General features: G+C 42.0%; 1 protein-coding gene and 1 long non-coding RNA gene across 3 annotated transcripts; one reads left to right on the top strand and one right to left on the bottom strand.

Annotated features, from left to right (window-relative positions):
- The first annotated feature begins 20,904 nt into the window (after positions 1–20,904).
- LOC126212675 (cilia- and flagella-associated protein 251-like) lies at positions 20,905–28,787 on the top strand. The gene is made up of 2 exons (XM_049940095.1): positions 20,905–21,521; positions 28,766–28,787. Exons 1-2 carry the CDS (start codon positions 20,905–20,907, stop codon positions 28,785–28,787), a joined length of 639 nt encoding a protein of 212 aa, XP_049796052.1.
- A 3,566-nt stretch (positions 28,788–32,353) lies between these two features.
- LOC126213141 (uncharacterized) lies at positions 32,354–52,669 on the bottom strand. 2 transcript variants are annotated; one of them, XR_007541084.1, is made up of 4 exons: positions 52,537–52,669; positions 50,513–50,599; positions 38,620–38,693; positions 32,354–32,767 (listed from the first exon to the last, which is right to left on the bottom strand). It is a non-coding gene; the product is annotated as an uncharacterized LOC126213141 (long non-coding RNA). The 2 variants fall into 2 exon arrangements; XR_007541083.1 differs by lacking the exon at positions 38,620–38,693 and having other exon boundaries at positions 32,389–32,767.
- Between the last annotated feature and the right edge of the window lie 19,420 nt (positions 52,670–72,089).

Genomic DNA, 72,089 nt, shown 5'->3' with positions numbered 1-72,089 from the left:
CAGGTACCGAGGAGTGGGCCTTAATGCCCGACAGCCGGCGCAGGCTACCCCAAACGACGGTAGAGGGAGTAAAACTGTTAAAGGAGCTGGTGAAAGAGGCCCAACAAGCTTTTTTGCTGTCTTTGATGACTCTACGGCATTGCGCTCGGAGTCGTTTGTATTCAATACAATTCGCCAACGTAGGATGGCGGCGAAAGGTGCGTAAAGCACGTCGTCGAGCGCGGATAGCGTCCCTACAAGCCTCGTTCCACCAGGGGACAGAAACGCGACGTGAAGAAGAAGTAGTAACAGGAATGGAACGTTCGGCAGCATTGATGATAACAGCCGTGAGGTATTCGACCTGACTGTCACAACTGGGAAAATCGTGGTCCGGAAAGGTCGCCAGGGAGGAGTAAAGTCCCCAGTCAGCTTTCAGTATGTTCCAGCTCGAAGGACGTGGGGATGGGGTGGGGTGCAGGAGACGAACGACACAGGGGAAGTGGTCGCTCGAATAGGTGTCAGAAAGGACATACCACTCGAACCGACGGGCAAGAGTGGTAGAACAGAGCGAGAGGTCCAAGTGGGAGTAAGTATGAGTAGAGTCCGAGAGGAAAGTCGGGGCGCCAGTGTTGAGGCAGACAAGATTGAGATGGTTGAAGACATCCACCAAGAGTGAGCCTCTTTGACAGGATGCAGGAGAGCCCCAAAGGGGGATGATGGGCATTGAAGTCGCCAAACAATAAAAACGGCGGGGGAAGCTGAACGATCAGGTGCATCATGTCAGCCCGACTAACAGCAGATGACGGTGGAGTGTAGATGGTACAAGCTGAAAAAGTAAAAGCAGAAAGAGTAATGCAGACAGCTATTGCTTGGAGTGGGGTGGTCAATGGGATGGGATGGTAACAGACATCGTCCCGAATGAGCAACATGACCCCACCATGTGCCGGGACACCGTCCACAGGGGTGAGGTCATACCGCTCTGAGGTATAGTGGGTAAAGGCAATACGGTCAGTCGGGCGCAACTTGGTTTCCTGGAGACCAAGGATGAGCGGACAGTGCAGGCGGAGGAGCAGTTGTAATTCCTCCCAATTAGATCTAATACCTCTTAAGTTCCAATGAAACAACGCCATCGCTAGTCAAAAAGTTGGGGGAACGAGACGGGGGAAGAGCTGGTCACCTCGATGGCCGCAGAGGGCCAGGGTGCGAGGGAACAACGCTACATCCGACGGGAGGCAGATCCGGTTCCATCGACTCGTCGCCAGCTGCGGCCGCTGTCCCTGGTTGTGTAGGAGGGGCAGCATCGTTTGCCGACGAAAGGCCAGCTGAGTGCCTGGCAGCAGAGCGTCCCGGCGAAACTGAGGACGGCCGGGAGCGGCGACTAACGGATGGAGGGTCAGACGAAACGCGCCGGGGTGGAGAGGGGGATAGAGACTTCTTGGAGGCCTTCTTGGAAGGCCGAGGAGGCACAGGGATGGTGGCCTGGACCTGAAGAAGGTCCTCACGCGCGGGGTCCGTTTTGGAACGCCAGACCTCTGAAGCTGGGGTCCGGAACGTTTCCCCGACGGACGCCTGAGAAGAGGATCGCTTCTCAGGTGGCGTGGGGGCAGGAGGAGGAGGAAGGGTGGCCCCTGGGGCAGAGGGGGTGGCGGCCACGGGGGAGGAGGATTTGGAAGGGAGGGATTTGGGAGGCGGAGGCAGAGCCCCCTGATGGGCGGAGGAGGCAGAGGGGGGACAGGATAGGGGTGAGGATACCGCAGAAGGAGTGGACACAACTGAGGCAAACGAAGTGGTCAATGACACAGGATGGAGGCGGTCGTACTTCTTCCTGGCCTCAGAATAAGAGAGCCGATCCAAAGTTTTGATTTCTTGTATCTTCTTCTCCTTCTGATATGCGGGGCAGTCTGAGGATCTAGCCGAGTGGACGCCAGGACAATTAATGCACTGAGGTGGTGGGGTGCATGTATGTTCCTCACGAAGAGGACGTCCACAATCGCCACAAAGGGGCTCAGCCTCACACCGCGATGACGTGCCCAAAGCGCAAACACCTAAAACAGCGCATAGGAGGCGGGACGTAAGGTCGCACGTCGCACCGGTAGCACATCACCTTTACCTTCTCCGGGAGAACGTCCCCCTCGAAGGTGAGGATAAAGGCCCCGGTGCCGATGCGACAGTCTTTGGGGCCGCGCTGGACTCGCCGGACGAAATGCACGCCTCGGCGCTCCAGGTTGGCCCTGAGCTCCTCATCGGATTGAAGCAGGAGGTCACGATGAAAAATAACCCCCTGCGTTCTATTTAGTGCGAGATGTGGGACAATAGATACTGGGATGTCCCCTAGGCGGTCGCACGCCTGGAGCGCCGCCGACTGTGTGGCGGTCTTGATAAGAACGGACCCCGAACGCATCTTGCTGAGAGCCTCGATTTCCCCGAAGATGTCCTGAATGTGCTGAACAAAGAACATGGGCTTGGAGGTGGCGAATGTCCCCCCATCGGTTCGAGAACAGACCAAATAGCAGGGGAAGTACTTCGCCCCAAGCCGGCGGGCCTGTCCCTCCTCCCATGGAGTGGCCAAGGGGGAATGGGCAGGAGAACCAGAACTAGAAACGGTACTTTTTCTTTTGAAAGACTCGGTCGCAGAGCGACCTGATATGTGTTGACGTTTCATCTGCGAAACGTCCGCCCCGATACCACCCACTCCGACCAGGGGCTCTCCCCACGGGCGCCACCCAGCCACAGCAAGGGCCACCTGGCAGGATGACCATTGCCGGGAGTCCTGATGCCCCAAGGAGACGGGCATCTACTCCTTGGCCGACGTGGGGAGGGAGCAGCTCAGGTATCGGCAGTACGATCCCTGTGTTGTCAGGGGGCTACAACCTACAGGGTACATGACGACCCCAACACAACGGGCTGGCTACCGTGCTGGATTTCTGGTGCCATGGGAAGTCCATCATGATCGCTGGTGCAGATGGAGATGCACTATGGGCGTAACTTGGACAACCCATCAGGCGTTTAGGCCCAATTTGAGGAATAGTGGGTATGGTTACAACGCCGGTGCAATGCTGAGTGCCAAGGTCTTAGTGCACTTAGGACCAGTGGTACACCACGTAAGGTGTCCTTCCCCAAAAGGCTCGTACTTCTGTAGAATTTTGAAAAATGGAGGTCAAATCCCAAGGGGGACCATCACATAGAAGGCCGAAACGGTTGAAACTCCTTTTAGTCGCCTCTTACGACAGGCAGGAATGCCTCGGGCCTATTCTTACCCCGGACCCGCAGGGGGTATGCCGCTGAAGAGCTAGCCAACACTTCTGAATTGCTTCAGTGACATCCGGCGACCACTAAGCGACTGCCTTTCGCTGGGGCACCCTGAAGAGCGAGGGATCGTGTTTTCTGCCACACAAACGATTGTCGTAGTCACCTGCTCAACCAACACATCGATGTTGCCGTGTGGGGAAGATTCGATGGTGACAGCAGAGATGAAAGTTTTCCAGTCCACCTTGTTTAAAGCCCATCTGGGCAGGCGTCCATGGGCCTGACACCGGCGCAGTGACAGGAAGATGGGGAACTGGTCACTACCGCACCGGTCGTCATGTGCTCTCCAGTTGGTAGATAGGAGAAGTCCTGGGCTGCCAATTGATAAGTCAATTGCCGAAACACTACCATGAGCCACATTGAAATGTGTGGCGGCCCCAGTAATTAAGAGGCAAAGTTCGAACTGAGACAGTAACGTTTCGATATCTCGGCCTCAGCCAATTAGCACAGTGCAACCCCACATGGTGTTACGGGAGTTAAAATCTCCCAAAAGTAGGAAGGGTTTGGGAGTTGATTACTGAGTGTAGATAATACAGGGTTTCTGCACTATCTGGAGGAAGATATATATTGCATATAGTTATTTCCTGTGTCATCCCTATCCTGACAGCCACAGCTTCAAGATGGGTTGGAAGAGGCACATGTTCACTGTATACTTAGTTCAGGACACAGACACAAACTCCAACTGACACACTATTATAGTCACTATGGTTCCTGTAGTATCCCTTACAGCCACAGAGGGCAGGGGTCTGCTTTGCCAGGAACCACGTTTCCTGGAGGTCAATGCAGAAAGCAGATGTAAAGCTGAACAGTTGCTGTAGCTCAGTCAGGCAGTGGAAAAAAATGTAGAAAATCCACTGGAGGATGATGTCATCGTGAGACTGGGAAGGCATGGAACATTCAGTGAGGCAGTTTACACCTTAGGGTCACCTGCTGCCACCGACTTTTTGCCTGAGCAGTCCATATCCATTGTGTCTGATGGTCTGGCGAGATCTAGGTCCTCAGCGGACACCAGAATCTCCACATTATCTGCAGATGAAGAGCTTATAGTTAGTGGTGGTTTGGGTTCCACCACAATTCCCTTGGTCTTGGGGACCTTTTATTTTATTTCTCTCACTGGGTTCCCTGACTGGGAGAACTTCACTGATACAGTCTCTGGGCCTGAGGATGAGCGTGAAGCACTATGACCAACTGCTTTTGGGCTCTTCAGCCACCGGTGGGTGTCATCTTTCCCACTAGCAGAAACCTGAGAAGGCAGTGACCCAATGGACCCCTTCCTAGCAAGAGGAGCCGAAGAAGACTTATACCTCTCCAGCTAAGAAGTGGGTATCGATATTCCCAATTGTTGGGAGGGAAGGTGTGGCTCCCATAATAGGTGATGTGGGAGCAACAGGGCAGGAAGCACCCCGCACCATCAAGGGGGCATGTGTAGTCTTCTGGTTCCAAGAGGTGACAACTGTTCTCATAGTGGCTGTGTAAGAAGTCATAGCCAAAGGATGCAGGTGCTTAAATTTCCTCTTAGCTCCAGTTTAGGTCAGTTGGTCGAGGGTCTTATTTTCCATGAATTTCCTCTCTTTCTTTAAGGTCCCGCAGTCTGGCGATCAAGGTCTCCACAGTAGACACACATGGGAGGCAGGGCACATCGATTATTGCGAGGTGATTGACATCCATAATCTTGACATTCGATGCTGGAAGTACAGCAGGCAGACATGTGGCCACTTCAAGCACTTACAGCACCTCATTGGGGGAGGGATATGTGGCTTGACGTCACTGCGGTAAGCCATCACCTTCACCTTCTCGGGCAATGTGTTACCCTCAAAGGCCAAGATGAAGGCACTGGTAGCAAACTGATTATTCCTCAGACCCCAATAAATGTGGCAGATGAAATGAACACCTCGCCATTCTAAACTGGCATACTGCTCGTCGTCAGAAAACGAAACTAGATCCCTGTGGTATATAATACCCTGGACCAGATTTAAGTTCTTATGGGGGGTGATGGGAACAGCCCCCAACTTGTCACAAGGGAGTAATGCCTGTGACTGGGCAAAGGATGCTGTTTTTATCGAGACTGACCCAGAGGGCATTTTGCACAAGCCCTGCCCTGACGAGGTCATGGAGTGCTCCAGAGGCAGTCGAAATGTGAATGTTTGGTGCGTGCTATTGCACGATCGAATTATCATGCCAATCTTCTTTGCTAAGGCTACCGTCACATCTGCATTGTATCTGAACATGTTGCAACTGTATGCTGTTCCTCAGCTGCTTCAGTATCACCCTGATGTCTTGTTTCAGCAAGATGGTGCGCCACCTCATTGGGGTTTGGACATCCGTGCCTATCTTGATATGACCTTTCCTGGGCGATGGATTGGTCATGATGGGCCAATGGTTTGGTCTCCACCCTCTCCTGAGTTAACCCCATTAGACATCTTTTTATTGGGTTACGTGAAGAACGGGGTCTATCTAACACGTGTACCGTATCTTGAAACCCTGCAGCAATGGACAACCACAGTCGTTGAATCGATCCCTCCAGTGATGTTGGTTAAAGAGTGGACGGAAATTGAATATCGCCTAGATGTGCTACGTGCTACCAAGGGTGCTCATGTGGAAGTTTACTGATGTGTGAAAAAAACTTTGATAGTTTGTAAACAATTAGACACCAGTTTCATATTTGTATCTTACTTGTAGCCTGAGTTATCAATTTACGTAATCAGGGAAAGACTTTTCAGACACCCTGTATAACTAGTGACTTTACCCCATGTGGCCAGAGTTCGATAGCTTGTTGCACAGCTGGAAGAGGGAATAGCCATGCTACCATGGCACTGCGCAATTTCACAACCTCAGAGTTGAATTTAAGGTCTCCAGTCTCCATGGAGCGAGATTTAGCAAGAACGGTACTATAAGTACCAGACACTAGAAGGCAGGTTTTGCGACTAGCCAGTAACTTTCGAGCAACCAGGTGGGGAACTTTTTCATTACCTGAATTTCCTAGACACCCCACTCATCGAGATACATTGGACTATCTCAAGAGGAGCAGCATGGTGGCCACTGCTGTTGATACAGTAGGGAGGAAGCGAACAATTGCCCTTATCTGCATCCCCACCACAGGTTACACATTTGGCCGGATGTCAAAAAGACATTCTAGTCAGATTGAAACACGATGACACTGGTAGCAGAAAATCAGATTCGGAATACATGGTTGACTTTGATAACTTCATAGCCTGCTTTGATCTTTGACAGAAGCACCACTCTAAGAAAGAGTTTACAGTTCTATGGGCATCAACACAAATAGGGTGTCATCGAGAAGCAAAGCAGCAAGCCTTCATGCTTGAGAATCAGAAGCAATCTCCAAAAGCAAAGTGCCAATCTGTAAATTAGAGCAGGATGTCACAGGGCTGGCAATTGCATCAACACCCTTCTGAATTAGAAACAAATTTACTGCTGTGAAGGACTGACCATCTTCAGTAAGTGAAACCACGAACAGTAGACAACATTCCATTAGAACTACTGATAGCATGGCAGACAGGCGAAATACCCTCAGACTTCAAGAAGAATACAATAAATCCAATCCCAAAGAAAGCAGTTGTTGACAGATGTGAAAATCACCAAGCTGTCAGTTTAATACGTCACAGCTGCAAAATACTAACACGAATACATTACAGATAAACGGAAAAACTGGTAGAAGCTGACCTTGGGAAAAATCAGTTTGGATTCCACAGAAATGATTGAAAACATGAGGCAATACTGACCCTACAACCTATCTACATCTGCACCTACATGGATACTCCGGAAATCAAGTTTAAGTGCCTGGCGGAAGGTTCATTGAACTTAAAAGATAGATTTATGAAAGGTGAACCTACATTTGTAGCGTTTGTAGACTTAGAGACAACTTTTGACAATGTTGACTAATACTGTCTTTCAAATTTTGAAGGTGGCAGGCGTCAAATACAGGGAATGAAGCTATTTACAATTTGTACAGAAACAAGATGGCAGTTATAAGAGTCGAGTGGCATGAAAGGGAAGCAGTGGTTGGGAAGGGAGTGAGACAGGGTTGCAACCTAGCCCTGATGTTATTCAATCTGCATATTAAACAAGCAGGAAAGGAAACAAAAAAATTTGGAGTAGGAATCAAAATCCATGGAGAAGAAACGAAAACTTTGATGTTTGCCGATGACACTGTAATTCTGTCAAAGACAGAAAAGGAACTGGAAAAGCAACTGAACGGAATGGACAGTGTCTTGAAAGGAGGATATAAGAGGAACATGAACAAAAGCAAAAAGAGGATAATGGAATGTAGTCGAATTAAATCAGGTGATGCTGGATGAATTAGGTTAGTAAATGAGAGACTAAGTAGTAGGTGAGTTTTGCTATTTTGGGAGGAAAATAACTTAAGATGGTCGAAGCAGGGAGAATATAAGATGTAGGGTCGCAATGGCAAAGAAAGCATTTGTGGAGAAGAGAAATTTGCTAACATCAAGTATAGATTTAAGTGTCAGGAAGTCCTTTCTGATGAATTTGTATGGAATGTAGCCATGTATGGAAGTGAAACATCGACAATAAACAAAGTAGACAAGAAGAGAATAGAAACCTCTGAAATGTGGTGCTACAGAAGAATGGTGAAGGTTAGATCGGTAGATGACATTGCTAATGAGGGAGGTACTGAATAGAAATGGGGAGAAGAGAAATTTGTGGCACAACTTGACTAGAAGAAGAGATCAGTGGGTAGGACATGTTCCAAGGCATCAAGGGATCACCGACTTAGTATTTGAGGGTAGCGTAGTGGGTAAAAATCATAGAGGGAGACCAAGAGGTGAATAGGATGTAAGTTGTAGTACGTACTGGGAGGTGAGAAAACTTGCACAGGATAGATTAGCATAGAGAGCTGCACGAAACCAGTCTCTGGACTGAAGGCCACAACAACAGACATTGATTGTGAAAATAATCGGCTCACTGTTAGGAAATCCCCCCCCCCCAAATGACAGCAAGTGTCTCCAATGGCATGATCCTTTCAACTGGAGGTAACAAGGGGGGCACAATCGCCATAGGTGATTGTTTACACCTCAGGTCACACTTCCCAAACACCTGATAGGGAGACCAACTAGCAATTCGGAAAGATAACAGATCAAGCAATCCCTCCCTCCTCCCCCCCCCCCCCCCCCCCGTGGGCCTGGCTTGTATCTCTGAACCCTATCTGTTGAACCAGGGCTGGGAATTATGCATTACCCAGTCACCTGTTACATGTCGCACAGTTCGGCTGGCCATCAGGAGCACACTGGGAAGAAGAAGAAGAATAGGAGCCTCAAACGCCAAAGTGGAGGAAGTATAGGAGAAGGTGAATGAAGAAAGGAAAAGGGAATGAAAAACAGTGTGAGATGGTTCTTATGTCAGCTACAGACAGTGCAGAACATTACCAGAAACACCCCAGACTTGTTCCCCAAGGGAGCGGAAAAAGAAAACCAAGAAGACAGATAGGCAGCACCAAAGGGAAAAGATGCTGCAAAGTCTGGGGCCCTATCATAGTCAAGCACAAACCTACCAGAGTGGCGAGAACCAAGGGAAGGCGAGGGGGGGGGGGGTGAGTGGCTCCTCACTATGGGAGCCAATCCACACAGCCAGGTCAGTCATCTAGATAAGCTGGACACAGCTCAACCGTTCCTGCTGCTGCCAGAAATGAATCACTCTACACTAGAGGTTTTCCATAATTTTTCTTTTTTTCGTCATAAACAGCCTACTGTGATTTGGAAAATAAAAAGGGTACCAGCGAGGCAGACATGTACCGGCAAACAAAGCAAAAAGTAATTTTTAATCAACTTTTTTAAAGACTGCCAGTCACATGTAGCAGAGTACAGATACAGATGTATAAACAGAACGAAGATTAATCATGGGTATGTACATGCACCAGATAGCCGCAACACAAACAATATTGGAAAGGCAATTATTTCACACTGAACACTAACAAGAACAACTTTGTTACAAATTTTACAAAATGGGAATTTTCATATATGCTGAGTAGCCTAGGAGTCATGGGTAGGCATTGGATGTGGTTAGGTGCCAAGTCTTATGCATTGCAATTGTCTCTGTACGGTTCTCATAGCAATAGGCCCTGCTGCCTTCAAATTCAAACTGTTGATCATCTGACTCACAGTAGTATGTTGATCACCCCACATAGATCGTTTCTAGGTACCAGATTATCGAACATTTCAGGTCACCTTTACAGTGATTTCTGCCTGTGGAAGCATCATCTGTGATGATGCGTATCTGTCCTAAATGCGGCTCATGTCAAAAACCCAAAATCTTGTTTAATCTCCAACAGATGATGACACAACTACCAATAACTGTAATCTTACATTCAATGTTTGGTCCACTTACTGTGTAATGTCATATTCAATTCTTATTGTCTGCAGCACACTGCAGATGAAAGCCATAGTTGCAATGCATTTTGGAAGTACTGCCATCCTCAATTCAATGTCAGTCGCCTGGAAACACGGTGCCATATTCTGTACTCATTTGTATGCAACCAACTGCTCAGGTACTGTGCCTACAGCACTTTTACCTTAAGAAAAGGAGAGATCTAGTTCTGTCATGGACTATTCCACAGTACTGCCAAATTTATGCTTTAGAAACTGAATTGTGTGGACGTAACGGTGAAAACTGTGGTATCTGTACAAAGCAAAGCATGCAACACCCTAGACACCTGCAAGTCCAGCACTGCAAAAAAATGTAGACAGGCACTGTGGCAATGTTCTTTAGACAAGATTGTTCTGGCAGTACTTGATCATAGAACAATACACATGAATTCATGCTTTGTCAAAATAAGCCACTTGCCACTTCAGTAATATGCCTCATTTTCATAAAAATCTGTTTGATATGTCTGTTTGGGAATTGTGTTGCCTTGTTTATGCATAATAATTTGTTCACACAGGTGTAGTGTAAAAACAAATTTCATTCAGGGAACAAATTTCCTCAGAAGTGGAGGATGTACATCATATTGGGGCTGAAGAATGGTGGTAACGTATCTTAAGCTGCCAACTATCTTACAGTAAAGCTGTTCACACTGTTGAGCTCTTGTACAGCAACTTCATGCATGGTAACCACATGAGATGAAATTACCTACCACCTATTAGCACAGCAAATGCATTAACAATGGTAAGAGTGCTGCAGTATCACAATGGGGCTCCACAGCTCATAGGTGTGATGCTACTTTCATACTTACTTTTATATATTTGTTGGTTTTTTGGGGGGTTTTAGGGCGCTCAACTACTGAGGTCATTAGCGCCCAGTCACAAATTTAAGTGCACATATAACCCGGTAAAACTCAAGGGGGGGACACAAGAAAGTTCTTACAAAGACGCAGATAAAATAATTAAAAGAGTTAGATGTCTTTGGATAAGTCTGTCAAAGTAATAAAACAAAGAACACGAGCAGCTGCTCGAGCGTCACCAGCTAACATTACCTGTAGGGTAGAGGGCAGAGACAGGACAACACGAGATTGATGAAAATGGGGACACGACAATAAAACATGGTGCACTGCCAATGCATTACCACAAGGGCACTGTGGGGCGGGGTCACCGGATAGCAGGTAGCGGTGGCTGAACCGGCAATGCCCAATCCGCAACCTGGCCAAAATGAACTCCTCTCACCAAGATGGTCGGGAGGAGGTTGTCCTAGCTGTTGGGAACGGTTTTATGGCCCAGAGCCTATTTTCTTGAAGTGACGACCAAGTATCCCACCTCAATGACACAAACCTCTTACAAACAACCCCACTAATGTCAGACGATGGGACACAAAGGGAGGCTGGCCGAGGCAGGAGGACTGCAGCCTTGGACGCAGCATCAGCAGCCTCATTCCCAGGCACTCCTACATGGCCTGGAACCCACATAAAGCTAACAGGAGAGCCATCATCAGCAAAGGAATGGAGGGATTACTGGATCCATTGCACCAAGGGATGGACCAGATATGGAGCTCCAAGGCTCTGAAGAGCATTGAGTGAATCAGAGCAAAGTACATACGGAGAATGGCAGTGGCGGCGGAGATACTGAACAGCCTGAGAGAGAGGAAAAAGCTCGGCCGTAAAGCTGGTATTTAAAGGGGACATCCCTAACAACAAAGGCACAGCCGATACCATCGTCAGCTTTGGAGCCATCAGTGTAAATAAAGGTGTAATTTGCTAGTCGCGCACGAAGTTCGACAAACCGTGAGCAATACACTGTATCTGGAGTAGCCTCCTTTGGGAGCGAGCGGAGTTCAAGATGAATGTGAACCGGAGCCTGGAGCCAAGGTGGTGTCGAGCTCTCACCTTCTCTGAAGGTGGTAGGAAGGGCAAAATCCAATTGTCGAAGCAGGGGACGAAAGCGGACTGCAGGGGGCAGCAGGGCAGTCACATACAACCCATACTGATGGTCGAGAGAATCGTCCAAGAAGGACTGATAAGCGGGGTGGTCGGGCATTGACAACAGCCGGCAGGCATACCAACAAAGCAGTATGTCGCACCGGTAGGTCAATGGTAATTCGGAAGCTTCAGCATAAAGACTCTCGACAGGACTGGTATAGAATGTTCCGGTTGCAAGACTTAACCCCCGATGATGGATGGAGTTGAGACGGCGTAAGAGGGATGGCCAAGCAGACGAGGCTCCCATAATACAGCGTTTATCGGACTATGGACCGATATAAGCGAAGCAGGACAGTGCAATCCGCTCCCCAAGATGAACCACTAAGAACATGGAGGACATTAAGAGAATGTGCACAATGGGGAGCCAAATAAGAGACATGCAGAGACCAACAAAATTTCCTGTCCAGTGTGAGCCCTAAAAACTTCAATGGGACTGAGAAGTAAGGATGGTGAAGGGAATGCTTTATATCGCCAAAAGTTGATGCAAATCGTCTTCTCTTCAGAGAACCGGAAGCCATTAGCCACACTCCGTAAGTATAGGCTGTCAAGACAACGCTGAAGGCAGCGCTCCAGGAGGCATGTTCTCTGGGCACTGCAGTAGATTGCGAAGTCATCGACGAAATGAGAGCCGGAGACGTTAAGTGGAATGCAATCCATAATGGGATTGATCGCTATGGCAAAGAGGGCTACGCTCAAAACAGAGCCCTGAGGCACTTCGTTCTCCTGGAGGAAGACGTCGAACAATACTGAACCCACACGTACCCTAGAAGTTCGATCTGTTATAAATGAATAAAAAAAAGGGGCAGGCGACCACGTAGGCCCCACCTGTGCATAGTGTGGAGGACACCTCCTCCCAATAGGTATCATAAGCCTTCACCAAATCTAAGAACACAGCCAACGTTTGGTGCTTTCGCAAAAAGTTGTTCATGATGAACGTCGAGAAGGTCACAAGGTGGTCAAGAGCGGAGCGGTGTCGACGAATGCCACATTGAACATTAGTAAGTAGCTGTCGAGATTCAAGAATCCAAACCAACCGAGCGTTAACCTTGTGCTCCATCACCTTACTGACACAGCTTTTAAGTGAAATGGGGCAGTAACTAGAAGGAAGGTGTCTTTCCTTCCCAGGTTTGGGTATGGGAACGACGACGGCCTCACACCAACGCGTGGGGACCTGACCTTCAGTCCAGACGCGGTTATAGGTATGAAGAAGAAAGCATTTAACCAGCCAGAGAAAAGTGTGTCAGCATCTGAACGTGAATGCATCTGGCCCTGGAGCAGAGGACCGGTACAGTGCAAGTGCACGTTCGAGTTCCCGCATGGTAAAGGGGGCATTATAATCTTCCAGATTCAGCGAGTGGAAGGAAGGTCGCTGGGCCTCTTCTGCCTCTTTTCTCGGAAGGAAGGCAGGGTGGTAATGGGCGGAGCTTGAAACCTTCGCGAAAAAGTGGCCGAAGGTGTTGGAGACATCCACAGGGTCCACAAGTACCTCATTACCTGAAGTCAGGCCAGGTATCCAGGAGTGGGCCTTAATGCCCAACAGCCGGCGCAGGCCACCCCAGACGACAGAAGAGGAAAACAAAGGAGCTTGTGAAAGAGGCCCAACAAGCTTTTTTGCTGTCTTTGATGACTCAACAACATTGCGCTCGGAGCCGTTTGTAATTAATACAATTCGCCAGCGTAGGTTGGCGGCGAAAGGTGCGTAAAGCACGTCGTCGAGCACGAATAGCGTCTCTGCAAGCCTCATTCCACCAGGGTACAAACTCGACGTGAAGAAGAGGTAGTACGAGGAATGGAATGTTTGGCAGCATTGATGATAACAGTCGTAAGGTATTCGAGCCGACTGCCACAGCTGAGAAACTCTTGGTCCAGAAAGGTCGCCTGGGAGGAGTAAAATCCCCAGTCAGCTATCTGTATGTTCTAGCTCGAGGGATGTTAGATGGGGTGTGGTACAGGAGACTAACGACACAGGGGAAATGGTCGCACGAATAGGTGTCAGGAAGGACATACCACTCGAACCGATAGGCAAGATTGGTAGAACAGATCAAGAGGTCCAAGTGGGTGTAGGTACGAGTCGAGTCCAAGATTAAAGTCGGGGCGCCAGTATTGAGGCAGACAAGATTGAGATGGTTGAAAAAATCCACCAAGAAAGAGCCTCTCTGACAGGATGCAGGAGAACCCCAAAGGGGATGATGGGCATTGAAGTCGCCAAACAATGAAAACGACGGAGGAAGCTGAGCAAACAGGTGCATCATGTCAGTCTGACTACTGCGGAGGACGATGGATTGTAGACGGTACAAACAAAAAAAGTAAAGGCAGAAAGAGTAATACGGATGGTCAGTGGGATGGGATGGGAAGGTAATAGACATCATCCTGAACGAGTAACATGCCCCACCATGAGCTGGAATACCGTCCACAGGGGTTAGGTCAGGTCACTCTAAGGTATAGTGGGTAAAAGCAATATGAGCAGTTGGGAGTAACTTCGTTTCCTGGAGACCAATGACGAGCGGACAGTGCAGGCGGAGGAGTAGTTGTACTTCCTCCCGATTAGATCGAGTACCTCTTATGTTCCAATGTAATAGAGCCATCGTGAGTCAGAGAAAGGGGGAATGAAACAGGGGAAGAACTAGTCACCTCGACGGCCGCGAAGGGCCAGGTTTCGAGGGAACATCGCTACAACCATTGGGAGGCAGATCCTGTTCCATCGAGTCGTCACCAGCTGCGGCCACATTCCTTGGTTGCACAGGAGTGGCAGCATTGTCCGCTGGCGACAGGCCTGCCGAGTGTCTGGCAGCACATCTTCCCAGCGAAACTGAGGACAGTCGGGAGCAGCGACTGTCAGATGGTGCATCAGACGAAACGTGCCGGAGTGGAGAGGGGGATAAAGACTACTTCTTTGAGGTCTTCTTGGAAGACCAATGAGTCACAGGGATGGTGGGCTGTGGGGGCTGGACCTGAAGAGAGTCCTCACACTTGGGGTCCTTTTTCGAACGCCGGACCTCGGAAGCCGGGTTGGTTGGTTGGTTGGTTGGGGTTTAAGGGACCAAACAGCAAGGTCATCAGCTCCTTGTTTCAAATGTGGTTCATTCCGCTAATGTGACATCTCAGGAAAGTCAGAACAATAAAAGGGAAAAGGCGAAAAACGTAAAAGGACAGTCATGTTGTCAATGGTAAAAACAAAATGAGGGAAGTCAGCAAGAAAATGAACCCAACGCTATACTGAAGCAGCATAGGCAAGACCACCTGTGACTTAAAAGGTGCAAACGCTAGAATGTAGAAGTACGTATGGAAAAGGGGACTAACCAATCCTTTAAAAACAGGGGTAAAAACAGAGTAAAAGGGTAAGAAAAGAGGATCTCGGTCAGGGAGGTGAGTCAGGAATCTCCAAACACGGCTTACAGTGGGAGACACCCAAACACTCACCGCCCTGCCCCAACACCAGAGAGAGATTAAAAACCTTAAAACTGAGAATAAAAACCACTTTCCTGGAGGAAACCGAGAACCTGAGAGACCATCCGGGAATAGTCAGCCAACATCAATCGTAAAGTGTGGGGGAGTCTGTACTTAGCACGCAGAGCCAGAAGGATGGGGCAGTCAACCAAAATGTGGGCTACTGACTGGAAGGCTCCACAACCACAAAGTGGGGGTGGCTCATTGTGCAAAAGAAAACCATTGGTCAGCCTGGTATGGCCAATGCGGAGACGACACAGAGTGGCCGAGTCCTTTCGGGAGAGGCGAAAGGAAGAACGCCACGGGCCTGGTGTCACCTTAATCGCACAAAGTTTATTAGACAGGGGAGTAGCCTCCCAAGAATTGGCCCATGACTGTGCAAAGTGGGATTTGATGTGAAGCCGTAAATCTGCTGCAGGAGGGGTTACAGAAAACGGGGGGTATGTGACTGCTCCTTCAGCCAAACGATCAGCGAGCTCATTACCCGGGATACCTACATGGCCAGGGACCCAAAGGAAGTCAATGGAACAAGCAGCACGGTGAATATCAGCGAGATGGTCATGGATGGCAGAGACCAACGGATGGCGCGAAAAACACCGGTCAATAGCAAGAAGGCCACTCATTGAGTCCATACATAACAAAACGCGGTTGTGTTGGGACTGTTTAATAAAGGTCAGGGCCTGGGAAATTGCCATCAATTCCGCAGTAAACACCCCAAATGTAGGTGGCAGCAGATGATTTTCTGTTCCAACAGAGGACGTGAAGGCATACCCCGCATGATCAGCAGATTTAGAGCCATCAGTGTAAAAAACAACAGCATCACAAAACTCCCATAAAATTTGGCGGAAAAAGGAACGGAACACCATCGGGGGGATAGAATCTTTTGGACCTCGGCAGAGATCCATCCGAATTCGAGGCCGAGGAACTAACCAAGGGGGTGGGGGTGAAGGGGAGGGAGCGAGGAAGACAGGACAAAGAAGGAAGCTGAAAATCACGGCAAAGAGACAACCGGTAAACCCACCCGAAGGCGGGAGTCGGGTGGGCGACGTCCATGGTCTGGAAACAGGATAGAATAGGAAGGATGAATGGGAGAGGAATGGAAAGCGAGTGCATAGACACCAGAAGCTGGGACCGCCGAACAGAAAGGGGGGAGGGGATCCCAGCTTCAACCAGGAGACTATCAACAGGGCTAGTAGGGAAGGCACCGGTGGCCGAATGGATACCACGATGGTGGACTGGATCCAGCACGTACAGTGTGGAAGGAGCAGCTGAACCATAAACTTGACAACCATAGTCCAAGCGAGACAGAACTAGAGACCAATAAAGACGGAGAAGGAGGGAACGGTCCGCACCTCAAGAGGAGTGGGCAAGAAAGCGAAGGACACTGAGTTTACGGATACATCCTACCTTCAGAAGTCTGATATGGGGCAGCCAAGTGAGCTTGTTGCCGAAAAGAAGACCCAGGAAACGAAACTGTGGGACCACAGGCAATCGTTGTGCATCGAGATAGAGCTCTGTATCAGGGTGGATCGTAGTATGGCGACAGAAGTGGACCACCCGCGATTTTGAAGGAGAGAATTGAAACCCGTGCGAGAGGGTCCATGCAGAGGCACGCCGTATAGCTCCCTGGAGCTGCTGTTCTGCAGATGCCATCGAAGAGGAAATAACCCAAATGCAGAAATCATCCACATACAGTGCAGGGGCGACCAAAGGACCGACAGAGGCCACAAGTCCATCGATAGCAGTGAGGAAGAGAAGGACACTCAAGACAGAACCCTGTGGGATGCCCGCCTCCTGGGTCTGTGGAGAACTAAAAACAGTACCAACTCCAACTCTGAATGACCGATGGAACAGGAACTGGCGGATAAAAATCGGGAGTGGGCCCCAAAGACCCCACTGATGAAAGGTAAGTAAGATGTGATGGCGCCAGGCCGTGTCATACGCCTTGCGAAGGTCAAAAAACACTGCAACCAAATGGCGGCGCTGGGAAAAAGCCTGCCAAACTGCAGATTCCAAGCGAAGTAAATGATCGATTTGAGACCATCCCTCTCGAAAGCCACACTGGTAAGGGGACAATAGATCCCAAGATTCGATTACCCAATTGAGCCGACGGGCTACCATGTGTTCAAGTAACTTACAAACAACATTGGTCAAACTAATTGGCCGAAAGCTGTCAACAGATAGGGGGGTTCTTACCAGGCTTAAGGACAGGAACCACGATGCTATCCCTCCACTGAGAAGGGAAATCACCCTGGAGCCAGATACGGTTAAACACCCGAAGATGATGTTGCCGTTGTGGAGCACTGAGATGTTGAAGCAGTTGGTTATGAATGGAATCTGGGCCAGAGACCGTATCATGACAAGAAGATATAGCAGAAAGAAATTCCCATAAAATGTTTGTTCGAAGATTCTGACTCACAAGGGGTAAAACATAAGGTTGAAGCTTCAGCCCACTGTTTCTCGTGAAGGAAAGCAGCTGGATACGAGGCTGAGGCTGACGCTGATGCCACTGCAAAATGGGTCGCAAGATGTTCTGCAAGAACTAAAGGGTCCGTACAAAGGCCATCTCTGAGGTGAAGGCCTGGGAGGGTGGACTGCCGATGGCAACCTTGGATAGAGTGACGTGTAGCCCATACCCGTGACAGAGGGACAGTAGGACCAAGGGAAGAAACGAATCGTTCCCAACATATCCGCTTGCTATGTTTGACTAAATAACGGGCTTTAGCGCGGAGGTGTTTAAAGGTAGCAAGGCTGGCTACGGATGTGTGCCTCCTATAGTGTTGCAAAGCTCGACGGCGATCATGGATGGCAATGGCCGTATTCCACCACGGGACTCGCTGGCGACGAAATGGTCCAGATGAGCGCAGGACAGCAAGGCTAGCAGCGCGAACAATCGCGTCAGACACGTCACGTAAGACGTCATCAATACAACCCAACAAAGAGGGAGAAAACACGACCTGTGCAGTGTATAGAGGCCAATCGGCGCGTTGGAAAGACCAACGAGGTAACCTGTCCATCAGGGAGCGGGAAGGGATTGAGATAACCAACGGGGAATCGTCACTATCACAAAGGTCGTCGTGTGGCGACCAGTGTAATGAAGGGAGAAGAGAGAGAAGAAAGAGAAAGATCAATGGCAGAGAAGGTACCATGACTGGCACTGAAATGTGTAGGGGAGCCATCATTAAGAAGGCACAAGTCGTGGTCTGCAATAAGCTGGTCTATGAGAAGACCTCATCTAGATGGAAAGGCACTGCCCCACAAGGTATGATAACCATTAAAATCCCCAAGGAGGAGGAAGGGAGGAGGAAGTTGCTGAAGAAGGGCAGTTAAGGCAGCAGGTGTAAGAGTTCTGTCAGGAGGGAGATAAAGATTGCAAACCGTAACCTCAGAGTCTAGGTGTACCCTAACAGCAACCGCTTCCAATGTAGTTTGAAGAGGAATCCACGTGCTAGCAATTTCTGTATGAACCAACGTACAAACGCCACTAGAAGCCCGATTTCGACAGGAAACACGGTACCCACGAAGGGTCGGTGATCTCATTTTACTGACGCTCACTCACAGTGAGCGTCAGTAAAATGAGATTCCTGGAGAACCACACAAGCTGCAGAGTAAGACGAAAGAAGGGATTTCAATTCCGGAAGGTGACAATAGTATCCATTACAATTCCATTGTTGAACCACACAACAATGATTTAAATGGGGGCTGAACAAACTAAAGCCAGTCATACATCCGGGTCCCCACCCGTCACCGACAAGGAGAGGGCGACATCCATGAGCGACAGGTCAGAATCCGGTTGTGAAGTCGGGGATGGGACCTCCGGTGACACCAGAGGCTCTTTGTCTCGGGAATTATGTTTCTTCTTCTTTTCAGGCTGAGATCGAGGAGGGCTGTGTGGCATAAAGGAGCCAGCTGCAGCATGATCAGGAACGGAAAGAGACCGGGCGACCTGGGGGCCGACAGACCGCGCCTCTCGCGGTCGTCGTGTGGCAGAAGACCTTTGGCCTGGAAGGTGCCAGGAAGGGGCAGCCCGGGAGAGGCACCCTTGACCAGCAGACGCCGAAGGAGTGGGGCACTTCTCCGGCTGGGGAGGGGTAGCAGCGCCCAGAGGAGAAGGTGTGGGAGCTGCAGGAGAGGGGGAAGGAGAGGGGGAAGGAGAGGGGTCCAGGATGGGGGTAAGGAAGGGGGAGGAAGTGGTGAAGATGTAACCAAAGTGTAATTAGATGTCATGGACACAGGGTGAAGATGTGTATACTTGTTACGGGCCTCTGTGTAGGTTAAACGATCGAGGGACTTATACTCCTATATCTTCTTTTCCTTCTTATATACTGGGCAATCTGGTGAACGTGGAGAATGACCGCCATGACAATTTACACACACAGGAGGGGGAACACAGGGACTCCCCTCATGGAGTGGACGTCCACAGTCACCAAACAGAGGGGCCTGTGAACAGCAGGAAGACGTGTCCAAAACGCAAGCACTTAAAACACCTCATAGGAGGTGGGATGTACGGCTTCGCATCACATTGATAAACCATAATCTTAACTTTCTCAGGGAGGGTATCCCCTTCAAAGGCCAGGATAAAGGCACCAGTATCAATGCGATTGTCTTTAGGACCCTTCTGAACACACCGAACAAAGTGAACACCCCGCGGTCCGAGATTGTCCCGAAGTTCCTCATCAGTTTGAAGGATGAGGTCCCTATGAAAACTCACACCTTGAACCATATTTAGAGACTGGTGGGGGGTAATGGAGAATTGTGCCAAGATGGGTACAGGCACGAAGGGCCACAGATTGGGCACCTGAAGCAGTTTTGATCATCAACGAACTTGACCGCATCTTGCTCAGGGAGTCCACTTCACCAAACTTGTCTTCAATGTGTTCCACAAAGAATAAAGGTTTGGTATTGGTGAAAGTATCTCCATCAGTCCTGGTGCAAACTAGATAATGGGGGAAAGGTTTCGCCCCTAGCAGATGGGCCTGACCCTCTTCCCAGGGGGTAGCCATGAAATAGAAGGCCGAAGGGGCAAGAGAAGCAGCACTTGAAAAATCAGTTCCACGCAAAGAGACGACCGCAGACAAGCGGCCTGAGTTCTGGACCAATATGCATTTCATTTGCATAGCGTCCACCCTGACACCACCCACTCCGATCAGGGGCTCTGCTCACGGGCGCCACACAGCTACAGCAAGGGCCATCTGGCACGGCGGCCATTGCCGGGAGTTCCGATGCTCCAGGATGATGAGCAACCACTCCAAGGCATGCATGTAGTGGTCACAGCTCAGTTATCAGAAGTGTGATCCCTGTGTGTTCAGGGGGCTCAACCAAAAGGGTGCATAGCGACCCCACCACATGGACTGGCTACTGTGCTGGCTATGCATCCTAGCATCAGACAATAACGTGAAAGAAAAGGTGGAATTTACTAGGAGGGTGCACGTCGGAGACACTAGGTGCTCTTCCCCAAATGGCTCACACTACGGAGGAGAAATTTTGTAATGGAGGTCAAACCCCAGAGGGGGACCAGGGAATGCCAAAAGGAGGAGATGATTACGCAACAAAGCCTAATTGTAAAACCAACAGAACCAGGAGGATAGCGGGGGCCAACATAAGCAGGGATACCAAGAGAGGGAGAGGAGAGGGCGAGGGGAAAGGAGCAAGGAGGGGAAGGAAATGAAGCCCTGGAGAGAAAGAAGGCTTCAATAGCTCAGGGCCCCGTGCTCGCCATGTACGTATCCACAAAAGAGTTGTGGACCCCCTGGGGGGGTCGGAAGCCGGGGTCTGTAACGTTTCACCGATGGATGCCTGAGAAGAGGATCGCTTCTCAGGCGGCAGAGGAGGAGGAAGAGGAAGAGGAGGAGGAAGAGGAGGAGGAAGAGAAGGAGGAGGAGGAAGAGAAGGAGGAGGAGGAAGAGAAGGAGGAGGAGGAAGAGAAGGAGGAGGAGGAAGAGAAGGAGGAGGAGGAAGAGAAGGAGGAGGAGGAAGAGAAGGAGGAGGAGGAAGAGAAGGAGGAGGAGGAAGAGAAGGAGGAGGAGGAAGAGGAGGAGGAGGAGGAGGAAGAGGAGGAGGAAGAGGAGGAGGAAGAGGAGGAGGAAGAGGAGGAGGAAGAGGAGGAGGAAGAGGAGGAGGAAGAGGAGGAGGAAGAGGAGGAGGAAGAGGAGGAGGAAGAGGAGGAGGAAGAGGAGGAGGAAGAGGAGGAGGAAGAGGAGGAGGAAGAGGAGGAGGAAGAGGAGGAAGAGGAGGAGGAAGAGGAGGAGGAAGAGGAGGAAGAGGAGGAGGAAGAGGAAGGGGAGGAGGAAGGGGAGGAGGAAGGGGAGGAGGAAGGGGAGGAGGAAGAGGAGGAGGAAGAGGAGGAGGAAGAAGAGGAGGAAGAGGAGGAGGAAGAGGAGGAGGAAGAGGAGGAGGAAGAGGAGGAGGGGTGGCCCCTGGGGCAGAGGGGGCAGGGGCCACGAAGGAGGAATATTTGGAAGGAAGGGATTTGGGAGGCGGAGGCATAGACCCTGGATGGGGTGAGGAGGGAGTGGGGACAGGATGGGGGTGAGAATACTGCGGAAGGAGTGGACACAACCAAAGCAAACGATGTTGCCAACATCACGGGATGGAGGCGGTCATATTTCATCCTGGCCTCAGAATAAGACAGACGGTCCAAGTTTTTCAATTCTTGTATCTTCTTCTCCTTCTGATAGACAGAGCAGTCGAAAGATCTAGGCGAGTGGAGGCTAGGACAATTGACGCACCGAGGTGATGGGTTGCATGAATGTCCCTCATGAAGAGGACGTCCACAATCGCCACAAAGGAGTTCAGCTTCGCACCGTGACGACATATGCCGAAGTGCAAACATCGAAAGCATCAGATAGGAGGTGGGACGTAAGGTTGCACGTCGCACTGGTAGCACATCACCTTTACCTTCTCCGGGAGAACATCACCCTCGAAGGCAAGGATAAAGGCCCCAGTGTCGACGCGACGATCTTTGGGGCCACGCTGGACTCGCCAGACGAAATGCACGTCACGGCGCACCAGGTTGGCCCTGAGCTCCTCATCAGATTGCAGCAGGAGGTCCTGATGTAAAATAATCCCCTGCGTCCTATTGAGCGCCAGATGTGGGACAATGGACACTGGGATGTCCCCTAGTCGGTCGCATGCCTGGAGCGTCGCCGACTGTGTAGCGGAGGTGGTCTTTATGAGAATGGACCCCAAATGCATTTTACTAAGAGCCTCGATTTCTCCGAAGATATCCTCGATATGCTGTAAAAAGAACATGGGCTTGGAGGTGGCGAACGTCCCTCCATCAGTCCGAGAACAGACTAGATAGTGGGGGAAGTATTTCGCCCCAAGCCGGCGGGCCTGTCCTTCGTCCCAGGGAGTGGCCAAGGGGGAAAGGCAGAAGGACCAGAACCAGAGATGGAGACAGAACTTTTCTTCTTAGAAGACGCGGCCGCAGAGCGACCTGATGCATGTTGACGTTTCATCTGCGAAACGTCCGCCCCAATACCATCCACTCTGAACAGGAGCTCTCCCCACGTGCGCCACCCAGCCGCAGCAAGGGCCACCTGGCGGGATGACCATTGCCGGGAGTCCTGATGCCCCAGGTAGATGGGCATCTACTCCTTGGCTTACGTGCGGAGGGTGCAGCTCAGGTACCGGCAGTATGATCCCTGTGTTGTCAGGGGACTACAACCTAGAGGGTACATGACTACCCCACCACAACGGGCTGGCTACCGTGCTGGATTTCGGGTGCCATGTAAAGTCCATCATGATCGAAGGTGCAGATGGGGACGCACTACGGGCGTAACCTGTGCAACCCATCAGGTGTTTAGGCCCAAATTGATGAACAGTGGGTGCAGTTACGACACAGTTACGATGATGAGTGTCAAGGTCTTAGTGCACTGAGGACCGGTGGTACACGACGTAAGGTGTCCTTCCCAAAAGGCTCGTACTCCTGTAGAATTTTTAAAATGGAGGTCAAACCCCAATAGGGATCATCACATTAAAGGCCGAAACGGTTGAAACTCCTTTTAGTCACATCTTACGACAGGCAGGAATACCTCACAAGGGAACCTCCCCATCGCACCCCCCCTCAGATTTAGTTATAAGTTGGCACAGGGATAGGCCTTGAAAAACTGAACACAGATCAATTGAGAAAACAGGAAGAAGTTGTGTGGAACTATGAAGAAAATAAGCAAAATATACAAACTGAGTAGTGCATGCGCAAGGTAGGCAACATCGAGGAAAGTGTTAGCTTCCGAGCGCCATTGTCCCGTGGTTAGCGTGAGCAGCTGTGGAACGACAGGTCCTTGGTTCAAATCTTCTCTCGGGTGAAAATTTTAATTTTTTTTCAGATAATTATCAAAGTTCAGGCACTCACACATAACTTCGCTCTCCAAAATTCCAGGACATGTTCAGATTTGCTTGGACATATACAGAATTTGACGGTCTACGCACGGAAACATTTGAAAACGTAAAAAACATATGTTTTGACAGAGCACAGGGAAAACTGTGCGACTGAAACTGTTGCATTCATTTGATGCAGTTTATGTGACAAACTCTTATGTTTTCATCACTTTTTTTGGAGTGATTATCACATCCACAAGAAAACCTAAATCGGGCAAGGTAGAAGAATCTTTTTACCCATTCGCCAAGTGTGCAAGTTAGGTGGGTCGACAACATATTCCTGTCATGTGACGCACATGCCGTCACCAGTGTCATAAAGAATATATCAGACGTGTTTTCCTGTGGAGGAATCGGTTGACCTATGACCTTGCGATCAAATGTTTTCTATTCCTATTGGAGAGGCACGTCCTTTCGTCTACTACTTGCACGGTTTTGCGGTGCGGTCGCAAAACACAGACTTTAAACTTATTACAGTGATGAGAGACGTCAATGAATGAACAGACAGATTGTAACTTTGCGAAAATAAGAAAGTAAAATTTTCACTCGAGGGAGGACTCGAACCAAGGACCTTTCGTTATGCAGTTGCTCACTCTAACCACGAGACCACAGCGCTCACCAGCTATCATTGTCCTTTATGTTGCCTATCTTGTACATGGACTACTCAGTTTATATATTTGGCTTATTTTTTCATAGTTCCACACAACTTCTTCCTGTTTTCTCGATTGATCTGTGTTCAGTTTTTCAAGGTCTATCCACTGTGTCAATTTATAACTAAATCTGAGGGGGGTGCGATGGGGAGGTTCCCTTGTCAGTCTTATTCTTACCGCGGATCTGCAGAGGGATATTTGTTGGTGACAGCATGTGTTGGCATAAGACTGAAAATACGGGTTAAGAAAGCTGAATTTAAATCTTATACTGGTTAATGGCTGTAAAATTAATATAAAAAACAAAGGACGCATAATGTCCCTAGTTAGTTGTTTCTTAAATTTATTGCAAATTAAATGCACCAGTGGCAAGCTGTACATATAACGTTCATAGTGCAACGAAAGTATCTTACTGATTTTCCTATCACGACATGCACAGAAGATCGTTATCAGCTGTCATCCAGTGTGACAGTACTGGAAGTGTAGAGGAAAAGAGAAGGAAAATTCATTGTGTAGTAGGATCTAAACCACAAACCTCATTTGTTCTACTAAATGAGCTGTGATGTTTTAGAGAGTTTTAAATTTGTCAATATATGTGGAACAAACGCCACCATGACAAATGGTTTTTGGGTGGGATACCCAGCACTTTAAATAACAGCAGCCTCAGTCTGTTTTCCTATCCCCTTGTCGGACTGTCTGCTAGCTATGCAGTCCATTTCTCTTCAATGTAAGCTGTTAACCTCTAGCAAAGTTGGTACTTTTTTGCATTGTTCATAAGCTCACAGAATTTCTGCCATACAACACATTTATCACATTTCCTGGGCATTGATACTGTGTACATGTTGCTGCTTTTCCTCGGACATAGATATTCCAATTCTACTCATCTCAGTATTACATACTTCTTGCCGCAACTTGCAAACAGAAAATTGGACATTTAATATTTGTTTTGTGTATTCGTTCATCCTTTGCCTCGGCAATGTCATTGCTTTCTCATCAACAAGAAAATTTAATTTTGTTAACAAGTTTCCACCAGCCCATAGCATTGAGCACAACTATAACTGGAACATGGCTGTGACTAGTCATAAGAAATAGTTGATTCCTACTGCTGCTTGGTATGTGTTTCACATTGCTGCCATACATTATTTTTCAAGGTGGTAGTTGAAGAACTATGGCTACGTGACACTGTAAGTAGACAGGTATGTCATTCTGCCTGCAAAGGAGCTCATAGGTGGACTACACACCTTGAGGAGAAGCTGAGGGGCAGAGAGAAAGGGCAAGAACGAGACAGGCAGAGAGAGTGGGTGAGAAGATGGGGAAATGATGGGTGAGGAGGAGACAGAAGAGTGACAAAGGAGGAGATGGAATGATTGTGGTAGGAGAAGATGGACTAACAGATTGGAATATATACCTACCCTGGCAATACCACGAACTCAGCTGGTTACTAATATACTGCTGATCTCTAGAAAATTCACGATCTATGATTATTTCAACTAGCCAGTGACTTTTCTCATTCTACATGCAATATTAGTGATTTGAATGCTGGAAATATTCTCCAGATCATCCCACCCCAAACTTAGTCTGGGATCCTCACTGATACAATCTCTGTGGCAAAATACTCCCAACAGACCTTCAAGTAAATAACAAAGAATATTCGAATTAATACAGCTTGTGCAAATCAGTCCATACAAAGAAAATTTGCTGATCAGCTTTTCTAACTCACATTCCCATGATTCCACCTTGTGGTACATTTCACTGTGCTCTTTGCAGAGACACTGACAGCTCTCTCCTACACTGTATACTTCACAACATCGCACTTACTGACTGACTGACCGACCGACCATCATCTGGCGACCTAGAAATTTGCCTCGAGTAGCAGTATTGTGCTTCTCCCATCCACACACCATTTATCACTCGTCTTCAGCCGTCACCTGCCTTTTGTTGCCCTCATTTATCCACTTATCTTGTTCTCACACTCACAGCTTTAGCTCAAATGAGTTCAGGCATTTGACACCCATTACTGGACAATGTATTCTTTTGACTTCTCTCCAATCATCAGTAGTGTCTTGCACTGGACCCAAGATAATGTCCAAGATTTTCAACCTGCAAAATTTGTTTTGCATTGCCTGCCTGTGTCACAATCAAGGACCTGGTTCTAGAAAGCAACAGGGTAATTTAATTAAACTCTATACAGAATTACTTTATGACTGGCAGCTAGACATGAAATAGTGTGGACACATTCAAAGACTGGAGATCATACATTCACACTCTATCCCAAGGGATAGACCTTCACCACACTGCCAATATACTATGCAAGTGTAGTACAGTTCAGTTTTAGGCAGCTTGCTGTCCTATGGAATCGCTCACTGCACTAAGAGTTTCTGTTTGTGTTCATTTTGTACACTTACAGGATTGAAATTTTACCTGTCATTACTGTTATCAGTTCTGGAGTGTGCAGTGTTTAAGACTGTTAAAAGCCACTTCAGCAAATGTTATTCAGTGGATATATCGATATCACTCTTGTTCCAGGCATTGCTATATAAAACCAAAATCAGTTGAGATAAATTGTTTGTGCATAATCTGCCTACATCATCAACATCTGTGGTTGATAGTGCTCCCAGATGTTCTGTTGTTGACGAGAACCTTATGCTAAAATAAAAGGAGGAAATTATTGACTTCAGCATCTGTAAGTGGAAGTAAGTGAAACATTTTAAAAGATGGAGCATATAAATCCAATACCTCTCCATAAACCACAGTTACCCACATACAAAAACTGACAGGTTGACAAAACATACAGGCAAAAAATAATTAGGCTGACAAGTTCTCACTGGCACTTCAACCCAACAGAATTGATAATGACCTAAATTGACAATTATGCTGCAGAACAGTGATGAAACAAGTAAAAAGGTACACTGTCCACAGTTGGGGAACTAACAAGGGAACCTCCCCATCGCACCCCCCTCAGATTAAGTTATAAGTTGGCACAGTGGATAGGCCTTGAAAAACTGAACGCAGATCAATCGAGAAAACAGGAAGAAGTTGTGTGGGACTATGAAAAATATTAGCAAAATATACAAACTGAGTGGTCCATGTGCAAGGTAGGCAACATCAAGGAGAGTGTGAGCTCAGGAGCGCCGTGCTCCCATGGTTAGTGTGAACAGCTGCCAAACGAGAGGTCCTTGATTCAAGTCTTCCCTTGAATGAAATGTTTACTTTCTTTATTTTCGCAAAGTTATGATCTGTCCGTTCGTTCATTGACATCTCTGTTCACTGTAATAAGTTTAGTGCACTGCAAAACCATGTGATTAGTAGACGAAAGGACGTGCCTCTCCAATGGGAACCGAAAACATTTGACGGACGGACGAACAGATAATAATTGTCTGAAATTAAAAAATTAATCTTTTTACTCGAGGGAAGACTTGAACCAAGGACCTCCCACCCTGCAGCTGCACACGCTAACCACGGGACCACGGCGCTCCTGAGCTCACACTATCCTTGATGTTGCAGATCTTGCACATGGACTACTCACTTTGTATATTTTGCCTATTTTTTCGTAGTTCTACACAACTTCTTCCTGTTTTCTCGACTGATCTGTGTTCAGTTTTTCAAGGTCTATCCACTGTGCCAACTTATAACTAAATCTGAGGGGGGTGCGATGGGGAGGTTCAATTGTCAGTAATGAAGTTGTTAGGAAAATTAACAGGGAATGTGTGGTGTATTTTCTTTCAGAGCAGATTGTATTTTCATAAATTTTAATTGTTACTAAGAAAGCTGTTATTGGCAACTACAATCAAATGAAGTGCACCTCAGGAATTCAGTGCTAATGACACTAACAAAATCTTCATTGTTTCCATCATAATAGTTGCAATTGGAAGGTAGTGAATGATGTTATCACTACTCTTCTTACTTTCATACTTAAATTTCCATACCTCTACCAAAATGGTTAACTTTCTTGCTATAAAGATTTGTAATGATTGATCAGAAAATGTAATGTCATGTTAACCGTAAATGTTGTGCTGTGTTTCTCTCAACGAAACAGATGACTGATACCTTATCACATGAGCAGAGCATCACACATAATGTTTAATTTAAATTAATCTTATGTCAGACATCTCTGACAGAGTTTGGAGCTGTTGAAAGTAAGATATATATTAAATAATTTGTTAACACAATTTGTACACTTAAACTCAGTAACAAAGTTTCCCTGCAAGTCAAATTTTCAGGAACATTGAACAATGCATTTTCGAAAATATTCTGCATATAAAATTAAAAATTTATTGCCACAAACACATCTAAAATGAGAATGTAGTGAAACTCTTCCAGAATCTATTGATCCCACTTCCACCTTTGTACACTGATTAGTATGCAAATTTGAGTGTGTTCAATGAAATGTCAGATCATGCGAACAGTCAGGGAAGAATTAAGGAACTTCGTTTTGCATCTCCATGTGTTCCTGCTCTAGTGTCAATCCCAAAGCAATTGTGAGGTAAGTACACATCGCATGCCTCAGTTTTAATTTTACTGGAGATTGTGATTTTACACACAATCATTTTCACAATTTCAAAGTTACTGATGTACTTGTGCTATAGTGCTTTACATTCAGCTGTCACTTGTACCCATGTGTCAACAGTTCTCAGTGGTGGCAAACATGAAATTCAGTATGAAGTGGCACACACTGCATTACTCCGGAAGGAAGAACCACCACATCTGTTTCCTCGGATAATGCTCTACAGACCAACTTTCATACATGCTACAGATAACCTTTTTAGTTCTGGAATTTGCCATGACTGTCCCAAGCACAGATTCTCCCATCCATATATCACTGTTAATTTCTCAAGTATTATGTTGAATGCACTTGGACAACGACAACGATGTTTTTCAACACACTCTCAGTGCTGTGCAATCATTGTAATTACTGTGATCTTTAAGAAATGGGTTCCTTATTCTCTCATAATCTCTTCCAAATGTGTCTCATAATAAATGTGTGATTATAGTCCATATCCCTGCCTATTAATATCTGATTCTTTGTACACCTCCATCTACACTAGACTAGTCACCTAATGGTGCATGCCAGAGGGTGCTTCTGATACCACTACATCCATTACTTCACCATTTCCTATTCTATTTGAAGGTGGTGTTTGGGGAGAACAATTGCCAGGAAGCATCTATATTAGCTCTAATGCCTCCTATTTTGTTGCCACAATTATTTTGCAAGATATAAAGACTACATAACAAAATTAACTACATTTAAAGTTCCTATATGATATGTGTAATAGTAGCATTTTTCCCCAAGTGAAAAGGAAACACATCTGACTAGTTCACTACCTAATGTCTTAACACTTATCTTATCATCCTGTCCCTTCTTTTCATCAGCATTTTCCATACATTTCTTTCCTCGACTGTTCTGCTGAGGACTCCATAACCCTCCTATAAGTTCACTTAATTTTCAGCAGCATTCTCTAATCCCAAATCTGAAATGTGAGAGTTCTGTTTTTTTTTCATTTTCCAATCACATCTACCCAGTAAAAATTCTAATGCTCACCACAACTGAACTTAGTTCACAGAGCTGGATACCGTTACAAAACATAGATTTCTACTAAGTATTGCAAATTTTTGTAAATAGCATTAAATTTAACTGTAGGCTTTCCCGGCGTAAACTGTTGATGAAGGTTTCTCGGATCTCCAGCCGGGTGGTAGCATTGATATCTTGCAATGTTTTTTCACAAAAAAGGAGATGAATGACACCAGAGCCATGGTCAATTTGACTGGAAAAGAACTGGCTGCTGCCACAATCGCAGTCCTCAAGAAAGGATTGAATTTTGCCCCCATCCCCAGAACAAACTCGAAATGAGACATTATCAGTGGCATGGAAGAAGCAGTACTAGGGCTTCCCAAGGAGGAAGCAGAGGAAGTCAGATGGGAAACTTCCAGAATAATCGACAGATTTCAATTGCCTAAAAATAACATATCTGCAGAAGAACGAGCAGCTTTTTGGTCCCTTAGAGATGACCATGATACAACAATCCTACTAGCAGACAAAGGGTATGCTACAATGCTATTAAGCACTGCCGAGTACCAGCAGAAAACCTGCTGTTACAAGATGAGGCCTACAAGACGCTGAAGAAGGATCGAACCACGACGATAAGTAGAAAGACGATAGCTCTGCTGAAGAAATCTGACTTACCTGACCCAATGAAGAAGCACCTGTACCTCAGAGAACCAGCAATACCAAGCCTCTATGGATTCCCTAAGATTCATAAGGAAGGGGTACCTCTGGACCAATTGTAGACTCCATCAACTCTCACTGTTACGGATTTGCTAAATGCCTAGAAACACTACTCAAACCCCTTGTGGGGGCCTGCAGCCACCATGTGAGAAACTCGGCCAAACTCGTAAAAATACTCAGGGACATGTGACTACAAATGGAAGACCTACTCATGAGCTTCAACGTGACGTTGCTTTTCACAAAAGTGCCCCTTCCACACTCCTTGGCACTTTTAGCCCAGCACTTTGAAACACAAACAGTCAGGCTCTTCAAACATGCACTAACAACCACCTACTTTCAGTGCCACGGGGAATTCTTCGAACAGATTGATGGTGTGGCCATGGGCTCCCCACAGGCTCCTGTGATTGCAAACCTCTATATGGAACATTTCGAGGAGGTGGCCCTTCAAACTGCCAGACAGAAAACAAATCACTTCTTCCACTACGTCGATGACACTTCTGTCATGTGCGGACATGGCAAAAAGGTGCTAGATGATTTTCTGGAATACCTCAACAACATCCATCCGAACATCAAATTTACAATGGAAATGGAGGAAAATGGCTGGCTCCCCATCCTTGATATTTTAATTAAGAGGAAGGCAGATGGTTCACTAGGTCTTGCAGTACATAGGAAGAAGACACACAGACCTATACCTTCATACAACAAGCTGCCACCATCCAGCACAAAGAGAAACAGTACAGACCATCCTGGTACATAGAGTGCATGCCATCTGTGACAAAGACAGCCTACCATCCGAGCATTAACACCTGAGGGAAGTCTTCCACCAAAATGGCTACAGTCAAACACAGATCAACAGAGCAGTTAACAGAAGGAAGCAGAGCGAACCCCAGAAAAAGATGATGATGAAGAAGGAGACGAACGTCTTGCATTCCTTCCATATACGGTTCTGCTCCTGGTCAAAATTGCACGACTTCTGGGCAAATACAATATCAAAACCATTCTCCAACCACCATCAAAGACCAGGGAGCTCCTAGGTTCTACCAAAGATCCGCTGAACCTTAACACACCAGGAGTATAATATAGCATACCATGCAAATGCGGAAAACAATACTTCGGGCAAACACAGCACTGTATATCTAAATGCTGCGGAGATCATATCAGGTAAGTGCAACTAGACCACACAGAAAAATCAGCCACAGCAGAACACAGCATAAATGAGGAACACACCTTCGACTTCAAAAACATGAAAGTACTGTGCTGAGCATCTGGCTTCTGGGAAAGCACTATCAAGCAATCCACAGAAATAAGGATTCATGACAATCTTGTCAACAGATATGATTGATACCAACTCAGCGCAGCATGGAACCCTGCGATAGCAGCAATCCATCAGGAGCATGACCGTCAATGCCCTCTGCTGTGGACACAGACATAATGCTTACACCGAGAACCGAATTCGGCCACCATCCCCACCACCACAGCCACCCGAGGTCTAGTGGAGGGGGGTGATGGCACATATAAGTAGCCCGCTCCCCATGAACCTTGACACTACGCCAAAAGATGGGTAATATGACACTTCCTGAAACATCATGTGATATCAATGCTACCATGTGGCTGGAGACCTGAGAAACCATCAGCATTAAATTTAGCACACTATGGCGATAGTTAAACTAATATGGAATTTCACAATCACCATAATGTACTAAATTCAATGCTGTTCACAAAAATTCTTGCTATCACAATGTTTTTTCTTTGCAAGTAGTTTGGGATAAGCAATGTTCCATTACACTGTAAATTTATGGCATGCATACTGGATAAACCCATTGTTTTTACACAGAGCAAACAATTGCTGTAATGCAGTTTGTTTTTCATTAAATACTTCAGCAAAAAGAAATAGTATGACAAATACAATACTTATCTGATAACATACTGCTTACAGTTCATTGCTTTACCTCTTACATCTTTTCTATTATAGAACTCTGACAGAGACAAATTGACAGCTGCTGGAAGGAAGTCATCTTTGGTACATTTGTTCCAAGAACGAATTTGAGGCATTCATTTTTTATATGTAAAATAAAATTACCTTGGGTTACAGTTAATAAACTTATGTTTCCTACAAGTTTCATTCAAATACCATTACACACAACCGAACAATATACCTACAGTCAATTGAAATTCTATAAACATTGTGGAGGAGTGCTAATATCCTAGGTTTTAATGTTTCATCATTTATGATCACTGAAATATACTGCACCCAATGCATTTCATGATATTCATACAGTACTTCAGGCACAATACATCACCGATGTGAAAACTTACATCACGCTCAATGCCATCTTCCTGTTTCAGTTCTAGGTCTTGCTTTATATGAAGACTAGGCGTTACAATCTTTAGCGGACCTTCAAGAAACTGAAAAAAGAAAGAATGGCATATTCAAAGCTTCTGTCCCTTGCGCTTGATTGATGGTTACACATCATGTGGGGCTAAAAAGATATTGGTCACATGTATTCACTTACTGGCATTTGGTAACAAGAAAATGTCACACATTAAATTAGATTTACTTTCATTCCAATTGATCCATACATTTGAAACCAAGACTCTGTTTAATTTGGAGATAGACACATCAGACATAAACCAAACAACAAATTATTTCATCCTTGCCAAGCAGCTACTCCTATTACACACACACACACACACACACACACACACACACACACACACGTTGTTAGTTTTCTCAACTATAATTTCGCTCATTTTGCAAGGGAGACATGTTATTGTGGATAGTTGGCTCATAAAAAAAATTGCACTAATGTAATACCATTTCATTTCATGGAAAAAATTACACACGCCATGTAAAATATCATGGTAATTTTCTCCTTTTCACCAGTGCCACTGTCATCAAATTTCATGCATTATTTAAACATTTAAATAGTGTGCCACCATTGTAATTTGATTTGAGGCAACTCTGCCAGAGATGGTCCCAGTCACCAGCATTGACGCAAGGCACTGAGCACGTCAGGATTTGCGTAAGCAGGCAGACATTTCTGTGTATCATTAAGCAAATTATACTATGTGACAAACCTTAGAATTTCTACTGTTTTACTGCATCATTTATTGATTATTGTGAGGAATTGAATAAATTTATCTGCACAGAAATGCACTGTATTTGCTAATGAATGGAAGATGTTGATTACTCACAGTGTTTATGTAGGTGCCAACATGAATTATTATTATGATATCTGCAATTGCACGACTGAGAAACTCCAGTAACATTACTAAACTGAACTGTGTGCTGTATGAATTAAGCCGAATAGAGAACCTTTCGTGTTTGAAGTGTGCAGGAGCAGGAGAAACTGGCCAATTTCTGCAAAATGCTTGGTGAGGTGTGATGTGGTTAATGGCTTCAAGCTTGTAATACAATTCTATTGAGCTCTCCACTCATTTCATAAGTCCAAGATCAACTGCGAGCTCTCTTATTACATGTAAAATACTGGTTCAGATGCTAACTCCTTACAAAGCGAAACATAAAATTTTACAAAACAAAAGTTAGTTTTATGTAACCTAAGCTTTCTGTTATAGTATTTGATTAGCTTTAAATTCTATTCCTCCACCCTGCTATTTAACTTATTTATACTGTGTAAGCTCTTACTGTATAATGCTAATATTCACTTTTTGTTTTCTTTTTAGATATTGGACCTGATATTACTAATATTTATTGGAAGTCAGAACTATCACTTGTTCAAATGGAATTCACATCAAATCACTTGACACGTCACAACAGCATTTCTTGATTTTAATTTTGGAATTTAAGTTAATTTTATTTTTGGATGGTTCCAGTCCTTCCAGCCCCCTTTCAGCCTATTTCAATCAATATGGTATAAATAGAATCTGCAAGAAAACAGAACTGGCCATTTATGAGAAACTACAAATTTCATTTGGGCAATTGAATGTACCCATTACAATCGGCTGGGAGCAGAATTTTCAATTACATGAAACGTAATTTGGTTCATATGACACATTATAATTATGACACAGGGGTCTTTTGACACCATGGAATAATGTCACAAACCACCACAATAAGGAAACTACTGTTGACAGTAGTGTGGGGTGAGTCATGGCACAATGTAGATGACTGCATCAAGTACATATCTTGACAGCTGCAGGTTTGAAGATGGCACTTTGTTTTTCCCCAGTGTAAATGTGGAAACACTGATGCAGCAAGCTAGTTCAATGCATCTCACTACTATTTTGCACGTAGAAGCCACATAAGTTCTTTGCAAAGTTCTATTTATTTATAAAGTTAAAAAACACCTCAGACAGGAAATGAAGTTATGCATCTGCAACCCTGGAGGAAAATATGACAATCCAAGATAAGTTGGTACAACTTTTTCATGGGCCATCCCCTCTCCTACCCCTAAGTGTATATTGGTAACACCTGTTGCAGGCTGTAATGGGAAGTTATGATGGCTGAACAGCCGATTTGTGTAGCCAATTACATATTTTTAATTCAATGGAAAGACAAACACAGTGTTTAATCTAACAACTACCTTGACGTATCAGATGTTAGAGTGGGATCAAAGTGAATTTTCAGGGAAAAAGCCCGTTTGCAGTGGCCAAACAAAAAAAAGTAACAATGTAACACTGGGTTTTCATCAATTATATTTGCACTTTTCTTTCCGGTATTGATTTGTATCCAGCAGGACTGTGGACAAAAACAGGAAATAAGGGCAAAGTGTCAGTTTTGAGGCTAACCTAAACCTCAGAGAAGGCTATATATCAGTCTGTCACAACATAGATCCATCTCTGAGAGAAAGCTGTTAATAGTATTTGAAGAGAGGCAGTGAACACTGCTCTACACCCCAATACAAGAACCTCTTGTAAGCAGCAGAAGGACATGAAGATAGGACTATGCAGACAATACCACTCGCCAAAACCAGGATTTTATATCAAATAAAGTGAATAAAATTTCAAAATCAAAGTTGCACATGTGTTCTGTATAGACACGTATATGATATTACATTAGCAGAATTGTCAACATGTATCAAAAGCATGCTGTGAAGTAAAGGCCATCAACAAAATGATTAGTTTGTATGTTAATGGCAGGACTGAGCTGGTTAATAGCTGTGCATTGTCTATAATGTAATATCCTCCCATTGGCTGCCAACAAATTGGTCCAGAGACATGATAGAAATATCTACTTTCTACCATAAACTAGTGCAGTACGTGGAGCACTGTTTGTGCAGTTTAGCTAATAAACCTGTCCACAGGAGTTGTGACTTGAACTGTGTTATTAATGGGGGCACATAAAAGCCATTTCAAGGTAACGTATGTCCACCTAAAGTACCTGCACTTACCAGGTCTCCATGGCTAGTACTAAGGAATGACAGAGGCCCCTGGTTCCCGTCAAGATGCCACAGGCCCATAAGCTTTCCAGTGTTCTTGACCTTGCTGGTTTGTCTTCAGTCAAAAGGAAAGGGAGGGTACTGGCTGCATGATGAGCAGATTACTGTTGATTGGACACCCAAACCAATGCAACTCGCTTATTTGGACCTCAAGAATGCCTCACTGCAGTATCCAACCAAGCAGTGAGGGGTTGCTCTTCACTGTGAAATTCAGTGTCAGAAGAGTGAGAGACACACAGCACCCTTGTGTAGTGATACACACCACTATGAGGAAATGTGGTGACACATGCCACTGTGGAGAAGTGATGCATACCCCTACATCATCTTTCCAACTAATTATACTAGCAACTCTGAGTTATTTATGTAACAAAATTGGAAAAATAAAATAATGTGTTGAGGATAAAACTACAGGGCATAAGACACATGTTAACATCTTGTGTTCGCCAAGGTTCCATCTGAGATGTGGTATTCCAATGGTGAGTTTGAGTAATGTATACTACAATTGCTGGAATTTATGATCCACCTGTTGTGCAAACATTTTGCTTATAAATGCCCAAAAATGTTTCAGCATTTTTCTGCCATCATCAGTGAGTACTTTTATTCAGCTACACGTTTCAAGTAATTATGAGCCTAACAAAATTAGATCTCATAACAGTTTATGTCTTTTCATTATTACCTAATTTTTCTACATTTCTAGTTTATATATGATCCTCTATATCTTTCTACGTAATGATAGATTATCATCTGCAACTAAATTATGTTCCTGTGAGTTTGGTTGGCCGATCACCAAATCCCTACCTATGAAGCAATTTTGTTGCACCCCAAAATTTCATGTCCATTTCGTAGAACTCCACTCACAAGCTATAATTCTTTTCTTTACTGAAAACAATGTTTATATTCCTGTGTCAATCACTATTTATGATCACTTGGGTTTGACACTAAGTTGGATCTTCTCTCTCCCTCCTCTGCCTGTGCCACAGTGAAGGCTCCAATAAGAATATTTTTTGATTTTATGATGACCTCAGCTTCTTATTTTCTGACCTGTGTTATTCAGTGGAAGATGATAGGGTACCTCAGCAAAGCCCATGAGGGCACTATGGTCAAGAAGGAACTAAACAAGTAGCAGGTTACATGCAGAATGCATTTTTTAGGTTAGAAAACCACCTGTAAAGACAATAAGCAGGTAAATGCAGATCTAAGTGTGCGTCACCTAATTTTGGTACTGAGGAAAATACATGTCAAATGACACAAAAACAAATGCAAACCCAAAGTAAAAGTAAAGCTTTCAACAACCTGGAGTTAATTATTAACATCTTAGTGCTCTATTAGGCATTGTCTTACTGGATGTAGTATGCCTCAGTACCAAAATTAGGTGACGCACACTTAGGTCTGCATTTACCTGCTTATTGTCTTTACAGGTGGTTTTCTAGCCTAAAAAATGCATTCTGCATGTAACCTGCTACTTGTTTAGTTCCTTCTTGACCATAGTGCCCTCATGGGCTTTGCAGAGGTACCCTATCATCTTCCACTGAATAACACAGGTCAGAAAATAAGGGGCTGAGGTCATCATAAAATCAAAAAATATTCTTATTGGAGCCTTCACTGTGGCACAGGCAGAGGAGGGAGAGAGAAGTTCCAACTTAGTGTCAAACCCAAGTGATCATAAATAGTGATTGACACAGGAATATAAACATTGTTTTCAGTAAAGAAAAGAATTATACCTTGTGAGTGGAGTTCTACGAAATGGACATGTAATTTTGTGGTGCAACTTCTGAACTCACTGACATAGTAAGTTACATGAGGACCTAGAGCATCACACTGGAATGGAAACTGTCATTTTCCACATAGACAATTTCCATGTGAAAAAGTGACAGATGATGCTTGGGACTGAACCCAGAACACTTGAATTTGTAGCCTCACACCCATTCAAGAATCAATCCTCTTACTCTTAGAAAAGTGTGTAAGCACTCAAGACCAGATTGAGAGTTTCATTAACTAACAGTGGCATTATACACACAATACTGGAAGGAAAAATAGAAATGATTAGCTACAAAATCTGATATTCCATACAGAGCACCCATTAGAAAGATGCACCACAGAACACAGGCAGTAATACATTTTACTGTACAATGAGATAAATCTGCATTTATCTCATTGCATGTTACTGAAATTTTAAATCTGCATGCAGATAAGTATCAAATGTGAGGAAAAAATAATTTTAAAGTGTGAAATGTGATGTGGAAAAAAGCCATTTGAGTTCCAACATCCACCCATCATAGCAGATTAATGCTTAAGATATACTCTGGTAAATATTGTATACAAATCGAATTTCTCTATTATACTTCAGTGAAGGGATATATATACTTGTCAGCTACATAACTGAAGATGCATGCCTTCAGATGGGGGAGAAAGATGTGAGGAATTTTACATCAATGAAGTACAACATGACATGAGGTTGAGCAAATATATGCAACATGAGCCATGCCATTTTATCAGGAGCTGTCCATCCATTTCCTTGAAGAAATTTAGAGAATCCATGAAAAACATAGATCTAAATATCAAGAGGAAAATCTGACCTCATTCATCTCAAAATCACATCCTGTGACATTAGCACAGCTGTGAGAACAAAAATTCCTGTGAAAATCTACAAAACATGTTTTCCAAAAATTAGCCTGTGTAACTGTTTAGAAAACACACACAACAGGAAAATATTTATTCTGTTAGCAATAAACATGCCCAAAATAATAAATTCTCTAAATATAGAGATTGGAACATGAGCACTGGACTACTGAAGCATCACAGATTGCTACTGTTAAAAACAAATTCTGAAAGATAGGAACATACTTCTGCCTAACAAACCTGGTAAGGTGATCAAACATGATGTAACAGCCAATACACCCAGCATGGGGAATGTTGTGGAATACAGTGAGGACCTGCAAATGTTAACAACATTACATAGTTACATGACAGGAGATATCTGTACAGCAAATACAAATGAAGCTAAATCCCCTGAATCTCGATGGCCAACCAAAAGGTGAACATATGAGAACCACCAAGACAACCTATATAAGAAGCCTTCCATTAATTTATAAGCAAGATCATATCTTGCAAAACATGAAACAAAAAATGAAAACCCCAGAACTTCTGTACAAAAATGTTAGAAAAGGGATCAAAGACAACTCTACAAAGGCAAGTTGACAATGATGCACATGGTAGCAAAACAGAAGACAGTAGCACAAATGTCAATTACAATGCTTTGCCTTACAAAGTTTCTCCACTAAAGAACATAAAAATGCATTTCACATTTTTGGCTGCAACATAGATACTAAAATGACAGATACATAATTGACTAAGGTGGGGACAGGAGGGAGAAGGAAAAACCAAACTTTTCTACACAGTAGACCACTAGACCTGAAGTGGCAGCCATCAGATTAAATAAGACAAGTGGATCTTGCAGAACAACCTCTGGCAATTGAAATGTTACTTTATGGAACACTGGCTTTTCATGGGAATATAAAAATGCACAGGTCATTTCAGTTTGTAAGAAGAGGCACAGGAAACATGTTTGGAGCTAAAGACCTGAACAGCAGATAATTTTGTTCTCCTATATGATTTTAGAAAGAAAGCAGTTCCTCTGCAAGAATAAAAATGGATCCAACAGTCATTGATCAAGTAAAATCAATTGATCTATTCACTCACAATTCTGCTGCAATGCAGTCAGCCAATACAATTTTGAATACCAGATGATTGAAGCTGATCAGAAACATTCACAATTTGATCCAATGACTGCCTAATATTAGAGAATCGTCTATGTAACAGCAGACATTAAAATTTATTTTGGCTGCACTGATGAGTTAAACTAGGATTTCTTGCATTTTATGGGCTATCACCTTAACCATTATGGGCACATCCCTGCAACAATAAGAACTTGACTGAAAACTGTATCTTTCAGATCATCCTCTTTAATTTACTTCAGATTCAGAATATTTGGAGTTTAGTGCTGGAACATCAATTCCCTAAACTAGCACTACGCAGTTACCAAACAACTACAAAAATTTGACATTGAAGGTCAGAAGATTTCTGAGAGCTGTCAACTACAAAATATTTCCTAATTATTAACACAATTGCTGGTAATTGAGACTATAGCACCAAAGCGCCTTAATGAAAAAGCTGGTGGGTTCGAATCTTCTAGTAAGTACTACTAATTTTTGAAAACTTCCATGTCTACTAACAACTCGCAAATTTAACAAATACTTAATTGTAACGGTTTAGTAAAGATTACATTTTTTCAACATTCGACATATTAAAACAAAAATTTTGATACATTTCTGCGAGATTTCTTTATTTTCAATTTGATGCTCTTCATTTTTGTACCAAATTGTAATTTTTCAACAATACTTGCATTTTATGTAACTTATAAGTAAAAATAACTTTTTAATAAAGTATGGTTCAGCATGGATTAAAATTACCATTTGTTTTACATGTAAATAAAACTAAAAGAACTGGTAGCAATCAGTGTTATCTGAACCACCAATTTTATGATTATTATATTGTTATCCTATGCACTCATCTACAAACAACTGTATAATAAATTTTTTATACTTACCAGCACTCACAAATCACCCAACTGCCAAATGTATTTCTTGTTTCTACTTCTATGAAGAACTGTGTCATACTGCTTTACAAAATTATTGGCTGGTCACTGACCTTAAAATCCTGAACCTAAGATGAAAATCTATGAGGACACACAAGTAACATCCCCTTGGCAGCCCTGGAGGCATGCTTGGTTAGGGTAATTGTTAAAGTAACTGATCCTGAAACCAGGAGTTACAGCCTCGTAACTAAGACATAGCAACAGTTTTCATCTGTTTGTTTGTATGTGTACCAAAACAGTATCACAGAATTGTTATTTATGTTCATACAGATAACTAAGTAATTCTACAAATATACATGCTGAAACTATTTCTTCTGCTCCAAGACAGCACTTTAAACAATAGTGCGCAGTCCCCACCCCAAACGAACCACAGACACTGCCAAGGTAGGGTTGCTGGCATGTGAACGATACTGAAAACAGTTAAGTGCAAACACGAATACGTATTATCTGAGGAGAAATCAGGCTAACACATGGTTCCTCAAGAGAGGCAAAAGCCGTTTCAGCAGTTGCAGGAGCAATGGTCTGGATGATCAACTGACCTGGCCTTGTAGCATTAACCAACTTCCTGTGCCAATACTGCAAATGGATGAAAGCAAAGGTAAACTGCACCTGTGTTTGTTTTTTTCTTCTCAAGAGCATGCAGCTCTACTGTACAAAATTATCTTAGGCAAAATATTCTGGAGGTAAAATAATCCCCCATTCAGATCTCCAGGCAGAGGCTACTCAGGAGGATGTTATCAGGAAAAGCAGGACAGGCACTCTATATGTCTGAGTGTGGAGTATTACATACCTTAGCAGGGTAAGTATATATGACTAGGGGGTAAGATAGATACCGCCTACAGGAAAATTAGAGAGACCTTTAGAGAAAAGAGAAGCACTTGGATGAATACCAAGAGCTCAGACAGAAAACCAGTTCTAAGCAAAGAAGAGAAAGCAGAAATGTGGCAGGATTATATAGAGTGTCTATAGAAGGGTGATGTACTGGAGGGCAATATATGGAAATAGATCATGATGTAGATGAAGATGAAATGGGAGAAATGATACTGTGTGACAAGTTTGATAAAGCCATGAAAGACCCGAGTCGAAACAAGGTCCTGCAAGTATACAACATTCCATTAGAACTACTGATAGCCTTCGAAGAGCCAGACCTGACAGAACTCCACCTTGTGGTGAGTAGGATGTAGGAGATAGGTGAAATACCCTCAGACCTCAAGAAGAATATAATAATTCCAATCCCAAAGAAAGAAGGTGTTGACAGACGTGAAAATTACCAAACTAGGCGTGAGATTTACCAAACTATCAGTTTGGTAAGTCATGGCTGCAAAATACAAACATGAATACATTACAGATGAATAGAAAAACTGGTAGAAGCTGACTTTGGGAAATACCAGTTTGGATTCCACAGAAATGTTTGAAAACATAAGGAAATACTGACCCTACAACTTGTCTTAGAACACAGATTAAGGAAAGGCAAACCTACATTTCTAGCATTTGTAGACTTAGGGAAACCTTTGGATAATGTTGACTTTAATACTCTCTCTCAAATTATGAAGGTTGCAGAGGTCAAACTCGTGGAACAAAAGGCTATTTACAATTTGTACAGTAACCTGATGGCAGTTATAAGAGTCAAGGGGCATGAAAGGGAAAGAGCAGTTGGGAAGGGAGTGAGACTGGGTGGTAGCCTATCCCTGATGGTATTGAATCTGTATACTGAGCAAGCAGTTCAGAAAACAAAAGAAAAATTTGAAGCAGAAATCCATGGAGAAGAAATAAAAACTTTGAGGTTCACCGATGACATTGTAATTTTGTCAGAGACAGTGTCTTGAAAGGAGAATAGAAGATGAACATAAACAAAAGCGAAATTAAGATAATGGAATGTAGTAGAGTTAAATCAGTGATGCTGAGGTATTTAGATTAAAAGTGAGACACAAAGTAGTACATGAGTTTTCCTATTTGGGGAGCAAAATAACTGATGATGGTCAAAGTGGTGGTGGTGGTGGTGGTGGTGGTGGTGGTGGTTGTTAATGTTTAACGTCCCATCGACAACGAGGTCATTAGAGACGGAGCGCAAGCTCGGGTTAGGGAAGGATTGGGAAGGAAATCGGCCATGCCCTTTCGAAGGAACCATCCCGGCATTTGCCTGAAACGATTTAGGGAAATCACAGAAAACCTAAATCAGGATGGCCACAGACGGGATGATGGTCAAAGTAGACAGGATTATAAAATGTAGGGTGGCAATGGCAAGCAAAGCTTTTCTCGAGAAGATAAATTTGTTAACATCAAGTATAGATTTAAGTGTCAGGAAGTATTTGTATGGAGTGTAGTCTTGTATGAAAGTGGACGACACAGATGATGAACAGTTTAAACAAGAATAGAATAGAAGCAAACATCAAACAATGGAAAACCCAGGATGGAATGTAACAATACCAGAGAAGGAAAGATGCTACTCACCATATAGCAGAGATGCTGAGTCGTGATAGGCACAATAAAAAAGATTCACACAATTTTGTCATGCACTCTCACACACTCGCATGATCGCAGTCTCAGAGAGCTGAGACCACAGCTTGGCAGTGTGGTCTCAGCTCTCTGCACGCGCGCGCGCGCGTGTGTGTGTGTGTGTGTGTGTGTGTGTGTGTGTGTGTGTGTGTGTGTGTGTGTGTGTAAGGAAACAGAAGCTTTTGAAATGTGGTGCTACAGAAGAACGCTGAAGATTAGATGGGTAGATCATGTAACTAATGTGGAGTTGAAACTTCCTGGCAGATCAGAACTGTGTGCCCGACCAAGACTCGAACTCGGGTCCTTTGCCTTTCACGGGCAAGTGCTCTACCATCTGAGGAGTTACTGAATAGAATCAGGGAGATCATGAATTTGTGGCACAACTTGACTAGAAGTCGGTTAGTAGGACATGTTCTGAGGCATCAATGGATCCCCAATGTAGTATAGGAGGGCAGTGTGGAGGGTAAAAATGAAAGAGGGAGACCAAGAGATGAATACACTAAGCAGATTCAGAAGGATGTAGACTGCAGTACATACTTTGAGATGAAGAAACTTGCACAGGATAGGGTAGTATGGAGAGAGGCACGAAACCAGTTAGGCGCTGATGACCACGCTGTTTAGCGCCCGAAAACCTCAAACCCCCCCTCCCTGCCCCCCCCCCCACACACACACACACAAAAACCAGTCTGGACTGAAGACAACAACAACAGCCTAGGAAGGTTAGAGACTTTAAATAGCAAAAATGGATAGGTTGTATCCAGTTGTAGTACGAACTGAAGTGCAGTGGCAGAAAGGACAGAACTTCTGGTCAGATCAGTACAAGAGTATCAAAAAATCAAATAGGCATCATGCAGGGAGAGCCCTAGTAATGAGCAAGAAAATAGGAATATGAGTAAGCTATTATCAACAGCAATGTCACTGAATTACCATAGCTGAAATAGGCATGAAGAAAATACAACAATGGTAGAAATTTGTATGGCAACCAGACCAGCAGAATAATGGAATAGGAAAAATTTTGATGAGTAATTATTCAATATCTAAGGAAGATGAAAACCAATTCTAGAAGGTAATGAAATTCAGTAGTAGGAACAGGATGCAAAATAGTTAAGAGAACATCCAATGGCACAAATGACTGAAAGGGGGAAGCCACCTGGTAGAATTTTGCACATTGCATGAATTAGTCACTGCAAACACTTTTTTCAAGTATCATGAAAGAAGCTTTGTGTATGTGGAATAACATGGAGAAACCAAAAGGTTTCAAACAGATTATGTAATGTCAAAAACAAAGATTTCGAAACAGGAATGTAAACTACAAAACATTTCCAGTGATAGATGTGGACTCTGGCTAGAGTTGTTTTTATTAACGGCAGAGTAATTTTGAAGAAACGGTAAAAGTTGAATTTAAGTACATGGGATTTGGATAAACTTGAATGAACCAAAACTCATTGATGGTTTGAAAATGAGCATTAGGCAAAAAGAGATAAATAGAGGGTACATATACACTGGGTGATGAATAGGCAGCTTTGAGATGAAACAGTGAAGGCAGGAGGAAACATAGGTAAAAAGTAAGGCCTAGTAGGAATACCTTCACAACTAATGCGATACTGAATTTAATTGATGCAAAGAGAAAATACAAACGTGTAGCTATTTAAGCAGACAAAAGGGAATACAGACATTACTGGAATGATGTTGACAGAAGATGCAATATAACTAAACAAGAATGGTTGTAAGGCAAAGGGGAACAAACTTACTCCACAATGGGAAAAGGAAGTAGTTGCAGACAAGACTGGAATTATCATAACATGACCAGAATTTGAAACAGCACAGAAAGAGCGAAGTAGTAACAAGGCCATTGCAGTTGATGACATTCCCTCAGAATTATTGGGATACATGGGAAAGCCATCCATGACAAAATTATTCCGCTTTTGTGCAAGATATGAGAGTTGACGTCCAGTCATACATCAACCAGAATGTAATAAGTCAAATTTGAAGAAAGGCAGGTACTAACAGGTGTGAATATTATCAGATTAATATGACATGCTTGTAAGAATGGAAAAGCTTTTGAGGGTTAACCTTACATAAGATCACTTTGGGTACCAGAAACATGTAACACAAGGCAATACTGATGCTATGGCTTACCTTAGAAGATGAGTTAAATGTAAACAAAATTGTGTTTACAGATTTTGAAGATTTACTGAAATGCTTTTGAGAATGTGGAGTTGACTGTACCCTTTGGAGTTTGGACAGCAGCAGAATAAATAGACAGGAAGAAAAGTTTGTTTGCAGCTTTCACAGAAACCAGGCACCAGTTGTAAGACTTTAAAGACATGAAACGGAAGCATTGAGTAGGAAATGAGACAGGCTTGTAGCCTACATCTTATATGCACTCTGTACGATGAAGACACGAAGGAAATCTGGAAGAAAGTAAAGCAAACTGTGTGTTTACCAATGACAATGTAATTCTATCAAACAAAACAGGCATCTTGAAACTGTCAATGAAGGGATGTGTGGGAGGTAAAACTCGGAAGAGTAAAATTGGATATCATCACTAAAGGATGATTCTGTGACAAACATCAATAAAAACAATGGAATATAGCTGAAATAAATCAGGCAATGTTGAGCTTCGACTAGAAAATGAGACAGTAAAAGTAGTAGACAACTTTTGCTATTTTGGCATCAAAGTAACTGACAATCACCGAAGTAAGAAAGAAATAAAGTGAAGACTAGCAATATCAATGAACATGTGCCTAATAAAGAGGACTGTACACATCTAATATAAATTTAAGTGTTAGGAAGTCTTTTCTGAAGATATTTGCAGTGCAGCCCTGTATGGAAGTCAAACATAAATGATAGGCAATTCAGACAAGATGAGAATCGAAGCATCTGAAATGTGCTACAGAAGAATGCTGAAGATTTGATGGGAAGATGAAACAACAAATGGGGGAGGAACATAGGGACCAATTTCACTAACACAACGAACCTGTTAATAGCACAAATTCTGAGGCTTTTAGGGTTAGTCAAGTGGGTAATGGAGGGATATGCGAGGGTAAAAAGTGTAGAGGGACACTATGGCTTGAAGACAAGAAGCAAGTCCAAATGGATGTAGGAGGTGACAGTCATCAGAGATTAAGAGGTTTGTGGAGGGTAGTCTAGCATGGACAAGTGCATCAAGTCAATCTATATTATATTCACCAAAATTGCGCCATAACATAACACTGCTTAATTTCATACAGTCACACAAATTCTAGAATTACCTGTTGGTTCACTTGCTCATCCATTTAAAAAATCTGCCAGGAGTTCTTTCAAGAAGACAATTTTAGATATATTACAAAAAATTATCACATATTTTAAGTCTATGACACTTCCAAAGAATAAATGACTCATTCTTTACAGAGTGGCCTTCTCAGTGACAGTAAGGAGCATTTCAATGGTAATGATCTTAAAGTTATATGAATGATCAGTGACAAGAAATTCGAAAATTTATTACCATCTTGCACATCATTTTCCTATGCTGCTACTTTGAATCATATTTCCTACTCCCATAATCTTTATTTACTTATCGGTAACTATTACATACAAAATGCGCTTCATCATATAAGAAAACAGGGTCGACAGAAGCGTCCGATCCCACGCGTGGGCTTTCACCCGTGACGTAAGGGTGTTGTCGTGTGTGACGTCATGACGGCGCGAAGTTTGGTTTGAGTGTGGCTGTCTCCAGTTCTGTTTTATCTTATTTTATTTACTTTTCTGATCTGATGGTTCAATCTCGTGAGATTTTTTTTTAATTTAAAAACACTTATTACTTATTTTAATTATCTGTTTCCTCCAATTTCTGTTTTAGTTTATTATATTTATCTTTCTGATCTGTTCGTTCTTCCCCGTGAGACTTTTTTTTTAAAAAAGACAAAAAACACTAATCAGCTACTGAAGCATCTTTATCTTCTATGGGTTGCAGGGGTTACGACCCCTGGGGAGGTGGGTGGGTATTCATGCATGGCTGTCTTCACTTACACGTTGTAGCTACGCAAGGCGTCTAAATTTGTTTACACTTCGTTTGCCCCCCACCCAAAACACCCCATTCCCGCGCTTGTCCCGTTAGTGTCATTAGGCTTCTTGTGGAAAGTGTGTGTTTGTTTTTGTTTCCGCCATATGTGTGACGTCATGGGTCAAAGCAGACGGGCGGGATCGGACGCTTCCCTATTTCCAAAAAACAATAGTGTAGTGAAATCAGTGGGTACCACCAGAATCGTTAATATTGAAATCAACAATACCCACACCATACAACTAATTGTAATATGGATTTTCTATTAGCCAATCACACAGTTTTATTTTGAAATTTTAAAATGATGTGGATGAAGCAGGGAGGGAATAATAAATAAAACTTTTGAGGTCATTCACTTTGTGAGAGTTTCCTGTTCATGGTAGCCCATGCCTTGGGTTGTGGATGTTTGCATTACTTACAGTATCTTGTTTGTAAACTGTGTTCCGGCAACACATTCCTTACCATTCTTCCTGATGCCAGCAACAGAGTCATAGAGATATCAAAAACTATTAGTATTCTAAGCCTGGTAAACAAATACAGGCAGCACTATATGTTCGGCCTAGCATATTCCACAGACTTTTTTGTCCCAGTTCACTTTCCCATCCACATGAAATTGGCACGTTTACTTTCTATACTGACTCACAGACATGTACAATGAAAGAGTGTTAAAAATTGAGATTCTGGACAAAGCCCTTCTTCTGAAATAGAAAACACACACACACACACACAACACACACACACACACACACACACACACACACACACACACACACACACAGCCACTGTCTACAAGAACTGAGAGTTGACCATCAGCTTTTGGCATGAGCAATCTGTTAGGGTGGGTTGTGCGGTATGAGGCAGCACGGGGCAGGGAGAGAGGGATAGCAATGTAAAGGTGGGAGGAGGGGTGGGGGGGAAGATAAAGTGTTCTCTGTGACACCACGCAAGGATGTGGCAGAAACAGTATGGGTTGCTACCGGCAGTTTTGGGAAGCTGTACTGTGGGAGGGGAAGGGGAGGAGAAAAACTGAGAAAGAGAAAATAAGTGCACAGTGCACTGGGAGAGTGTGTGTGTGTGTGTGTGTGTGTGTGTGTGTGTGTGTGTGTGTGTGTGTGTGTGTGTGTGTGTGTGTTTTTCGGCTTTTAATTGTATTTTCATGTTAGTGGTCATGTTTATGTAATGACATCACAGGCGCCATATTGGAGTCGTAGTGTATGGTTGCTTCTGCCATATTTGTGACGTCATGGATCAAAGTAGATGGGTGGAATTGGACACTTCTGTATTTGTGACTGACAAGACAAGGCATAGGAGATCTGTTTCTGGGAAAACACTCTAAAGGAAATTTTAGGCTGTGCAGGCCTCACAGTGACCCTTAGTATATTCTTTGCAACCACATTGTTTCCCAATATTCTTAGCTGGCGGAGTCTCCTTACATTTCCTTTCCCCATAACACACTGTATCAGAATAAAACCTACCTTGCACTCCTTCAAATTCTTTCATCACCACCACTACTAGCACCACTAGTGGTATCAACTGCAGTAGTACAAGTACTGCCAGTATTAACTTTTAGTTCATAGTATTATTCACTGACATTGCTAATTGAGACATCCACATCATTGCAATACTATTTGTCATTAAAACTTAGTTTCAGGAAAATATGATACAAAAAGAGTACAGTATTTGTGAAACTGTGGTCCAGTTTAATAGAGGGCCTGATGGACCTAATCAGATCAGGTTCAATAAACAAACCAATAAGATTATAAAAATGTCATCAACGAATCTTGATCTGGTGAAGGGTTTGTGATTCTGGATGGTTAGAAAGGAATCCTCTAGGTGGCATATGAATGAACTGGCAGAACATGGTGCCATACAAATGCCCTTTGATGTACTGTAGATTTGTTTGTAGGCGGTGCCTTCAATGGAGAATTGTGGGTTAAAATCTAGTTGGTCATGGCGACCAGGATGGGGCTGTAGGTTAGGAGAGAGTCAGACATTGGGAAAGGTACTGTTCAGGAACAGAAAGCCATGGGTGTTGGGGGATGTAATCGTAGAGGAATGAATTTTCCATAAAATGTTGATGGCCACACACTGGAAAATTCAAAATCCTGCTAATCTCAGAAAAACTGAATCAAGGAGTGAGCTCTAACAGTAACTTTAGCATGTTTTAATTTGCCTGAAGCTGACAGTGACATTCTGCTGTAATTACTTCTTTTATGATCACCAAACCTGTAAGCATATGTTGTATGTTACAGACTTGTCATACTTGAGCCAACACAGTTTAACTCTGTGATTATATTAACATTTAAGTAATTTATTTGATACTAAATATTTAGAGTGGTAATGTGAAGATCTACTGGTTAAAGAGCACTGCAAACATTCTGTAACACTCCATTTTTCCTTTTAGTATCAGCATTACCACCATTTCCTTTTTAGGGTTGCACATTACACTACCAACTGCTCTTTCATTTAATAGTAATTAAGCTCCTCAAAGGATGTCTTCAACAACTCTTGGTCCCCTACCACTTCCCGATATTTAATACATTCTGAATACCTACTGACAAAACAAAAACAGATCAAGAACGGTAATATTGCTAACAATAACTTTGAGGATATAAAACCAATTAGATGAACAATAGCAAAAATTATACACCAGGAAAAAAATATTGTAGGTCGTGAGTTTAGATTTCTCGATCAGGCACCATGACGAATAGACTGCCAAATATTGTCTTTGCAATAAATCCACATATATATCCCTCTTGTCTGAGAAAGCAACTCTGGCCAACTTAAAAATTGACCACAAATATAGCATATGATCAATTCATCCAGCAAACCATACAACTGATCTACAAAAAAATGGTTCAAATGGCTCTGAGCACTATGGGACTCAACTGCTGTGGTTATCAGTCCCCTAGAACTTAGAACTACTTAAACATAACTAACCTAAGGACATCACAAACATCCATGCCCGAGGCAGGATTCGAACCTGCGACCGTAGCAGTCGCACGGTTCCGGACTGCGCGCCTAGAACCGCGAGACCACCGCGGCCGGCACAACTGATCTACAGTAGTAGCTAAATCATCTGCACTCTAGCAAGTGGAGTCCACTCATATATTACTTTATCATATCCATTAATAATACCTCTTTCTAAAAAAGGAACAAATCTAGACATTAACAACACACCGAACTAAATCTCAAAGCAGGAAATTAATTTGTAACAAGTGATTGCTAACGTCACAACTCAAGAACAATGGACAATTTCCTAGTAGACAGCAAACATGTGATCATTGACTACTGGGATGCCAGCATCACACTAAAAATAAGCTGCAGAAATTTTGAAACATATTAAATATTAGAGAGCAGCATCATATACTACAAGACACCAATCCATTGCAAATATGTTGCACAGCCAACAGTCAACTTCGTTTGGTCAAGAAGCAAAACCAACAGTCAATACCAAATTTTTCATGTGACTAACAGGACATGTAATCTGCTTGTTTACACACCACATTACACAAAAGAAATTAATGAAACAATGGTAAAAAAAACAAGAAGCTATTTACCAAGGATTCTGATTCAGCATATATTTCATTCTTCTCTTTTTTCACCCAACTAGTTCCCTTGCAGTCCATGATTGCCCTCCTAAGCCACTGAAAAACAAGAAAGCAAAAGTGATATGTTTACAGTGTCATTATTCGACATAATGCACAGGCAGTATTTTCTGGCTGCAGAAAATGAGTCGATGCATATGAAAAATTTAAAAATGGCTGAAGGACTAAGAACCTGACAAAATGAACTGATTGACAACTTGCTGGTTATGAGGACTCTGAAGCCTCTGTGTGATTAATGGAAATCAAAACTCAGTTTGAGAGAAAACAAAAACCCCCACACAATGGAAACAAATGTTTTCAGTTACTGCTGTTACTTAGTAGCATTTGCTTGTGGTAATCAGTCTTATTCTGAATATGGTAGCTGACTTATCTTTCTTTTTCCACATAAATTTCTAATTGTCATGTGAAGCAACTAAGATAAAGTGAGTTTAGCAGACAAATCTGTTTACAGTAGACAATTTTACGTATGAAGAATAAAAGATGAAAATGAGTCTTGAGCCATATCGAAGCCTGTCAATGTATCCTGCAATTTCCTTAATATATAGAATAATGTAAGAGGTTTATAATTATGTTCTTAGCAACGTATGCAAGAACAGAAAAGAATTAGTTCTCAATCATACTGCCTGCATTTTCAATCAATCTATAAACCCATATTTGCTCATGGTATTCAGAACAGCAGAACATGAAAATGCACCCATGCAGACAGAGATTTATTTTTTTCAGTCAGTTTAGTATGTATTTTTAACAACTGTTTCCTTATACAGTCATCTATATTCAACATTATCAACTCAATATAGAGCAATGCTGCAATCGTTATCCAGTCACTAAAAAACACACACTGCTGCCTGCACGTTGTATAGAAAAATAAATGATTCTTAACTGTCAAGATTTAACGATTAAATTCCTCTAACAAGACTTAGTGAATTTGCTTTCTCATAGGCGTCCCATGACAATGTTCTGTGGTTTTGGGATGCTTTCGTCGGTGGCAATTACACATACCCATTAGGCCTTACAGAGTCTATTACATTTCCCATATCCTTCCATAGATTGAAATGTGCACATTACTACAAACAGCAGTTAACACTATTTACTAAACTATGGAGCACATAGGCACATTGAAAATCCATGGAAAACGCAACACAATGAATTCCCTCTACAGCATTCTCTTTTGTACCAACATAACCAATCCCTAATACTCTGTATTAACGTGTGCTAACGAATCTGATGTATCGGCAGTACAACTGTTTGCGCTACAACCCGGACGAACTACAGATCAGATTACAGTAAACTCTTACTGTCCCTATTCCTTCCTCCACGAATATTGTTACCGAACTTCGCATGCACAACGCAAGTAAATATAATAATATGAATGCAGCGTGTGTGTGAACTTCATGAGGGCCTTTTTTCGTCAATCACTAAGTATTTCACATTGACCTTCACTTTCTCTAACCACCACAGCTTATAGACACTTTTCCGGTAATTACAGACAACACATCAAAATTTCTGGCGGTTCTTTTGCTAAATCACGGGAAACATTTAGCAATTTTATCGGACAGAAGGAAAACAGCAAGCACATTACATACCCACGCGTCGATCTGGTATTTTTTGTAATTGCCGAACAGCACAGGTACGTGATGTGTGCTAATATGTTTGTCTAAACACTATTCACCTCCTGCTCGCAATGCGGAAACACAAGCTCACTGAAAATAACAAGTGTTTGGTTCTGATACACATAACCTGAAATAATTACTTACGAAATTCTAAGGCTATCTCAAACCATAACCACAAGCGCCAAAGATGATACAATAATTAAATGTGAAACAAACTTATCGTTCAAATGTGCCCAATAAATGAAATTTAACTAATATAATAATTGTACCAACAGTTGCTATAGCATCATTACAAGCCATTGGCAAACTACTTCATTCGAGCCAGTTAGCTGTAATGATAATAAAAATTAAGTATGGACTTAGTACCGCACTCAGTATGTGTGTTTCCGTGATTTCCTGTCTCCACCATCAAATCCCTTACATATTACACAAAAAATACAACACAAAACCGTACGAACGCATGACACGAACTACTACACTCTACAGTCGTCTGCTGCTGTGGTCAAAGTTAATCAACGCGGAAGAAAGAACCTACCACGGAGGTCGTTTTGGAATCAGAGCTGCATATCTGCTAGGAAAAAAATTAAAGTCGTTTGTTGGTTAATTTGGGGGAGGGGACCAAACAGTGAGGTCATCGGTCCCGTTGCTGAAGGAAGTCGGCCGTGCCTTTTCAAAAGAACTGTCCTGGCATCTGCGTGAAGTGATTTAGGGAAGTCAGCCCTGCAGCCAGGCGACTAGAGCGAGTTTTGGTGTTCTCGTAAAGATAAGTCATTTTAGATTATAAAACATATAGATTAGTACTGATTACGTGGTAAATAGGTGTATTATTGTGCCGTTTAAGCGTACCATTAAAGGTTTCATTTTTCTTTACGTAATATAGCAGAAAACGCGAAAAGACCGTACAGTCGTATTTTCTGTTTACGTTCTGCTGCAGCAAATCTATAGAATTTCGTTTAGTTGTTCCTTGCTCTCTCCAGCAATTTAACTTATCGTACCTCTTCATTATTTAACTAGTATTTCCGGAAAGTAGCATAAAGTTTAAGTTGTTGTTTCAGAAACTTTGCACTTTTGTTTTTGTTTACACACAGTTGCGTATAGGCCAAATTTGTGTAACCATATTTTCGTGTTTATCTGTAATTTAACCGACTTATTCTTAATAAACTATTACGTTTATCATGAGTGAAAAGTGCTTGACTTGCCGTAGAAGTGTTAGGTCGGGGCTTTGGTGTGATGGGTGCTGTACTTTTTTCCATGTGGGTGACTGTAGTGGCGTGGGAATAGGGGAAGTAAATGAAACTCATCAGTGGTTTTGTAGGATTTGTAGTAGAGATAGGAAGATACTAGAACAGGAGGGGAAAATTGCCGCTCTTCAGGCTGAGTTAGACAAGGCCAGGGGAGATCTTGACAGGTTAAGGAGGGAGAAGGGTAAAGAGAGGTGGGAAGTGGCAACAGGCAACAGGAGGAACAGGCCTAGAACTTTGTCTGACAGCTATATGGTGAATGTGGAAAATAGATTTGACCTGTTGCTTCAGTTAGAAGCTGGTGAGCCTCAAGAAGTTGCAGGTGTAGACAGGGCACAACAAACTTTCAGCAGCAAATTGAAAAGTAAGAATGTAGGGAAATCAGAAAGAAAGTAATGTTGTTAGGTAGTTCCCATGGAAGAGGTGTTGGCCAACTTTTTCAGGATGAACTAGGATCAGAATACCAGGTCCCCAATTTTTTTAAACCTAGTGCTGGTATGGAGCAGGTGACAGAGGATTTAGGGTCACTTTGCAAAGTGTTCACTAAGGAAGACACCGTAGTTATAGTGGGTGGGGCAGGTAACAGTATTGACAGATCACCAGTAGGTGACGTGGCGAAGATTGCATCAGCATCGAAGCATACAAGTGTTGAGTTTGTATCTGTTCTTGGGCGCCATGACCGACCTCATTTGAACTCTTCTGTCAAGAGAGTTAATTTGGAGCTGGAACGGCTGCTCATGTCAGGTGCAGGGTCACACATTGGTGTGGTTCATGTTGATTCTCTCAGTAGGTGGGATTATACTAGGCATGGCCTTCACCTCAACAGGAAGGGGAATTGTAAATTGGCTGGGGAAATAGCAGGAAAGTTAAAGGGGGGAGGCACTGTCATGAGTGGTAAAATACTAGTGGTTACAGGATTCAGAAAAGACCCTTTTCTAGGGTAGGGAGGACAGAAAGAAAGCAAATTTTAAGAGAGGTTAGAACTGAGACAAACCTTCAGTTTGAGAAAGAAATCAAAAAACATAATTCCAGATTATTACATCAGCATAAACAGCCATTGGTTAAGAATTTTCAATTGTCAGCAGATATTTTAACTCCAACCAATTTTAACTCAGTCAATGTGAAATGTCAGCTGTCTTTATTGCATCATAATATTCGAGGACTGAGAAATAAAATTAATGAATTAACTATCTGCATAGATGAATTAGAGTCTTCAAAACCAGCTGACATAATCTGCCTCTCTGAACATCATGTGGCCACTGGTATAGAGGTATTAAGTGTTACAGGGTTTAGGTTAGCATCTCACTTTTGTAGATCAGAAATGGAGAAAGGAGGAGTTGCCACATTCATCAGGAACTGTCATAAATTTAAGAACATAGACATTCATAAATTTTGCCTAGAACACCATATGGAAGCATGTGCAACAGAATTAGAATTTCACAAAAAATCCTTCATAATATTAAGTGTATATCGAGCCCCTGCAAGTAACTTTAATCTGTTTGTAAACCACCTTGAAGCTGTACTGGCCCATTTAACAACCAAAAACAAAGAAATAGTGGTTGCTGGTGATTTCAATGTAGATTTCCTTAAAGACTCTCCGAATAAGAACTTATTTGAGTTAGTAACACTATCATTCAACTTAATTCCCACTGTAAAGTTCCCCACTAGGATAGCCACTTGCTCACAAACAGTCATTGATAATATTTTTATAGAAAAGTCCAATAGTCAATGGCCTCTGAGACCATGACATGCAGTTCCTTCTGTTAAATGTTAATACTGAACAGGATATAAAATCTGTTAAATCTGAGCTCAAGAGGGTAATCAGTAAGCCAAAAATTGATTATTTTAGGACACTCTCAGAGACATTCACTGGACTGATGTTTACAGTGCTCATGGCATGAATGAAAAATATAACATTTTTGCTAATAAAGTGCTTACCTTATTCGAACACTGATTTCCCCCAAAACTTACCAAGGTTAGAGCAAAGTCTACAAAGAAGCCATGGATTACTCGAGGAATAGGGGTATCTTGTAAAACAAAACGAAAACTGTATCTGTCAATCCGAAACAGTTCTAATGTTGATGCTAAAGCACATTACAAGAAATACTGCAAAATATTAAAGACTGTAATACGGATGTCAAAGCAAATATATTACAAGGAAAAGATAGTCATATCAGATAACAAAATAAAAACAATATGGGATATAGTGAAGGAGGAGACCGGTAGAACCAGACATGAAGAGGAACAAATAGCATTAAGAGTAAATGATACATTGGTGACAGATGTGTATAGTGTAGCAGAACTTTTAACAAACATTTTATAACTGTTACTGAAAAGATGGGGTTGTCAGGTTCGGTAGATGCTGCTATGGATTACCTTAGACCAGACATATCAAGTAACTTCTATAATATGAATTTGACCCTCACTACCCCAACAGAAATAGTGTCTATCATAAAATCTTTAAAATCAAAAACATCTAGTGGGTATGATGAAATATCAACAAAGTTAATTAAAGAATGTGATTCTGAGCTAAGTGACATATTAAGCTATCTGTGTAACCAGTCGTTTATCAGTGGAATATTTCCTGACTGGCTCAAATATGCTGAAGTTAAGCCACTGTTTAAGAAGGGAGATAAAGAAATTGCATCAAATTTCCGTCCAATTTCACTGTCGCCAGCATTCTCAAAAATTTTCGAAAAAGTAATGTACAGTCGTCTTTATAACCATCTTATCTCAAATAACATACTGTCAAAGTCACAGTTTGGATTTCTAAAAGGTTCTGATATTGAGAAGGCTATCTATACTTACAGTGAAAATGTGCTTAATTCATTAGACAAAAAATTGCAGGCAACTGGTATATTTTGTGATCTGTCAAAGGCATTTGACTGTGTAAATCACAATATCCTATTAAGTAAACTAGAATATTATAGTGTAACGGGAAATGCTGCAAAATGGCTCAAATCTTATATCTCTGGCAGGAAACAAAGGGTGTTATTAGGAAAGAGACATGTATCAAGCTATCAGGCATCATCCAACTGGGAACTAATTACATGTGGGGTCCCACAAGGTTCCATTTTGGGGCCCTTACTTTTTCTTGTGTATATCAATGACCTTTCATCAGTAACATTACCAGATGCCAAGTTTGTTTTGTTTGCCGATGATACAAACATTGCAATAAATAGCAAATCAAGTGTAGTCTTAGAAATATCAGGCAATAAAATATTTGTGGACATTAATCACTGGTTCCTAGCTTTGTCACTAAACTTTGAAAAAACACACTACATGCAGTTCAGAACTTGTAAGGGGTGTCCCAAGAGTATATGTCTAACATATGATGACAAGAAGATAGAAGAAGTGGACAGTGTTAAATTCTTGGGATTACAGCTTCATAATAAATTCAACTGGGAGGAGCACACCACAGAACTGCTGAAGCGTCTTAACAAATCTCTGTTTGCAATGCGAATTTTGTCAGACATAGGGGATATAAGAACGAAAAAGCTGGCATACTATGCTTACTTTCATTCCATAATGTCATATGGGATTATTTTTTGGGGTAATTCATCAAGCCAAGCTAAAGTTTTCCGGGCACAAAAACGTGCAGTAAGAGTTATATGTGGTGTGAACTCAAGAACATCCCGCAGAAGCCTGTTTAGGGAACTAGGGATACTAACTACTGCTTCCCAATATATTTATTCCTTAATGAAATTTGTCATTAAAAATATATCACTTTTTCAAACCAACAGCTCAATTCTTGGAATCAATACTAGAAATAAGAATAATCTTCACAAGGATTTAAAGTCACTTAGTCTTGTACAAAAAGGTGTGCATTATTCAGGAACACACATTTTCAATAACTTGCCACCAGCCATAAAAAGCTTAACAACCAGTGAAATTCAGTTTAAGAGAACCTAAAGGATTTATTGGTGGCCAAGTCCTTCTACTCCATTGATGAATTTCTTAGTAAAACCAACTGATTTGTATATAAGTACAACATAACTTCTGCATAATTTCAGTGCAGTAATGTGTTCATTGTAAATAAGTATTACAGTAGTTGTATTACATGTTTATTACCTTATAAATAAATAACAAACTTTTTTATTTTAAATTCAGTGCATTAGTATTTGTAAAATGACTCTTAGTGTTCATTAAATAATGACGATCATTCCACTTGGGACCTGTGGAATGGTACATTAGTTTACTTGTTTTAGTTGTAAATATTTGTCGTGTATTGTTGTTTTTCTGACATGTTCCACATCCTGGAGGACCTCCTCACTACGGATCAATTGGAATGAAAGTAAATCTAATATAATCTAATGAAAACCCAATCAGGAAACCTGGACTCAGGTTTGAACCGTGGTCCTCCGGAATGCGAGTTCATTGTGCTATAACTGCGCCACCTCGCTGTTTCATGAAAGTCGTATGGGAAACTATGTGTTTTTCATTAATTTTTTCATAGTTGCAAGTATGGTTTCGAAATCTACAAATAATTCTACGGTATTTATGGATACTATGATCACACAAATTAAAAAAACAACATTATTCACCCAATCGGCTATATAACAAAGCTTCAACTAAAACAATATTGCGAAAAATATATGCTGTACTTACAAAATTTTAAAAATAATACTACTAACGAAAACAGAGACTCTCAAGGCTTGAAGTGTAATGTGGAATGTATGATATGTCAGCTTAATACTGTCTTAAGGAACTATCTACCAGATTTTAAACAAATTTAAATAAAGCAATGCTTTATACAATTTTAGCATTCAGAGAATCCCTCATCCCTAACTTCAGAGCATATCAACATGAACAAAAGTGCATGTCTGAGAGTTTTCTTAAGTTAATAGTGCTGTACATGAAATAGTTTGTAGTAATTCTTTGTTCATGATTTAAGCCCAGTGCACATGTGCAACTAATATGACACCCCAGATGATGGAATACTGGAGTGACACCACAGTTAAATGAGTAAAGACAGTTTTCAGTTACATGACAAAAATTAAGCAACATTTATCTTGCGACATAAAGTTCAACTCCATTCTACTTTGTGACTCCACTTACCAATCCCACCAGTGAATTGCGTCAGCCGGCCGCGGTGGTCTCGCGGTTCTAGGCGCGCAGTTCGGATCCGTGCGACTGCTACGGTCGCAGGTTCGAATCCTGCCTCGGGCATGGATGTGTGTGATGTCCTTAGGTTAGTTAGGTTTAAGTAGTTCTAAGTTCTAGGGGACTGATGACCACAGCAGTTGAGTCCCATAGTGCTCAGAGCCATTTGAACCATTTGAACCATTTTGAATTGCGTCATTTGGCTGTGTCCTTTTGACTGAATTTTCGGAAGTACAAGAACCATCACCAAAAATACAGAACTTTAGACATAAAGGTTGCTTAAATTATAGATGGCTGAGACTGAAAGTAACAGCAGTGAGATTTCTGGGGAAAATTTAAGAGTATATCAAAAGAATAGGCTAATGAGAAATTCGTTGCAATAGACAAAAAACTCAAAGCCACCATGATGGCAATTGAAGCTGCATGTGAGAATGTTTTGCTTGAACGAAAGTTTCCAAATCATACTGTACTCGTTGGGGGAACTTTAGTAATTCAACAATCAATTGGGAAAATTACAGTTTTGTTAGTGATGGGTGTGGTAAGACACCCTGTGAGACATTACTAAATGGCTTCTCTGAAAACTACCTAGGACAGACAGTTAGGAACCTCTCTCATGATGAAAATATATTGTTTCTAATGGCAACAACAAACAGACCTGACCTCTTTGAGGATGTCCACATCAGTGAACATGATATGGTTGTGACAGCAATGACTCTTTTTATTTATTATTATTATTTAATTTATATGTTGTTCCAGTGATCCATGTTTTGGCCATAATGTATGGTAATACACAAAACAAAACAAAAACAGTAAACAGTAACTTAGGTCCCACTACAAAAAATACATTTTAGAGATAGACAGAGATTACAAAACAAAAACAGTAAACAGTAACTTAAGTCCCACTACAAAAAATACATTTTAGAGACAGATAAAGATTATAAAATAATAAGTGTTACAGAGAAATAGATATTACAAAATATATGTTTGCAATAAAAATATTCGGTATTACAAATACAAATTTGGGCATACATTTGCAATTTACAATACAAGAAATGTTAAACACTGTAGTTCAAGGACTCTTCTATTGTATAAAATGATCCTTGCAATAGGAACTGCCTTAAGGTTTTTTGAACAAGAGATCATCATCTACCAAACACTTAATTCTTGAAGGGAGGGCTTTAAAAATCTTACAGCAACTGAAATGGACTCCTTTCTGCACCATACTTAGATTTAGCTGTTCATAGTGGATATCGTGTTTCTTTCTAGTATTGTGACTGTGATATGCACTATTCAGCTTAACAGAGTACAAACAATAACTGAAACAAGCATATATATATATATATATATATATATATATGTGTGTGTGTGTGTGTGTGTGTGTGTGTGTGTGTGTGTGTGTGTGTGTGTGTGTGTGTTCAGTAAACTAGATAAAAATCAAAAGTGTCATATCTCATTGAAGAACTGAAAGTTTAAGCACAGGGCAGCAGCATGTAGAGGAACGCTGGCCCAAGTTTAAAAGAATAACTGAGCATGCACTGGATAGATATGTACCCAATAGAAGAGTTCATAATAGGAGGCACTCTCTACAGTATACAGTTACTGTAAAGAAACTGCTAAACAAACAGAGACTACCATGTAATAGATGTAAAACAAAGCATAGAGCTGTAGCTAGAGAATTGCTGAAGAAAACCCATTTGTCTGTCAAGAGATCAATTTGTGAGGCTTCCAATGGCTGCCATAGCAGAACATTGTCAAGTGTTCTCTCAGCTGCCCACGTCGAATATCGATGCTGTGACTCTGAAGTGGAGCTGTTTAGGAATAAACATAGCTGAACCCAGACCAGGCAGACATCACGTACTGATGGACAGGAATTGCCGGGCATTGTTGTCAAATAATATTTCACAAAACCCAAAGCAATTCTGGTGGTACGTAAAGGCTGTTAGTGGCACAAAAGTTAGTGTCCAGTCCCTAGCGAATGAAACAGGAACTGAAACAGAGAGTAGCAAAGCAAATTCTGAAATGCTTAACTTTGTTTTCAGATTTTCCATTGCAAAGAAAAACCCAGGAGAAATCCCCCAATTTACTCCTCATAACACTGGAAAGACGAGGGAAATAAGTACTAGTGTGAGTGGTGCTAATAAACAACTGAAATAGTTTTACTTGAATAAAGCTCGAGGGCCCAATGGAATCCCTGCCACATTCTATACAGAATTTACAGCTGTTAGCCCCACTTCTAACTAAAATCTGTTATAGATGCCTCAAACAAATCATGGTGCTTAGTAGTTGGAAGAAAGCACAGGACACACCCATCTATAAGAGGGTGGTAGAAGTGAACCACAAAATTACAGTCTCCAGTATCCTTGACATCGAATTGCTGTAGAATCTTAGAACATATTCTGAACTCAAACAGGATGAGGTATCTCGAACAGAATTACCTCCTCCATACCAGCCAGCAACGATTCCGAAAATATCAGTCATGTGAAACCCAACTCATTCTTTTCTCACATAACATACTAAAATCTTTGAATCAAGTCAGTCAGGTAGATGCAGTATTTATTGATTTTCCGCACATGTGTTTGTTATCAAAAGTACATTTGTATGGGGTATTAATTGAATTTGGCAACTGAATTGAGGAATTTTTGGTAGGGAGCGTGCAGCATATTATTTGGATAGAGAGTCGTCGTTACGTGTAGTAATAACTTCACATGTGCCCCAGGGAAGTGTGTTAGGATCTTGCTGTTCATAGCGTATATTAATGACCTTGCAGACAATATTAACAGTAACTTCAGACTTTTTGCAGATGATGCAGTTATCCATAATGAAATACTGCCTGAAAGAAGCTGTGTAAATTTTCAGTCAGATCGTCATAAGATTTCAAAGGCATGTAATAACTGACGACTTGCTTTAAATGATCAGAAACATAAAACTGTGCACTTCAACATGAAAAAGCGTAATATCCTATGACTATAATATCAATGAGTCACAGTTAGAATAGGCGAACCATAAAAATACCTGGGTGTAACACTTTGTAGCGATATGAGATGGCTTAGTCGTGGAAAACCAGAGGTTAGACTACAGTTTATTGGTAGAATACTGGGGAAGTGCAATTAGTCTACAAAGGAAAATGCTTACAAATCAGTCATGTGGTTGGTTCTAGCATATTGGCAAGTGTGTGGGACCCATACCAGATAGGACTAACAGGAGATATTGGAAGTACACAGAAAACGGCAGCACAAATGGTCACAGGTTTGTTTGATCTTTGTGAGAGTTTCACAGAAATACTGAAGAAGCTGAACTGCACAATTTGAAGATAGACATAAACTATCCTGAGAAAGGCTACTAACAAAGTGTCATGAACCGACTTTGAATGACGACTCTGCGAATATATTACAACCCCTTATGCATTGCTCACATAGGTATACTGAGGGCAAGATTACAATAATTACAGCACATGCAGAGGCGTTCAAACAGTCATGCTTCCCATGATCCATGGGAATGAAATGGGAAGAAACACTAATAACTGGTATTTGGACATACCCTGTGCCATTGACTTCTGGCTGCTTTACAGAGCATAGATGCAGGTACACAGGAACTGTCTACAGTTGTCATTTAGTTGTGCCAAAAGCTAAAATAAGAATTAATCACTATGTCTAAATCATTGAACGAAACAAATTGTTAAAATCTTAGAAGAGTGGCGTGTGTACAGATTTTCTGAAAATGTTTGGCACTACATGAAAAAAATTATACTTTAGAAACCTGTTATTTTATTTTATGTGTGTTTGAAAAAGCTGCTCACAGAAATTGACAATGGCTGGGAGAAAGATGTATTCACCACATGCCCCTCCATTTCCGCATCTGACTATGCCTAAGGACCAGGCGCGGCTCGTGGTTTCTATACTGGGGAAGGCTGCGGTATTTATCGATCGGAGCCAACATAGACCTAGGGTTACGCTACAGATTAGTCTGACATAAACAACTAAGAATTCAGGGGGAGGGGGGTGGGCATATCACTCTCTACTCTTCATTTTACGTACTGTATCTTCTATAATCAGGTATTAAATATCATTAGAAGCTAACTTCGAGTTAAAATCTTTGGTTAGTGTTTCTAAACGTCATCGTTACATTTTCTGACACTTTGCAGCAAATCATATGAAAAGACGCGTTTCGGAGAGATCTTTAATGCTATGAATGTTAACTTTGCGGCTGCTTAATATTTTAAGTGTTTTCAGTTCTAAACTTAAGGCGTTTATTGTGGTTTACCTCCAAAGCTCGAAGTTTACGAGTTCGCATGACGATACTGTAATGTTTTGGTGACGTTACAGGCCTTGTGCAAGTAAAACTCACTAAAATCTTGCAAAATACACTCCGAAAAAGAAACTTGCTAATATCACACGATATCAACAAAAGCAGTCAGCATCAGCAAGCAAGGAAAGTAAAGTAATGGGACAAATTTCGTGCGTTTTGTCCTTTAATCACTTATGAAACTCTCGCTAGATGGTAGTACTGTTATGTTACTGTAGTCTAGTGCACTCTGGCGGGATACTTGCAAACTTATTCTAAATGTGGATAAAATAGCCAATGGCAGAAACAAAATAACTATGTAAAACATTATAAAACAATAATACTAAACGTCGATTAATGACGCATCGGAGCGCAGTAGAGATGTGCAGAGACAGAGATTGGATAGCAAAGTTTCGGCCACTCTACATTCCTTTATTACATGGATAGTGGAACGTGAAAAACGTGTGGTGGTTGGTATGACACCCTTAGGCTGCAAGCTCTGAGCCTGCGGGTCGCCCATAAAGAGCAGTACTATGTAGAAGCCACGCCCCCAAACCGCTACTACATGCAGCTTATGGAAGTTTCAAGGCGCAGCCTAATCACTACTAACCGTTCGTAAAACATCTATCGATACAAACAGTTCCAAAAAGGTTGACCGTCGTTATTTTAATTGGAATGGGAAATATGTGAAATTCGTTCTGATAATTTAAATTATGTAATACGTTCTTGCGAAATTTACTTTAACATATATTTTGGGGCAGCTCCGCCTCAGAGCCTTTAATTACGAGCCGCGCCTGCTAAGGACTGAGGATGACATGGCGGCCAGTCAGTAGTATTGAACCTTCAAGGCGTGTTTGGATGGTGTTTGTTTGTTCTTTGTGTTAGAAAAACAATCTGTATTTTCTTTAAAATATGTTGTGATAATTTGCGAAAGTTGGGTAGAAATACTGTTGTTACTCTGCTTAGCCGGTGTGACAACAAGAAGATATGAAGTGTGGTATCATTCTGTAGGTTGGGTACAAGGTGAATATGCAGCATTTCTTACAACATGATCTGTGTGTTTTTAGTTAAATTATTTCAATAGAAGCATTTATCAATTTCCTACTTTCGAAGCTGTTCATAGGCAAAGTTTTTGAGATAGCAGATATGAGCACAAATGGTTAATATATGTGGTGGAAATGTATCGTAACCGTGTTATCTGGTACATGGGTAGGTTCTGGTTGTGTGTAAGCATGTGTAATTGAGTAATTAGTGGAAGGCGATTTGTAGTTTCACTGCAGTTCATTGAATTCTACAAATGTTGAAAATCAATGCAATATTTGAAAATGTATTCAGATCATAGTACTGGCGACATACATTTGAGCATCTATCCAGTGAATTTCAGAAAGGAAGTAACAAAGGTTACTGATGGCAATATACTTTCAACTTCACTCTAGCTTTTAATACAGCAACATGGATATTCAATATTCGATTATATTATAGTGCACTTAAACAAAGTGGAACTCCAAAATTTATTATAGAGTAACATTAACGTTTTGTCATTTTCAACTGACATTGGGTGCAAGGATGAAAAAATATTAGCTCTCAAATGTGTCTTCTGGTCGTAGTAAACAGCATCCAACAGAACATGCCGGAATTCAAAAATTTGTATTTCGGGACATGATATGAATATTGGGGAGATGACAGGTAAATGCCACATGTGAAATATCGAAGTGTCATTTGCAGTTTCACTCGAACTTATAATGCATCTTTAATATGAGTATCTGATTTTTAAATAGTGTCCAATATGCAGCTCTACAACTATGCAACATTTGTTCTTGTTATTCGAAATTGGTTCACAGATAGAAATTTTATTATGATTACTACGTCTGAAAACTGCATCCTTTATCTAAGTACCCTAAAACTGTATTTTTGAGGACACTGTAGATGCACTATAACGCTGACATGCCAGTATCTATCACCTGCAGCTTCAGGCAAACTGGATTTGCATCCAAAATTTGTGTTCCTCATTTTTAACCCTCTACTGCCCACCGTGACTCTGAAGTCACGTCAAATTTTATCGTTATATTTCGCATTAGGATCGTTATTTCTTTCTTGACCAGTGTGAGTTGAGTGTTACAATATGGCTGCTTTATACACAAACAATGTAACTGCCCACTGTGACCTCAGAGTCACAGAACTATTTTTAAAAAATAATTTTTTTCAAAAACAAAAATTCACCTGATATGTGTTAAATACATTATTCTCTAACATTCTGTGCATATAAATATTTTTTTCTACAGGAAATAATAATTTGGGCAATAGAGGGTTAAATGGAGCTTGATACATGATTCAAGAAGTACTCAAAATTTGTTTTTGTAGTTCACAAATGATTTATAAAACAGTTTTCATGTTTGAATGGTAATACTTTTAAAGGTGAATTTGTAATTTCCATTTAATTCCTGTCTGAAATCTGTTTTGGTATCCTTTGCATATTCTTTCATGTGTAATTAATTCTTGACTCAATCAATTCGAATGCCATGCTCTGTACTACTACATAATACCCACCTAAATAATTTCAGTTGACACTGATGCTATATAGAAAACTGTGTAACTATGCAGAAATTGTAGCACCCAGATTACTGTGGCATCACTCAAGTGAAGCCAGTTTTAACTATGTCATAAAAGACAAAGTCGTTTTAACTATTTGTCACTACTTTCCTTCACCCACACTAATTAGTGTCAGAAGTAAATCGAGCAATTGCCATTATGGTTTCAGTAATTCTGAAGCTAGTATGCAGTATTGTTAGCTTTGATATTTATACCAGTAAATTAGGATAATATGCAGATTCAGTTTTACACCATACCAAAGATCTCTACAAAAAGTGTCGGTTTTAGTACTGTTTGTTGTACTACAGCCAGTCCAACTGGCACTTATAAAGACTGACTTCTAAACATTATGTTGCAACTGTATAGTTGCAAATAAGTTATATTACAGCCTACTTAAAGGAAGTACTAGTTAATTTTATGTGCATTTAGAAAAATATTCTACATATTCTTTGAAATTCATAGAGATAGTTGTGAAAGTTTGATCACAATAATAATGTTAACGTACTTAAGCAAAAAAAGAAAAAGAGACGTGGAGCATGATTTCATTAATGGTGAGTACCAAGTAACTTTGACAACATCATGGGTGCTTTTATTCCAAACAGCATGTGCCCTGACTGTGACTATATGGTGTGTATTTTAACAGCAATATAATATTAACTTTCTACATTTGAGGTTGCTAGCAATGAAACGTTTGGCCACTGCAGTTGTGGGCATGTCAATGTTAATTTATACTGTATATGATGTTCCGTTATATGATGCACAGTTAAGATTTCTCTTCTGAGTAAGTAAGTATTATTGTATAATTGATGGAATGTGATTTGTGGTTGCACATTAGCGCACTGATTTCTACAAATGGTGAAACTAAATACAGAACTGGCAGTATATTCGGATTTTAGGTTTGGCAGCTTCAATGCTCTCAATCTTTCCCACTCCAATGGCCAGTGGCGCACGATATTCCAAATATTCTTTTCATAGCTCTTAAATGCGCCATTCTCGAACCTGATTCCTTCCCATTTAGGGAAGTCTGTGTCAACTCAGTGTCCAAATATCGCCATGATGTTGAGAGAAAAGTTTTAATTACCATGTTCAAGTAAGTAGGTGTGAAATGGCTAGTTCTTCATATACATTCGGCAACGGCCTTGCCGCAGTGGCTACACCGGTTCCCGTGAGATCACCGAAGTTAAGCGCTGTCGGGCGTGGCCGGCGCTTGGATGGGTCACCATCCTGCCGCCATGTGCTGTTGCCATTTTTCGGGGTGCACTCAGCCTCGTGATGCCAATTGAGGAGCTACTCGACCGATTAGTAGCGGCTTCGGTCAAAGAATACCGTCCTAACGGTCGGGAGTGCGGTGTGCTGACCACACGCCCCTCCTTATCCGCATCCTCCTCGGAAGATGACACGGCGGCCGGACGGTCCCGGAAGGGCCACTTGTGGCCTAAAGACGGAGCTTTTTTTTTTTTTTCATATACATTCCTTTCTGAGGTAGAGATTGCAGAGCTTTTACAGATATCTTAAATTGAAAACTAGAACAACAACGATTTCCATGACAATAGTCTATATAATGACAGTGATTCATCTGTGAACAATTCGAGTAAAATGGTAGTGGAAACAGACCACCCTGAAGAGATTCAAAAAATATCACACAGTGAAAAGTTTTGGATTGTAATGCTTATGTAAATATGTTTGCAAAAAAGTTCACTTCTTGTTTTAATGTATATCCTAATTGTTGGTCAGTGACCTTATTGTTTCCACAAAGAGTGAAATTCTCTGTGGCACACTCGCCACCAGGTGATGGCGATTTAAATATGAGTGTACACAATTGCCCTATGTCTCCATTACAGAGTACAAAGCGTTAGACACTGACCTAGTGGATTTGAGGAAGGAAGTAAGGAAGTTTCTGGTGACAGTATGACTTAAGATGGTGGTGGTGGTGGTGGTGGTTAGTGTTTAATGTCCCATCGACAATGAGGTCATTAGAGACGGAGTGCAAGCTCGGGTTAGGGAAGGATTGTGAAGGAAGTCGGCCGTGCCCTTTCAAAGGAACCATCCCGGTATTTGCCTGAAACGATTTAGGGAAATCATGGAAAACCTAAATCAGGATGGCTGGAGACAGGATTTAACCGTCGTCCTCCCGAATGCGAGTCCAGCGTGCTAACCACTGCACCACCTCGCTCGGTTATAACTTCAGATCAAGTATACTTTTTAATAAAGGAAATGAACGACATTAGAGAGAATAAGTGTAGTTTTTGACAATGCAAATGAATTGTATTAGAGTGTCTTTAAGTGCACCTGCACAAAGCATAATTCCAAATTCGTTATAGAGTAACTTTTATATTTGCTCTTATTTAACTGCTGTGGGATGCAGGAGTGACTTGCAACCAATGTGATGCCACAGCAAGTGGAATAACAGAAACTGTATGCAGTTTCATCTGTTGGTAATTATTATTATTCTTGGATTGATTTAATTTTGCTTCAGGAAGCGATTAATAGCATTCAAAATACAATTACTTCATGTAAACCTTTTGTTAATAATTGTTACAAGTAATGTACGTATTTAGATTGAAAAGTCACATGGAACTGCGATCCTCAGGAAAAAAAATAAGAAGACAAATGAAGCTTAAATGTCCTCTTTTAAAAAAGTGCTAACAATGACAGAAAACGTTAGAATGTTGAAAGAAAATAATTGTGTTAAAGAAATGTGCAAAGTGCATTAGATGAATATTTAACTGCCCATTTTCACACTTTTACTTCAAATTAGTTTAGAAATAAAGTCCAAGAAGGAATCCAGAAGGTAAAGTCACACTCTGTTTGTGCTTTGTTCCTCTCTGAGTCTGTGTGTTTTGTTAACTTGTGCCGGCCGTTGTGGCCTTGCGGTTCTAGGCGCTTCAGTCTGGAATCGTGGGACCGCTGCGGTCGCAGGCTCGAATCCTGTCTCGGGTATGGATGTCTGTGATGTCTTTAGGTTAGTTAGGTTTAAGTAGTTCTAAGTTATAGGGGACTGATGACCACAGATGTTAAGTCCCATAGTGCTCAGAGACATTTGAAGCATTTTTTTTGTTAACTTGTGCATTTACTGTCAGCTTTATACTGGTAGAAGAAAGTCTATAACAAAAGTTCATCAATCACTTTTTATTCTAATTTGCTAATGTCAATTAAGAAGACTCCACTTTCAAAAGTTTCCTTATATTGAAAAGGTACTACAGCCAGTTACCGATTTCAGCGTAAATACATATCAAGCAGATGTACAAAATTTTTGCTTTGTTTGTTCACAAAATTTGTTTTCTGATGGCACTTTTGTGATACTTCACCCCATATTTCCAGCAACCTGCTCATTATACATCTGTTCCCTAAGCTTAAACTGGCACATAACTTCTCTGAAGTTTCTTATAATGAGAAATGGGAATCGTAGATCTCTACGTAAAGAAATAGTCTATAGGCAAGATTTTGATCTAAACTGTTTTTTATTTACCAGTTTCAACAGCTAAGTTTGTCACCTTCAGATAATTAAAAACCTGTTCGGGTCTAAATCATGTTCCATTGTGCATTCATCACTCATGTGATATTCACATTTGAGTGGAGATCGGATTGCACATTCCACACAGTTCATTGCAGATAGATTTACCACAAGTAAAAACATACACAGCTAAAATGCACCTTGTGGAACTTGTCTACACAGCACTCTTTGGCTGCTAATCAGTTGTTAAAATCCATAACGTTTAGCAAAAGGGCACATTTATGCCACTGTTTACATTTACGTAAAGAGTGAAGGACATGTTGGAACCTTTTGACTCGAAATTCATAGATCTGTTTAGCATCTCTGGCTGCTTGTGGTAAACATGTCACAACTAGTTCACTTGGTCTCTGCCACATGCCACTCAGGGCAACAGGTCTTTCTCCGCAAACGCACTTTAGAAAAATGAAAGAATAAAAATGTGTTAGTCTCTTCATATTAGCTCGGCTGCTCAAAATAGTTAGCAGTACCCTAAGGTTGTCTAGTTCTAATCATTTACTGGTGTCATGCTGCTCGTGACTAATACTCAAGTGAAATTTTTCAGTGTCAGATATACACATCATCTGCTATGTATTTACTGTCAGATAGGAATACAGAGAAATTTTTATCACTGTATAGCATACAAGCCCAATCCATTTTTTAAATTGGTTTCTCACGTTCTTTCATGTCAGTCTTAGGAAGAGTTCAGTGCATTTCTCATCCTTCTGAAGAACTGGAAACTGAATTTTCTATTTTATGCCATAATGTCATCTTCTCTATGCTTCTAAATTAAGTGGCAATGGAAGCAGGAATGTGGTGATGTTTGACTTAACCCCATAAGAAGCAATCCAATTAAGCTAAGAGAGGTGACCCTGGGGGCCACTGGAGAAGAGGGTCACGATGGGATCCATATGCATTTCGACACTGAGGCAGTTCGGCATCGAGATAACCATAAGTGTCTGAAAGAAAGTAAGGTGGAGCATTGTCTAGTTGCAAAATGAACTCTTCACTTGTTTGCTGTACTTCTGGCATACGCCACAGCTGCAGTGTGTGTAGGTACACGAAACCAGTCACAGTTTTCTCCGGGAAGAAAAGTAGTCTGTAAACTTTTGAAGAGGACATGGCTCAAAAGACGTTAATGTTAGGTGAACCACGAAATTCTTCTATAATGTCGTTTGGATGATTCACCTTTCGAGACACACAAAATGTGGCTTCATCACTGAAAACCAACACTGTCTTCCACTTGTAGTCGCTTGAAGTCGTCGCTTGTAGGTGGTATGGTTTTAAGCCTGTATTACATGATGTACCTAATATGTAGTACTAAGCCTATGCAGCAGAGCCCCAAGCGTAGATGTTTGGAACTGCACATTGGTTAACGTCACTTAATTACATGATGCAGACAGAATAGTCCTAGTGTAAGTCCAGGCACTCACACTAGATGGTAATTATGTGCAAATCTTGAGGTGGGCTGTCTGATTTCTTGTCAAGGTGTTCATTCAAATTAAAAATGTCTGAGAACTCGAAGTTTCTATTTATTAAGTAATTGTTTGCATTTCTTGTTATTATTATTTATTAAGTAATTGTTGTTCTCTTATGTAACTATCATGGATCTATATTATTTCTCTTCTGAATTATCGGCTTAACTGTTTGTTTCAAGTTATGACATATGGCATCACAAGAACATGTTTGTCTGAACTGCTCTGTTACAGCATTATGCACATGGAGGATGCAGTTGTTTTCCGAGCTACTGGACAGGCAGTGTTTGTCACTCTTAGGATTAGGGGAGTATAATGAAGAGCACAAGCCAGATACTGTTGGGTTCAAACCAGGCTGGGAAAAAGGGAGGAAGGTGATGGCATGTATTCCCTATTGATGAAGGAACTGACGCACATCTGCAGGAATTCTGGAACTTCGTGAGAATGGGGTGGCTTATTTCGACAAGCGGCTGTCGATGAAGGATTTAATTCACTCAACTGATACAGTAATGTTAGAGACACTTTCATCTAGACGGAAGTAAGACTTAATCCAGTAAATCATTTTTTACTCATTTTGTAATCGAGCACTCTCACCTACTCTTGGCAGTTTCTCCTTCCTGGCATGATGCAATATACCAAAAGATGAAATCAAATCAAACGTGACCTTTCAGCAATTATGGCACTACATATAGAAATCTAAAGTACAGATATAATGTTATACACTTAATTACTCATAACTAAACGTTTGCCGATGACTTTAATAAGATACAGTGGGTTGTGATGACCATACAGACACGATTCTTCACCAAACACATGATTTATACCGCTAAAGGCTTGTTTATTTCTTTCTATCTGTAGGATACGAAACAATCAGTACAAAGACTGATTTCCTGTAACAATTTGTTTAAAAGAAAGTTTGTTGGCAAAATATCGCTTTTGTCTAATTATTATATTTATGAAACTTTAATCACTTAAAACCGTGGTAAATTTACATTATGGAAACCTGAAGTTTAAGTGCGTTTAAAATAAGTGGCGACTCTCGACACTTCACTACAGAGCGAGTGGAGGGAAGTGCAGTTTACCAGTGTGTGATGGACGGGTTTGCAGGTGACCACAGTGTAATGCCAATACAGTCCTACTCGGCGCAGAACCAGTCAGGCTCGCTTAACTGCCGCTGAAGCCGGCCAATCTGCGATCTTTCTGAAACGATTTTAAAGAAACTATTCGGTAGTAAATGCTCATTCTCGCGCATCTCATAGCTTAATTCGCCAGCTTCATGATGAACCATCTAGCATTTCGTTAATGGTTATATTTATTGTGATATTTCGCTAGTAGGTAAACTATTCAAGAAATTCTTAGTCTGCAGTGAAAAATAGGTACCGCTATGAATCTGTGTTTGGTTCGTGTCAGATTACATGTTGCTGTGTATTAAATGTAGATAATATATTGAATCATTCTTTAAACTTGGAAGTATATCGCTGTCTGTTTTCAATCTCGAGCTAATAGAATGTATGTAAAGCGCTCCATCTCGAACTCGTGTGTCAGTGAAAAACTAGAACGACATATTCAAAATTTCCTCGTACGTCATTAATGGTCTGAGATATCGAAACAAGATTTTGGCAAATGATAGCATGAGAGTGTTTTGGCGTATGATTAATATGTAAAATTCAATGTCTGCCTCGATATTCAAGCGACTCCAGGCTTTTTGAATGAAATAATGTAATTATTGAGAACCATAGA

Source organism: Schistocerca nitens, chromosome 11 (assembly GCF_023898315.1).
Source record: "Schistocerca nitens isolate TAMUIC-IGC-003100 chromosome 11, iqSchNite1.1, whole genome shotgun sequence".
Taxonomy (NCBI): domain Eukaryota; kingdom Metazoa; phylum Arthropoda; class Insecta; order Orthoptera; family Acrididae; genus Schistocerca; species Schistocerca nitens.
The sequence above is the reverse complement of the archived record's forward strand: the minus strand, read 5'-3'. Positions and strand labels throughout refer to the sequence as shown.

What these genes read in the sequence shown, in the direction of transcription:
- LOC126212675 (XM_049940095.1), top strand. Translation starts at nt 20,905, where the DNA reads ATGCCTGAGAAGAGGATCGCTTCTCAGGCGGCAGAGGAGGAGGAAGAG. An exon ending in GAGGAGGAAGAGGAGGAGGG is followed by an intron (nt 21,522 to 28,765) that starts GTGGCCCCTGGG and finishes ATGTGTCAACAG; the next exon opens with TTCTCAGTGGTGGCAAACAT.